The sequence below is a fragment of the Helianthus annuus genome, chromosome 4 (genome assembly GCF_002127325.2).
Source record: "Helianthus annuus cultivar XRQ/B chromosome 4, HanXRQr2.0-SUNRISE, whole genome shotgun sequence".
Taxonomy (NCBI): Eukaryota; Viridiplantae; Streptophyta; class Magnoliopsida; order Asterales; family Asteraceae; genus Helianthus; species Helianthus annuus.
The window spans coordinates 82,403,604-82,475,692 of NC_035436.2; the positions used below are offsets into that span (position 1 = coordinate 82,403,604).

At 37.6% G+C, this 72,089-nt stretch overlaps 3 protein-coding genes, 1 long non-coding RNA gene and 1 other non-coding gene across 14 annotated transcripts in view; all 5 read right to left on the bottom strand.

Moving 5' to 3' along the window:
- Nucleotides 1–11,667, bottom strand: part of LOC110936431 (glycine-rich RNA-binding protein 4, mitochondrial) — a 14,676-nt gene extending 3,009 nt beyond the window's left edge. Inside the window, exons 1-4 of one of the 10 annotated variants that reach the window (XM_022178815.2) lie at nucleotides 11,490–11,667; nucleotides 2,874–2,961; nucleotides 2,179–2,338; nucleotides 1,246–1,325 (exon numbers count right to left, since the gene is read on the bottom strand). The gene's annotated coding sequence lies outside the window, so the exon portion shown is untranslated. Of the gene's footprint in view, nucleotides 1–1,245; nucleotides 1,326–2,178; nucleotides 2,339–2,873; nucleotides 2,962–3,054; nucleotides 3,139–11,489 lie in introns of all 10 variants that reach the window. The other 9 variants (XM_035989078.1, XM_022178814.2, XM_022178816.2 and 6 more) reach the window with 9 other exon arrangements.
- A 6,301-nt stretch (nucleotides 11,668–17,968) lies between these two features.
- Nucleotides 17,969–18,042, bottom strand: TRNAV-AAC. The gene has a single exon. It is a non-coding gene; the product is annotated as a tRNA-Val (tRNA).
- Nucleotides 18,043–19,562: 1,520 nt separating this feature from the next.
- Nucleotides 19,563–24,955, bottom strand: LOC110936433. The gene is made up of 11 exons (XM_022178825.2): nucleotides 24,771–24,955; nucleotides 24,543–24,666; nucleotides 24,338–24,422; nucleotides 23,029–23,222; nucleotides 22,460–22,542; nucleotides 22,289–22,334; nucleotides 22,090–22,201; nucleotides 21,897–21,997; nucleotides 21,742–21,805; nucleotides 21,291–21,424; nucleotides 19,563–19,958 (listed from the first exon to the last, which is right to left on the bottom strand). Exons 2-11 carry the CDS (start codon nucleotides 24,621–24,623, stop codon nucleotides 19,788–19,790), a joined length of 1,071 nt encoding a protein of 356 aa, XP_022034517.1. The 5' UTR covers nucleotides 24,624–24,666; nucleotides 24,771–24,955; the 3' UTR covers nucleotides 19,563–19,787.
- A 1,343-nt stretch (nucleotides 24,956–26,298) lies between these two features.
- LOC110934657 lies at nucleotides 26,299–27,047 on the bottom strand. Its single transcript, XR_002588526.2, has 3 exons — nucleotides 26,956–27,047; nucleotides 26,715–26,875; nucleotides 26,299–26,321 (listed from the first exon to the last, which is right to left on the bottom strand). It is a non-coding gene; the product is annotated as an uncharacterized LOC110934657 (long non-coding RNA).
- A 14,279-nt stretch (nucleotides 27,048–41,326) lies between these two features.
- On the bottom strand, nucleotides 41,327–42,094 carry LOC110937752 (tRNA 2'-phosphotransferase 1). The gene is given in 3 exon segments (XM_035989079.1): nucleotides 41,327–41,470; nucleotides 41,717–41,864; nucleotides 41,962–42,094. Coding segments are annotated over 3 exon segments (366 nt in total). The 5' UTR covers nucleotides 42,051–42,094; the 3' UTR covers nucleotides 41,327–41,341.
- Nucleotides 42,095–72,089: the final 29,995 nt, after the last annotated feature.

Genomic DNA, 72,089 nt, shown 5'->3' on the forward strand with positions numbered 1-72,089 from the left:
TGGCCACAGCTCGACACTGCAGGGTGTGCATATAGGACAAAAAGGCCCTTTTTGGGCTGACTAAAATAGTCTCCCCCTTACTAAATATTTGTACTATCGGAAGAAAAGTTTACACTTTCTTGCCTGTAAATTCATAACAACATGAAATCTTCTAAGGTACAATCTCTTAAAGCACAAAAAGTACAAGTTATAGATTCTCCATACATGAATAGAGTTTCCTACATACAGATTGCATCGACCGACAGTCAATGATACAATGCATTGTTTGAGAAACATGTGAAGGAGTGATCTACCATGGTTTACATTCAATTCAATTTACAAGCCCTAATCCCCCTTTGTTAAATCCAACCCTTCGTCACGCTTCCGACACGGGCTTTGGGCCTGACCAATTTACCCATTTCTCCTTTCATAATGGTTGGCCCAGCTACAGTTCGCCTAAAAATAAGCCATTTTTTGTTTCTTAAGAGGGGCGGCACCTCCCTTCCTTTTGTAGTGGGTACTATTTATAGCATAGTTGTTGATATGTTGATAGCAAATAGCAACCAGTTACCTATAGGCTACGTAGCGAATAGCGACAAATAGCGACGGCTATTTTATAAATAGCGATTACACTAGAAAAAGAATTTTGAAAATATTTATATGTATATTACATCAAAATACCCTTGTATATATGCTATTTTACATGTATATTTAACAAAAACCTATAAATCCAGCTATTTTATAGCTATATCTAATTGATATTAACATGCAAATAAAGAAAAACCCTAACTGTCGCTAAGTTCGCTATTGATCGCTAAGACCCATATAGCGACACTTGGTCGCATGGCTACATAGCGCGCTATAGTGGTCGCTATAGCCGCTATTAACAACTATGATTTATAGAGGTGGAGAAATTAAAAAAACCGATTAGATAGTCCAAATATGACTCCGGTAACTTTCTTTCGGGTTTTCTTTTTATAACTTGCAATGAATTATGATTTTGGGTTTTCTTTTTATGCAGTATTTTTATAACTTGCAATGAATTATGAAAGGGCAGTCCAGGGTCGGCTCAACCTTTTTGGTGCCCTAAAGCAAAGTCTAAAAACTGGGCCCTTTTGTTAAAAGATTATTATTTTGCTTATGATTTAATAAATAATATTATGGTTGTTTGAAGCATTCAAGGGCTTGGATTTATGATTGATTATAAAGTGGTAAAATAGTTGACCCGAAACCTTGCAACATTATGAGAACATAAATTTGAAGTACCTGGTGGTTAATGCATTGATATCATAAGCATGTTGATACACTAGAGAACATTTGTGTTCCTGGAAATGTTAATTCACTGCCTATAACAAATAACAAATTAAAACATCTTTTTAGAAAGTAAACTTAAGCAAAGGTATAAGACCAGAAAAAAAAAAAAGACTCATGACAATAGTGCATAAAAAACTCATAATTTGGGAAAGAGCATATTAAAAAAAACCTGCATACTGGTTTGGAACGTAAAGTCCTAAAATATTTACTTTTTTCCCAGAAAACAAAACCACGATTTTGTTATTTGTCACCCAAATGCGGCTAAAAAAGAAACAAGGAAAAATTACAAGTTTTGTCCTTTATCTTTATACCACTTTTCATGCGGTGTCCTTTTAAACGAATGTTGACAGGCGGTGTCCTTTACTAGGTATTTTGTTGCAATTTAGTCCTTTACACCTAACCCAGTTAAAAAATCCTGTTAATTGTTGGGTGTAAAGGACTAAACTTGCAACAAAATACCTAGTAAAGGACACCGCCTGTCAACAATTAACAGGGTTTTTTTAACTGGGTTGGGTGTAAAGGACTAAACTTGCAACAAAATACCTAGTAAAGGACACCGCCTATCAACATTTGTTAAAAAGGACACCGCCTGAAAAGTGGTATAAAGATAAAAAACAAAACTTGTAATTTTTCCAAGAAACAAACCTTAGCCAGTTACTTAAATATCATAACTCGAGCATCAAAATAAGTTATAATATATTAGAATTTGGTTCATACGTCAAAAGAAAAAGACAATGTTACCTCCGAATAGCATATGCATTTGGGTTTCAACTAGAATCTATACAAACTCAAAATGAGCATTAAACATTTGTGGATAGTAACATATGTACAACTGCAAATTACTTTAGCTAGATTTTTGGATGAGAAAAAAACATAATAGTGTACCTTTTAAGTCTTAACTACTTCTCTACGAAATCAGCAGTCAAAACAGATTGTCAACAGGCCATAGTTATTAAAGGCGCTAGGCGCACTCAAGGCGCTTAGGCTCCGCCCAAGGCCTAGGCGAAAGGCGCAAAAAAAGCGTGGGCCCGAGATAAAAAGCGCACTAACATATAAAAATTTAAAATACATTATGTAATGGAAAATAACACCTTCTTCAAATACCAAAATATTCGAATACCATAATCTTCAACATAAAGTACCAAATCGGATGTGTGACAACAAAATTCAGATTTCAATCAATAAAAAAAACTTTATAAGTTGGTAAAACAGAGAACTAAAGGTCAACATAGTTATATCTATAAATTAATTAATTGAGAAATACTAAGTTCGATAAGAAAAACTTTATATGCAGAATTAGATAGGAAACAAAAACACTACATTGTGTATGCAAAATCAGAACTACACTGCAAAATATGAGGAGTTTACAAAGTATAAAAATAATATCCCTATTTATCAAGGAACATGTAGAATTAAATCAGAAATATACTAATGTGGATTTAAAGAATTCGAACTGAGATCTGGATTATTAGAGATACAATCGGCTGGAAATCTCCCTATAAATACTCCAGAACATCAGGAATTTACAAATTAAAAAAATGTTAATCAGGAATTTAGTATTAATTGTGCGCTAAAATTACCTAGGAATCAGGAGCGCAATGAATGCGCGTCGCTCAAAAAATTCGCCTAGGCGCCAAAAGCGTGCGCTTTTGATAACATGCAACAGGCCTAGATTATCAAACAGAAAAGTGATTATTGTCAAACAAAATAATCGGAAAACACACAGAAAAGGTTATAAAACAGAAAACCATAACAGTATACCTTCGAACAAAAAAGCTTCCGTTGATAATTATGATTGCAAAGCACAACAAAACAACTTCTATTGACGATTTTGACTGACCCAAACTGCTAATCAAAACAAAACTTCGATTTCTATTTCGATATTGAGGGCTTGTTTGGCTAAGCTTATTTAACTCAAAAAGAACTTACTGACTTATGACTTTTTGAAAAAGAGTTTTTAGAAAAGTGTTTGGATTAGCTTATGGGGTGGGAAAAGCCAATAAGTCAATAGGTTGTTTTTTAAAAAGTGTTTAGCTTAGATTATTCATGTAAAATGACTAAAAGGGACATTCTTTTATAAGTCAATAGGTTGTTTTTTAAAAAGTGTTTAGCTTAGATTATTCATGTAAAATGACTAAAAGGGACATTCTTTTATAAGTCAATAAGTTGTTTTTTAAAAAGTGTTTGGCTTAGCTTTTTTGTTTCTCTTCCCTTCCTAATAAAATGTTTAATTTAAGAAAAAAAAACCTACAAATACAAGATCAATATTCCTAAGAGAAAATCACGAAAATGGCCACTGCAACGCCGTTTTTTCAGTTTTAGCCAATGGGCACCCCTCGACGAGCCGTTTCAGCATGCTGAAACGGCACAAGATTTCTTTTAAACGGCCAGCCAACCGTTGAGTGCCACGTGTCCGACAAAGCCTGTAACGGCTTGAGCTTGCTGCAGTCCACGCCACGTGTCCGACCAAGGTTGAAAGATCTTAGCCAAGCCGTTACAATCGGCTCATGTTGAAAGATCTTAGCCAAGTTCCTTCAACGAGCCAAGCCGTGTTCTTAGGTTGTCGCCGAGCCGTTACCGTACACACATGGACCCCACTTCTGCCAGCCGAGCCGTTTCAATCCAATGTGTGTGCCGTCTCAACTGCTCCGAGCCGGTACAGCTGCCTCCGAGCCGGTACAGCTGCTCCGAGCCGTTTCAATATATGGTTCGAGCCGTTTCCACTGCTCTGAGCCGTTTCAATGCTTTACTTTATAGATTTATATTTGTCTGTTTTTTTCTGTGTGTTTGTGCAACAGATTTATCTAAAGTTATCAAAACATTTAGCTTTTGTAGAAGGTACTTACCAACTTAAAATTATGAAGATTCGTTTGGTTGTATACAGCGGCGGAAAGTGGGAAATCGTTAACGGAAAGTTGGAGTATGTTGCTGATGCTGATTCAAGTAGACGTGGTTTGGAAATTGAAGCCGACCTTTCATACACTGCTCTTCTAAGTAAAGTGTCAAACATGTGTAGTTCTACAAACATTACGAAGTTATCGTATCGGTTGTCTTCCTTTAGTGATCCAATCGATATAATAAACGATGAAGATCTTGCAATATTTTATAATTTTGCTATGGAAAATATTTTTGAAATTTATAAATTATATGTTGTTGAAGGGTTTTGTGCTGGGTCATCTAGTTTTTCACCAACCCAAAAAACCTTGACCGATTAGCATGAGGAGACATATCCTCGTGCCGTCAGCTTCGTTAATGTTCTCGAACATAGTCATTATTCTCCCAAAATTAACAGTTGATCCAGGTTCAAAATATCTGTTCCTAAATGAGTTCGGATGATCTATAGGTGACCAAGAAGTGTGCCCAAAACGTAGCCCCGTTATTAAACAAAACTGTTTAGGGGTGAATGTAAATAGCTGCCCTCGTAATCTATACGAAATAGTACCAAGACGGGGAAACGGAGTCGGTATTTGTAGTTGTGCAACGCCATATAAAAGAAGGCTATCACATATGGTGCACCTATTGTCTAAATATGGACCGAAACACGTCTGCCTAATAGCTGTTTCAATCGCCGGAGTCATCACGTCACGCAAAGATTTTAAAACCAACCACTTTTCTCGTACTTTAATGGTTATTTGCTATATAAGAAGAAAAAAATAAAAATAGAACACGAATTCAAATAAAAATCTTATCTTTTATTCAATAATCCGCAAGCATTTTACCGGGCATGAGGGGGGGTCCATGAAAGCTTCTTCCATCTCTTGGTCGTTTGGCATGTTCCCGAAATCATTTGGCATGTTCTCGTGTCGGTTGAAGTCCATAGTGGGGGGGGGGGGCACAACTAATGTCGAAGAAGTGTGATTAGTGGTCCCAGACGGGTCAACGATCTTTCGGATCTTCAAAGTTTGGGTCTTCAAGTGCTTTGCTTTGCTCCAAAGTGGAGAAAAGTTTCAAAGTGGGTTCAAAGTGTTTGTCACATGGGAGGAAACGGCTTTCTTCATTTGATTGTCATAGATGTTTTCGTGTATCAAAGGCAAGAAATATTTATGAAATCTCACGTATCTGATAGTGTAAAAGACGTGTTCCTGGGCTTTAGTTATCAAATTAGCTTTTGATATTGTTTCTCATATTGGAGTGTCTTTCTCTTCAGAAATTCCACCTCTACTTACCCAGTGAGTGTGGATGGAACTTTCGAGCAAAAGACACATCTTTATCATTGCTACAAGTGTTTTGACTCGAATTCCAGAAGAAGAGATTTGATTCACTCCAAACTTTCAATTTGCTCTCGGGGAGGTTCCGAGTCCTAAGCAGCTGTTTGGCGAAGTTATGTTGTTATCTGAAGACTGCTTGCTTGGAGACCGAGCTTTTTTCTCTACTAGCCGTTTCAGCGGTTATGAGAAATTCTGTGGATGAAATTGAATCACTTTACTAGCCGTTTCAGCGGTTTGACGAAGTTATGTTTGTATTTTTACATGTTATATCTTTTATATAACTTGTATTAAATAATAATAATAGTTACTTGTTTTTCATAGGATATATAATTGGGCTGTTTATGTGTTTGGGCTGTTCATTTTAAATAATTTTAAATTTGTTTGGGCTGTTTATGTGTTTGGGTCGTTCACTTTTAATAATTTTAATTCTGTTTTGGGCTTTTTATATGGTTGGGCAGTTCACTTAACAAGTTAACGGAAAAATAAATAAATACATAAACACCCGTTGCCGTTCCAAGTTCCCACGTAACAGCTACCTGTTGCCGTTCCAAGTTTACCCACTATATAAACACCCTCACCACTCCATTTCACCACGCCGTCCCCATTCAAAAATCTTCACCGTTTTCAACAGAATTCTTATCCGGCTCCGTCAACGACTCACATGACAACTTCTTGGACAGACGTTGAAGACATCGCTTTGTGCGAAGCATGGGAGGAGGCAATGACCAATCCTCCACCACGCGGACAGGGTGGGCTTTGGCTTCGGGTTCAACAGATTTTTGCCCAGCTTCGTGATCCGGACCATAACCGGATCGTCGACGCCTTATCGTCCAGGTTTCGGGTGGTGCGGTTGGAATGTGAGAGGTTTGACCGCTATTTCAAGAAGGTGGAGAGAGAAATGTCGGACCTTGTTGAGGACGATCAGAAGGAGGTGGCGCTGATCAACAACCGTCATGACGAGGGACATGAATTCAAGCATGTCTCGGAGTGGGAGGCAATTAGGATTTGGTTTTTAGATTTTTTTTTATTATGTTTTGTTTACTTTTTTTATGTTTATGTTTAATGTTTACGTTATTAATATAAAAAAAAAATTGTTTCGTTAAAAAATTTTGGCTCCTATAAAAAATATCTTATAAAATTTTGGCTCTTATAAAATTTTGTCTCGTTTAAAAAATTTGGGCTTAAATTTATGTTTTATAATATTCGAATTTCGTTTCCAAATTCGAAACCCACCCTTCGGTCCTGTATAAAACTCACCACTTCGTTTGTTAACGGAGTCAAATATTATAAAACATAGACTGATTGGTCGAGATATGGCAATGTCGGGTTGGCTGTCAATTAGTGAGGAAGGAAGGAAAGAACGGAGGTCAACACGGGTTCGATCCATTAAGGGGCCGGTTCTTTAAAGAAGAACCCCCCTTTTTATCCGTTTTTGAACTTCCAACGAGTGTATAAGATTAATTAAGGTAAGAATTCTATCAGCTCCTATTAGAAGGATAAACTGGTTAAGACGTTATGGTTTCATACGAAGGGCGCGGGTTCGATCCATGAAGGGGCCGGTTCTTTAAAGAAGAACCCCCCTTTTTATCCGTTTTTGAACTTCCAACGAGTGTATAAGATTAATTAAGGTAAGAATTCTATCAGCTCCTATTAGGAGGATCTATTAGGAGGATAAACTGGTTAAGACGTTACGGTTTCATACGAAGGGCGCGAGTTCGATCCATGAAGGGGCTGGTTCTTTAAAGAAGAACCCCCCTTTTTATCCGTTTTTGTAAAATTTTCAGTTTAGGCCCCTAAAGTTTCAGAAGTTTACTAACTGATCTAACTGAATTTTATTAACCTAGTTAGTCTTTATATAGGATATTTAACTAACTTAGTTAATTTGATTATTAATAACTAATTAACCAAGTTAGCTAACCTTGTTAACTTTATTAACTTAACAAAATTAATTTTATCAATTAATTCTTTTTATTATTTAACTATTATTATTTAACTTTATTAATTATTTTAATTAATTAAAATATTAATTAATAAATTTTATAATTATTTGTTTTAAACTAGCTTTGGGTAATTCACCGAATTAACGTACAAACTTGGTAAGGATTGTTTCGAGGACTGAAATTAGGATATCTTTCCACTGTTTTCAAATGTTTGAACTTGTTTAACGTGTTTTCAAACGTGATAAATTTGTGCACACATAACATACAAGTATGACAAGAATATGATCAAAACAAGTGACTAATTAGTTATTAAATCACAGTGTTGGACCAAATATTATAAAATAAAACATTCTATAAAACGTTGTGGGCTCTTTGGCCCAAACATTATAGCGTGTTTGGGTCGTTCACTTTTATAATTTTAAACTGTTTGGGCCGTCCAAACATGTTTATATATAGCGTGTGGGCTGTTTTGGCCAAAATATGTTTATAAAACTTAATGTGTAAAAAGAGTTAAAAAACTAAATTCACGGTTCATATAGACAAACGGTTAAAAGTCATACATTAAGTTGCACGATACAACCTAAATATTACAAATTCATTTCGTGAATTACAGATAAATTTTTAAAGTTTCAAACACTGAAAGGTGTTCAAAGTCCTCGTCGTGAAGTATTGCGTAGTCGAGCAGGGCCTCTTCAACGACCTCTTTTTCTTCCATGTTCGAATTAGTTTTTGCACCTTCCTAAAAAACGGTTACATTTAAAGCGTAGAAAAGAAAGACGAGTCGTCAAGGCCTCGACACTTCGGGACGTCTCTTGTAAGAAAATATTTTGCGATCTTATTTAACATGAAATTTTTTTTGAAAAAAATATTTTTTTAAGAGGTTTCATCACACACCTTTCAATAAAGCTACTGCCCGAGCCGTTACAAGAAACTGCCCGAGCCGTTTCAATGCACGTGCTCCAACATAGTAAAAAGTCAAGCCTTTACCGTTTCATGCTTGTGCCGTTTCAGCAATGCCGAGCCGTTTCCGCTGCATGGTTCCGCTGTCACGTCAGTCCTTATTCGAGCCGTTTCAGAAAACTGTCCAAGCCGTTTCAGTTGCTTTTTATGGCGTTTCCAACATATGGCCAAGCCCTTTGACTGTGCGTGTTCCAATAAAGTATTGTTCCCCGTCAGACGACATTCAAGTAGGGTCAACAAGAACGAGTAGTCGTTTCCTCCCATGTGACAAACACTTTGAACCCACTTTGAAACTTTTCTCCACTTTGGAGCAAAGCAAAGCACTTGAAGACCCAAACTTTGAAGATCCGAAAGATCGTTGACCCGTCTAGGACCACTAATCACACTTCTTCGACATTAGTTGTGGCCCCCCCACTATGGACTTCAACTGACACGAGAACATGCCAAATGATTTCGGGAACATGCCAAACGACCAAGAGATGGAAGAAGCTTTCATGGACCCCCCTTCATGCCCGGTAAAATGCTTGCGGATTATTGAATAAAAGATAAGATTTTTATTTGAATTCGTATTCTATTTTTATTCTTTTTCTTCTTATATAGCAAATAACCATTAAAGTACGAGAAAAGTGGTTGGTTTTAAAATCTTTGCGTGACGTGATGACTCCGGCGATTGAAACAGCTATTAGGTAGACGTGTTTCGGTCCATATTTAGACAATAGGTGCACCATATGTGATAGCCTTCTTTTATATGGCGTTGCACACCTACAAATACCGACTCCGTTTCCCCGTCTTGGTATTTCGTATAGATTACGAGGGCAGCTATTTACATTCACCCCTAAACAGTTTTGTTTAATAACGGGGCTACGTTTTGGGCACACTTCTTGGTCACCTATAGACCATCCGAACTCATTTAGGAACAAATATTTTGAACCTGGATCAACTGTTAATTTTGGGAGAATAATGACTATGTTCGAGAACATTAACGAAGCTGACGGCACGAGGATATGTCTCCTCATGCTAATCGGTCAAGGTTTTTTGGGTTGGTGAAAAACTAGATGACCCAGCACAAAACCCTTCAACAACATATAATTTATAAATTTCAAAAATATTTTCCATAGCAAAATTATAAAACATTGCAAGATCTTCATCGTTTATTATATCGACTGGATCACTAAAGGAAGACAACCGATACGATAACTTCGTAATGTTTGTAGAACTACACATGTTTGACACTTTACTTAGAAAAGCAGTGTATGAAAGGTTGGGTTCAATTTCTAAACCACGTCTACTTGAATCAGCATCAGCAACATACTCCAACTTTCCGTTAACGATTTCCCACTTTCCGCCGCTGTATACAACCAAACGAATCTTCATAATTTTAAGTTGGTAAGTACCTTCTACACAAGCTAAATGTTTTGATAACTTTAGATAAATCTGTTGCACAAACACCCAGAAAAAAACAGACAAATATAAATCTATAAAGTAAAGCATTGAAACGACTCGGAGCAGTGGAAACGGCTCGAACCATATATTGAAACGGCTCGGAGCAGCTGTACCGGCTTGGAGGCAGCTGTACCGGCTCGGAGCAGTTGAGACGGCACACACATTGGATTGAAACGGCTCGGCTGGCAGAAGTGGGGTCCATGTGTGTACGGTAACGGCTCGGCTACAACCTAAGAACACGTCTTGGCTCGTTGAAGGAACTCGGCGGCTAAGATCTTTCCACATGAGCCGATTGTAACGGCTTGGCTAAGATCTTTCAACCTTGGTCGGACACGTGGTGTGGACTGCAGCAAGCTCAAGCCGTTACAGGCTTTGTCGGACACGTGGCACTCAACGGTTGGCTGGCCGTTTAAAAGAAATCTTGTGTCGTTTCAGCATGCTGAAACGGGTCGTCGAGGGGTGTCCATTGGCCAAAATTGAAAATACGGTGTTGCAGTGGCCATTTTCGTGATTTTCCCCACAAAAAAAAAAACAAGTGGGTAAATATATAGTGGGAACAGACGGTCAAACGGCTCGAACATCACGTTGACCCGACTCGAAGTATAGGTTGAACCGTCATTAGACAGCTGTACCGGCTCGGAGCCAGTTGAAACGGCTCGGAGTAGTGGAAACGGCTCGAACCATATATTGAAACGGCTCGGAGCAGTTGTACCGGCTCGGAGCAGTTGAGACGGCACACACATTGGGGCGAAACGGCTCGGAGGCAGCTGTAACGGCTTGGCTGGCAGAAGTGGGGTCCATGTGTGTACGGTAACGGCTCGGCTACAATCTAAGAACACGGCTTGGCTCGTTGAAGGAACTCGGCTAAGATCTTTCAACATGAGCCGATTGTAACGGCTTGGCTAAGATCTTTCAACCTTGGTCGGACACGTGGCGTGGACTGCAGCAAGCTCAAGCCGTTACAGGCTTTGTCGGACACGTGGCACTCAACGGTTGGCTTGCCGTTTAAAGGAAATCTTGTGTTGTTTCAGCAAAACGGCTCGTCGAGGGGTGTCAATTGGCCAAAATTGAAAAAACGGCGTTGCAGTGGCCATTTTCGTGATTTTCCCTATTCCTAATCTAAAACATACAATCTGACCATACAACTTGATTAAAGTGACTACATTTACATAGAATGGCAAAGTAAAACCAAAACAAAACTATGTGTAAAACGTATAGATCAGTGCTTATTACTCCTTGGTATGTCTCCACCAACCACATAACCGCCTTGATTCACTTCTCGTGTATCTTCACCTATCAGTGCGCTACAATCACCTCAAATATCCCTTCTTACTTAAGTTATCACTTTTGTAATCATTGGACTCAAAAACCTGATACAATTTCTAATTATATTTTCTCACACAGATTTTCAACCAATCATGTAACTTCCATTTCATTTCAATTAATATAATTAGCACTTAATTCAACCAAAAAAAGTCTCTAAATCCCCAATCTTTCAAAACTGCATTGCATAAAACACACTACCAATAATTTAACTGCAAGTGTTTTCTTAACCCTATAAATTAAAATTAAAATATTAAAATAAATCAACAATGTAAAATCCCTACAGATCAAAATATCAAATCAATCAAACAAACAATCTGACCTTAGCGGATCAAGGAGCAGAGGACGTGAAAGCGATGTCTAGGAGCCGGAACTGGCGTCGCCGGAGCTGTAGCTGGAGTCGCCGGAGCTGGATACGGTTGTTGTGAAGAAGTCGCTGTGGAGAACTGGCGGCTGTGGAGAAAAGAAACAGCAGCAGGCACATGGGTAATTTTGTTTTTGAAAAGTAGCTCAAAAAGTTAGAATAGCCTTTAAAGCATTCACATCCATTCCATTAAATTATTGAAGTTTTTATAATACAAAAAGTATAAAAAATGGTTATTATTAGTGAAGGAGAGAGAAAACGCTACTGTTCATCTGTATATTTGGGGGACACCGTTCACCCCTATAATTTTTTAATATATTTTGAAAGTGGTTGTGGGTAAAGGAGAGAGAAAAAGTAATGATAAAAGTATAAAAAAATATTATGTAATTGAAAAGGAGAGAGAAAATTTAATGTTTTTTAGTGTAATTTAGGGTGAAAATATGGTGTTATGAATGTGAGTGCTCTTAGCTTGCGTGATTGCCTTTAGCTTCTATATGCTCGTTTCTACCAAAAAGGCTTTGCAAACCCTATTTGAATTAAAGCGCTACTAAGGTCAGCTCGTTGCATACGTGTGGGCTACGCGACCCAAGTAATTCCCCTTCAACTCACCATTTTTAGCCCAAATCGCAGACACCAGTAATTTTTTATAGAGGCCCAACAAAATTGAGGGCCTAAAGCCCTAGCTTGACTTCATTGGCCCATTAGCCGGCTCTTAAGGGCACCGTTTCACTTTTTTTTTTACAATACTTTAGGGTATAAGGAGTGGTTAGACACTTGAGAGTGACAAACTAAAAAATCAACCAATGAAAGTGTGTCATGTCAAAGTAATAACAAAAGACGCTAAAACGCCCGACTAAAATAACTAAAATCACCACCCTATACAAAACAATAAAGACGCTTAATAATGTCGTCGTAATTAATAACATCATTCTCCATTTTGACCCAACAGTAAACGATGCCCAAAACTGTTGGTAATGGTTAGACACTTGGTGGAGTGGTAAACTATTTTTTTTTAAAAGGAAAAAGGTGTCATTGGTTGAGATTGGAATGGACCCCACCCCACACACCCCCTCTCTCTCCCCTTCCCTCCCTTCGCCGCATCGATATGCCATCACCAAATGTCACCCCATTTCGTTAAACACTCAGGCGGCAAAATGGTTGGCATTGATTGCCGATTGATCGGTGCCGAGTGGGTTTGCCGCCCCCACCACCCTTACAATTGATTTGTGAATTCAATTGCACCACTATTTATAGAGGTGAAAAAAAAAAAAAACGTTTAGATTCTCCAAAATATGAATATGGTAACTTTCTTTTGGTTTCGTTTTTGACATTCATTGTTGATGAAATATATTTATTACTTGGAATGAATTATGAAAGGGTACCATTTCACTTTTTTTACAATAACTAGGATATTTGCAGCACGCGCTTCGCGGCGGGGTAATCAGCCTTTAATGCAAAGGCATATACCACAACGAATTTCATGGCGCCGAGTTAATCAGCCTTTAATACAAAGGCATATACCGCCACGAATTCCATCCAACAATGTCCGATATCTTGCTTTGATGCGAAGTGCTTTGATGTAAGAGTTTAAGTATTACTTAAACACATACACATGTGATATAGCGATGACAAAAAACACAAACCCAATTATCAAGGTCATCATATTACAATAGAACAATTGATATTATTTTGTCACAAATCAAATTAATAACCTTTTCCTTTTCTGAAAATAAACCAAATTAATAATTACGAAACTAAATTAATGAAAGTCTTAAATTTAACTTTAAAAGAAATAGAAATTATAGAATAGAACCCAAAAATAAAAATAACCTTTCTCTAGATTTAGAGATATTAATTTATAGGTATGCAGCTTTACTTTAAATACGGTGAATTTATTTCTTATAATTTAATAATGGTTTTGAAAAATACACCTCTTTTCAAGATGGTTTCATAAACCATGTGCAACTCTCGCAAATTTCTTTGGTGATAATCTCTTCTGCATTGAGTTTTGCATGTTTATTACACATCTGTTCATCATCTTTTCCTCATCTTTTCCTCATCAGGTTAACGATCTTTCAACACCAAATTTAAACACCTTGGACCATATATTATACAACAATTTGTCTGATCGGGTCGTTGTTTTATGTTCGGTTTTTAGAAATAAATCTCCTTTTAATTTTTTTTAAAAGCAAAACCAATTTTCAATTATTCAAAACGGATTTAAAACCCGAGGAAGAAGAGGCGCCCACAACTTCTCCGGTGATGATTAACCGCCGATGAGCAAACCTTGTTCTTTTTTGTCCCATCACGCAGGTGAAGTTAGCATACATTGGCTCAGATTTTTTCATCACAACCATATAACAAACAAAGCTGGTCCACCAAATTCAAGGAAATCCACAGTGTTAAAGTTTACAAATAGTACACAATTGTTGGGAGCATGAAACCATCTAAAAAAATAATAGCAAAATGAAGCAAAAACCCACACCGAAAAGCAGACATTTCTATGGCTCAGAGTTTACAAAAACCATGGCTGCAAGACAGGTTGTAGGTCAAAACCTACCCTCCACCATCCTTGCCACGCCATCCTCATCAATTGCCGTAAAGTGTTTTGAACTCATCACAGACCAAAAAAAACATAACTCATCACAGCCAAAAAAAGAAAAAAATCAGAACTCACCATAGGCAACCAACGTAACCCTAACGTTACACAGATCATTCACTATCGCCACAATCCACAACCTATCACCCACTGTCATCATCGCCCAAAACAGAGGCCAAGACACGAAAGATGGCATAAACCATCGCCAATGGCTGACGTACGGAACGAAAGGAGGGAGGCGGCGACATATTTGTGCTCATTGTCACGACCAGGTTCCGGCCGACCATAGGAGGGCCGATGAAGAGAGAGGTCTGCAAAGAAACCCTCAAAAAACCCCATCAAAGCAGGTATAAATTGGGGGCAAATAAAAAGGGACAATTTATACAGATGAGGGACACGTGTTCCTAGATCACAAAAGTAGAACTCCAAGATGCCACGCAAGTGATCACTGTTCATTTCACTATGTTTATTAACAGATATTAATATTAATATTAATATTAATATTAATATTAATATTAATATTAATATTAATTTACATATGATTGTGAATTCACTTATTTTTGTTATTGTCAACTAGTGAACGTCCGTTGCGGCGGGTGTCTCAATTCATATCATATTCAATTATACAGTGAAGCGCGTTAAATGCATTACATGTTCAAATCATCTAGTGTGTACTACGAGTGTTCTAGTGGGATTCCCCGCGTTTCCGCAGCGGGCTTTCATTCAGTATCGGTTTTTCGTACGACATTGATACTCGGTATAACATTTAATAAAGATATGCTATATGATATTGACACATGTTTTATACCAGTCGAAAACCATAATTACGTATATCATTCGATAGGTGACGGTTTGGTTCGTCATGGTACCTTTGCTGTATCAGCATTCGCTATAGCTTACGGAACAAAATATACCCTATTGTGAATACAACTTTTTTCCACAATGTGTATAACGCCATGCAAAAAAAAAAAAAAAAAAAAAAAAAACTGATGTTGTTCAGATGGTATCGGTTCGATTCCTCACTGTAAAATACAATAATCTGTAATTCTCAATGTTTCACTGAATAATTTTATTATAGAGTATATTACAAAACTCATCCTTTATGTTGACACTAGATTGCAAAGTGTGTCCTTTGTCTTTAAAAAGGACAAAAAAAAAAAAAAAAACTGCTCGATGTTTGCAAACCCTTAAATGTTATGTGCTTTAGTCCTAACTAAGTTAGTTTTCACGATTAAATCTGACCAATAGGACCCAACATGAGGGTATTTTGGTTATTTTACCCCAGTGTCAACATAAAATGACGATTTTTGTAAATTACTCAATATAAACCCTATCTCTCTCTATCTCAACACTTTCTCTCTACATACTGTTCTACTACCCCGCCACCACCACCCACATGCCACCATCGCTACCAAACAAACCCTAAACTAGATTCAGACTAAGGCACCATTTTCAAACCCAGATTAACCCCCCCCCCCCCCAATCTATATTCAAGCTACCAAGCCCCCAAAATTCAAACGCAACAAAAACCCCCATCACCACCCAACTTCCACCACCCCCACACCATTGGTCATCGCCACCACCACCCACTTCCAAATGTTGTTTCAGTTTATAACATTGCAAACCCCTTTCGGCAACTCTCTAGCTCCACCACCAACAACTAATCCACCTCCAACAACCAATCCACAGCTAACAACCATCATCACCACCACCAACAACCCACCACCGTCGACACCAATCTCGGGAAAGGTTAACCATCGAGGGAGAAACGAAACCTAAGGGTGGAAACATCCCTACTCGTCGGATTCCTTCTAGAACCGCCGCCACCATTGCTAGGTTTTAAACCCTTCTACATTTACACATAATCTCTGCGATGAAGATGGTGGTTAATGGGGGTCGTTTGAATCGGTAGAATATTTATTATTTAATTACGTACTAGCTCGTGCAACATGGTGGAATATTATGGTATGGTTAAAACTAATGGATCAGCAAGAGATAGACAACTGTGAAGACATTCCTCGGTGAGTGGAAGCATTCAAAGGATCGACGGTGTGGAAGAAATTGATTATGGCTACGGTGGAAGAAATAAAGGAGATTCGTTTATGTGGATTAAGGAAAGATCAAAGATAGCAGATCTTGTTTGGGAGAGATGGAATGATTTTAATGTTAGAGATGTCATAATTTAATTGTTTGTCCCGTTTTCTTTTTTCTTTTTTTGTATTTGTTCCTTGGGTTTTTTCAGCTACGCTGGCCCTTTTTCTATAATCATATAATATTTGCCGTTAAAAAAAACGTGATACAAAAACGAATCAATGTAGCGTGTTTTATACCACTATCAATGCATTTTTACCTTAATTAATATTCAATAGCTTATACCTAAAATACACCGATCAGGTGTAGAGTTGCTCCATTTGCGGTTTATACTTTCAGAGAGAGATGTTGGAGCTCCACGATCATGTCGGCCTGAAAGGATTGGCTAAAGAAGTTTTTTATGGGATTATTATAATCGGGTGCTGGAGTATACATCGTGCTAGGAATGGTGCCAAATTCTCTAACAAACAAGTTCGGGTGGAAGATATTATCAGTGATATTAAGTCGGTAGGGTTTCTTTGGGATAGTAGTAGAACAAAAGCGAGGTCTGTGTCTTGGACCGAGTGGTGTAATTTTGTAATTAAGTAGTGTTTTTTGTGTAGCCGCTCCGGTTCGTGGGTTAGTGGTGTCTATGAATTTTCCTTTAAAAAAAACTAAAGAAAGTCATACCTCTCCATGATTCACCATAATTAGTTCCTAAATAGCGAACACACAAACGTAATGAATAGAGACTATTTCCCACCCAAATCAAACAACGTGCTGAAATATTTCCAACTTATATGGGGGGCGTCTTCAACAGCAGGCATTCGTTGTTCCTTAGCATCAATTTCTCATATGCTTCCACCGGTTAGGGAAGGAGGATCCATGATTTATGCAATCAATATTGGTTTAATTGGCTTCATAAATGGTTTACCTGACAATGAAGAGGCTGGATTGACATTGATCGATGTGGGTGGAGGGGTATGAATGGAAGAAAAATGTTAAAACATACGGATTTGTTCTAGGACTTTTGATATGTCATCATGGAAATTACCTTCAACCCAGTTTTTCCTATATAAACTAGTATAGATAAACTATAATAGTTTTTTAAGAATTAGTGAACTGTTGCCTTGTTTTAAATTTTGATCAATCACAATGATTAAGTTGCAAACATTGTTGAGACCATCCGTAATGGGCGTGGTTTTTTCAAAAAAAGCCACAAAAAACGCCCAATATCGCCCCACCACCGCCCTCCTGGGCGTGATTGGTCAGTTTTTTTGTTTTCGCGTGATTTAAAATTTAAATCACGCCTTGCCCCCCATTTGTTTGTCCAATCTCCATCTTCCAATTCTTTATCCAATAAGATTTTTTTTGATGGTTTTTGTTTTATTTAATTATATTACATTTCATTTAACATAATACTCCACATCCCCACTACACCCCTTTTGTAAAAACGCCCAATAATGCCCCATTGCTGACTGGGCTGCCACATGGCGTAAAACGCCCTAGGGTAGGGCATCATTCACCCCAACAACTACGTATGGTCTGAGATTGAATATTTTATTGGTCTTGTTTGTGTTACAGTAGGACACATATATAAAAAGGTAAGTTGATTTTTGGAGTTAAAAAGCTCAGTGTTCTAGCAGTCAAGTTTGAAAGATGACAAAGAACAAAGTTGAAGTACCTCGCTGGCCGCTGCCGAACCCAACTCAAAGCGGATTTAGAATCAAGCAAAATTAGTAGTTTAAACAAAAAAAATAGAAAAATATGGCTTCGCCCGGGTTCGAACCGGAGACCTTCAGTGTGTTAGACTGACGTGATAACCAACTACACCACGAAACCATTTGGTTAAAGTAAACAGAATAAGTATATATAAATCACAAGGGGATTAGTTTGGTTGATTATGGAAGGTCGTGCATTGATTTGAAACCTCTCATATTTAAAAAATGAGAAGAAAAAACTCAGAATAATACCATCCTTCCGTAAATACAAGAATGGAGAACTCAACGATGTATAATCAAAATCAAAATTCAAGTATTTAAATCCAATGTTGTCCAACAATCACAAAGAGATCAAACATAATTCCTTTTGTGATCATTATCTATACAAGTTGATCTTGAAGGAGGCAACAATTATGGATCGATCAATTTGTTATTTGTCTCAACTCCACACATGCGTGTTACAAACGCAAAAGTAACAGAAGCTTTGTCATTCTAAGTATAGTAAATGTGTTAACTGTTAAGTAAACTATATATGCATATAATATGTTGAAGTAGATTCGTGTCACGAGGAGATGATTCACAATATGGGGTTGAGAGCACCTTGGACAAGCTATATCATACAAAGTAGAACATCGTCACAGTATGAGTCACCAATGATAGACAAAATCGAGAAGGAAATACCACAAAACAGATTTGAACATCAAGAAGTACGACACAAACATTCTTACATTGGTTGTTTCATAAAAAAAACAGTGGTTCAAATCGAACCACATCAACCGTAGAGTTTGATTTGGCTTTAATCCTCTTGGTTGTTTCATAAAAAAAAAACAGTGGTTCAAATCAAACCACATCAACCGTAGAGTTTGATTTGGCTTCAATCCTCTTTTTGTCATGTCATCACGGAAGCCAATTACTTTGGTCAACGGTCTGGTCTAGTTTTCACGATCAAAATTGTATGTTGGATTATTTTGGTTTTCGTCAGTGTTCTTTTATGTAAAACATATGTTACAACTTACAAGTCTTACACTTTTGTTTCGTCAGCAACTGTTGTGTGATAGATCATTAAACAAAGTCTACAAGGATTTGATTTTAAGGTGTCGAAGTTGACAATGTTACGAAATTTATGCTTATGGTCATTTAGTCGGTTAGTCCATTTCACCTCTAAGACTACACGGAGTGGTGGGCAAGCACCACATCACAAAAGGGAAGGGGTGGTGAAAGGCAAGGGGGGCAAGGGCAAAGAGGCTAAAAAGTCAAGTGGATGAAGCGCCCCACGTCCGTGGAGATTCCCACTTTTGGGAGGGGCGTTGCCCAAGACAAGACAAGATTGGAAGGGTAGTGTAGGTGGCGTGGAGGGGCTTGCCCTCCCCTCTCCACGACCCCACTCCTGGAATCTAAGTGAAGACAAGGAAGATTCGATCATATCAAGATCTTATGATGCTGTCGTCGCAAACTCAAGAATGCGATATTATACAAGATTACGCGCATGAATGGATCCTACACGTGATCTACACCTATTCGCTAAACAATATATCGACATCAGTATAAGTTTGAACCTCATATCCTATAAAAAAAGATAAGTAAATAAATCAACAATGTCCAATAAACATTTAAATATTGTCATGATTCTAGCTTAAACAATAATTTAACACTTACAAATATGAGATTATAACAAACAAACGAACAGATAATGTATATACTTTGTTAACCATGGAAACTTCTAAAAGTATACTGAACAAAAATACAGGATAATATTCAAATTAAAGCATGTACATAAACCCTTCTCATTTTTGGAAAAAGAATTACCACAAAATACGAGCTAGCCCGGCTACATGGAGCCACGAAGAGTAATTCGGTTAGCCATGGCTAAGACTGTTTCGGGTTCCTTGACTTAAAGCTAGGAAATATGCGACTCAAGATTGAGTATAGTATAGCTTGTATACATGACAAGACAAAGTTCCAGCATGAAGATGGCCAGTACCATGGATACATTAGCCGGAAAAATAGACTAATGATATGTCGAGGATATCGCCCCACCTGACCAAAAAGCAAAATAATTATGTCGTTACAACCCGTCTACAATCATTTAAATATAAACATATAACTAGAGATATATGGCAAAACGGGCAGGTTCGGTCATAGGTAAGCCAAACATTCATGAAATGTTCGTGAACTTGTTCGGTTCGTTTATTTAAATAAATGAACGAACATGAACACACGTTTTGTTTGTTCATTAATGTCCGTGAACGTCCGTTTGTGTTTGTTGACTTGTTCATTTATGTTCGTTTATTTACATTATGTTTGTTCGTTTATGTTACATTTTAATAAATACATAAGTAGTTATATTTATATAATTATGAGCATAAAAGGCGTTTTCTAACCACATATAAACTAACTAATTAGTAATTGGGCGTTTTAATAGTAAAAATTAGCTTTCTAATGGAACACGCCATAATTAATCACTAACTTATATAAAAAAGCTATTTTATGTTCATTTGTGTTCGCTTATGTTTGTTGAGTTATGTTAATTTGTGTTGTTTTATGTTTGTTAAATTATGTTCATTTAAGTTTGTTTGTTTGTTTGTTTATGTTCGTTTACGTTCGTAAACTGTTCATTTAGGGTTTAAAAGTACGAACATAAACAAACACGAACATGACCATTTTCTTAATGAATGAACATGAACAAAAAAACTGTTCGATTATATGTCCGTGTTCGTTCGGTTCTTTTACAAGCCTAGTCACACGTTAGAATATTGTCACCTGCAGACTACTTATTTATTTAATAATCTATTTCAACTTTTATATACAATATATTTGTTTAATAATTAATATGATTACATAAACTATATTATTACAAGGTATATTTACATGAGGTAAATGGCGGAGGTCCGGTGGCAATGCAGAGAAGAAGAAAGGATTGGGGACAATGATCAAGGGGTATTTGTTTTATATTTATATATATATTTTTAAAAGTTCGAATGATAAGAGTGAAAATGTATTTTTACATGATCCTAACATAAAAATTTAACCCACATCCATTGTAGGGACCAAAAGGTATGGGTGAGTAACAGTTGGGACCAAACAGATAATTTCTCAAAAGATGAGGACCAAATGTGTTATTTGGACTCAGCACACAGACTGTCCATGTAATTTACTCGTTAAAATAATAATCTAAAATTTGTAAACACACATGGCACAAGTTGGTGCATTTCCTTTCTAACTGAACCTTTTTATGGCCCGTTGATTAGCAAATGAATTGAAATTGGCACCTCTAGTCACAACAATATAGTAATCTTTGTAAAAAGAAAATAACTTGATCCTAACAAGATTAATGATTCAGATACAGTAAACTTTAGATAAATTACTCACAGGGAAAAGAAAATCCAGCGCATCCCAGGCCGCATGACGAACAGCTCTTGTTGGATACATTGGACCACCGGGAGAAGTGAAGCTGTACAAGCATGTTTTAAGTCTAGTGCTTGTAGTCATTCTCAGTTCCAGACCTAAAAGTCAACCATGTTGCATTCGTTATCTTTGTATATATGATAACGGGTCAAAACGAGCTGGGCTGGATTGACCCAACACTTTTTGCCATTTTTCAACTTATATATAAAGTTAATACATCGATTATGATCACAGAAATAGTATTCCTACAATACTAATTAATTGTTAGTGTCCATTAAAAATGCACTTTTGCTATTTTTGTTTGACCCGTTTGAAACAAAACACGGCCCAAATCGACCCACTTCTAAGTGAGGGGGTTGAAGTTGCTACCTATATATACAAAGTCATTAAACACCAGAAAACAACGATTACTTACCTTGGAGAACTTTAATGTGGGAGAGATAATGTAACAGCACTGGTTCCACTTTCAGTTTTTGAAGCTGGCCAAAGAGCAGTATTTGACACGTGTTAAACATTTCACTTCATTAAGCAGAATAAATTCACGAACAAAGGCAATTTCTTGGATTCTACCTGATCAGTTAGTTCAATAACAAACATGTCTGCGGGACCACCAATTAAGAAAGCATTCGGGAATTCCGGAAAGTTCTTTAAAAAGCTTTCGATCTTGTCAACTGTAAAACAGACAAACCATACATTTTGACGCATGCTTTTATTGCACTATGCAGTGAAATAAACTTAAACTATTCGCCTCGTTATTCAGTACCTTGATTATAAAGGAATATGAATCTTGAAAGAAGAAGAAATAGATCTCGTTGTGTCTGCAAAGGGATTTTCTTCAACCTCATAGGCATCAATGCCACATCATCGAAAAGGTACTACAAACAATTAAGAGAGAGCGTCACTCAATAGATCTTGTAAAGCCATAATAAAATATTAATGGTACAAACTAGAAGTCCTCGCACCAAGAAAAGACTCTGGAAGTGTGTCGTGTTTGTCTGAATATCAATCCTATAAACGACATTTGGAATGTATCAGAGTTAAACATGCATTATCCGATCCATATGTTTCTGGATTAATGTAATTAACAAGATGCAATAGGTAAACTGAACAGGATTTGATGAAAAAGCCCATACCAGAAGACGTTTGTGGCACCTTGCACAAGAGCTGATGAGTAACGAAGGAGGACATCTGAATTATCAAGTTCAACTTCAAATAGCTGCAAGATAGATGTATCCAAGATCAAAACTTTTTTCTTCTAATTCTTAATATCTATAAATTGTTGAAATAAGCTTTAAACGATCAGGTACAGAGGTCAGATGAAGGATGATCATAACTCAAGGAAACCTATAGCCATGGTTGTAAAAATTGGTAGACGCTAATCGGCCGTTGGGATACGCGATTAATCGGATTGGGATTTTATATGTAATTTTCAGTTTATACACACACACAAACATTTCTATATGTAATCTTTCTATGTATACAGGTTTTAACCCCTTCTCAACCCATTTTTTAAGTACACAGGATTAGTCGCCAGAATTTACAGGTTTTGGCCGGAATCTGGCCGGAATCGTCTATTTCCGGCTGACCAGCAATTAATTGACTGATTACATAAAAATTAATTAGTGGCCGACCAATTAGCGGCTAGTAGCTGATTAGTCCTGATTTTTCCGATGCTGACTGTAGCTTAACAAAAGTTACATACCCATTTGTGAAAAAGAAGGGCAAAAATATGAGAAGCGAACGGCTGGCTCCAGAGTTGAACAATCAAAACAAGAATCGGTTTCCCATGTTCAGGTTCCAAGGAAAAATGATCAGCAAGAACATCGTAAAAGCATATGGGAATCTTTACTTCTATTAATGAATCAGAAGCTGCATCTTCTCTGCCAAGAATTATGTCTGTTCCAAGTCCAAAAAACCTTGGTGAAAAATAAAATAAGATAATATAATTGTTGGCGTTTTGCACCCTCAATAATGACTGGCACTAATTTACCTCTTATGGCTGATTGAAAACATTTTGTTAACATAGTAAATATAGAATTTATAGGTAACTGATAAATAAAGCTGTTAGAAGGCGTCACGTATATAGTCGTCAATAGCGAATAGTTGACAATAGCGACAAGCTATTATATTTTATTAATATATGCTATTTTTACATGTATATTTCATCTCAATACGCTTCTTTTTTCAATCATAAAAAAAACTAATGGCTATTTATAATTATAAAACAATTAAAAAATAACAGAAAAGGTCGCTATTTGTTGCTATAAAGCCTATAGCGCCATATGGGCTCCACGCTACGTAGTGCGCTATAGCTGCTATTGACAACTATGGTCACATAAAAGAAGTTTGGCAAGGAAACAGTTATTATAAAGCCACATTCAGATGAGCTTATGTTTGGAATCTATCCGATACACATACACTACAAATTCTAACCTTGCATTCAATGTAAGGCCACTGTTCTATACAGCAGGATAACCACCATGCCATTTCTAAATTCTAACTCAGTAATAAAACAGTTATATACTTCCCGAGTCCCTAGACAACGTAGTTCCAAAAACAAAATCATATGACCACGTGCCATTTAAAGCGTCTTCTTATGTCCTTTTCTTTCCCCTACATATCTAACAACATAGCAGTAACACATGTGAAGTTCAGTATCTAACAGGATCCACACGTTTAAAAGCATAACTATTTATAAATTTATAAATTCATTCGATCACCAATCCCTAACAGCATCATAAGAAAACGACTCAGATTTTTACCATTCTAGTCCATTTTCAACACCATAGATCATCGCCTACAAAAAGGTAAATTTCAAACCGAACTTCCAACTTCCATATACGCATCCATATATTCCAATACTCGGTTTCCTGACAAATTTGCATTCAGTGTTCTATAACTTGTTCATGTTCTAAACATCATTTCCCCAAATTTTAAGATCCTATACCAATTCTAGGGTTTTAAATCCGTGGCAAATTCGTAATAAATCATCATCAAAACATCTTAATTACCTCTAGCTCGATCATCAACTTCCAAAGCTATATCAGCAAACAACGCTTGTAACAAATCGCGTCTCTGATTCGGTGAAGCAATCGCCTAAACAAAATTCACAAATTCAAATTCAAATTCAAATTCAAATAAACCGATCAAAACCTAAGGCCTATTTATTCAAACAAATCATCACTAACAATTCAAATTGAAACAATATACACAAACCTTTTGAAGCTTTTTATCGATCTCTTGTGTGAGAGCAGAGAAATAAGCAGAGCTTCTCGGAGTTACGGCAAATGACGGCATTCTTCCGATCGTTTCTCCGATAACAGATCATTTGATTCGAAACCTGAAAATCAAATTCAAATCAATTAACGATGATTCATCGATTATTGTTATCATTATTGATTGATTGATGTATTAAGTTCTTGTTCGATAAATCCGGCGATATACCTAGATAGGAAATGAGGGAAAATTGTACGGTTTTAACACCGACATCCACGGTCACAACGGTTTACGACGGTGGTGGTGGTGGTGGTTGTGGCGTCGTGGGGATGTGGTGTGGCGGAAAGGTGACACCGTTGACGGAACGTATTTATAGGGTTTGGTGGAATTGCTAAAATATTAAGAAGGGGTCATTATTCTATTGTAGATTTTAAACGGTCTAAATCGATTCATAAATTAAATTGTTACAAACAAATTGGTAATTGTATGAGGTTTAACTTGTTTTCTAGTTTATAAATAGAAACTCACTTGAGAATTGAGATATATTCATATAATTTTTGTTTGATAGGTATTTTGTGGATGAAATTTTCTTATTCTATGTAAAGTGAGATGTATAGTTTGATTAGTTTTTCTTTGTTTTTTTTTCTTTAACAATGAAGGTTCTATAAAAAAAAATTAATAATGAAGCTTCCATAAAAATATAGAATATCGGGTCAGCAAAATATCAGAATCCCGAAAGTAACAAAATATATAGTTACATTAGATGAAGAGATGATAAGCCAGTTATATGATAAAAGCTATATTATAAGTAGAAGTTTTTCTATGAAAATGAAGTTGTTAATTGTATTATTAGTGGGGAGCCCGCACGTTGCAGCGAAGTCGACAATACAGACGAGAATATAAAGCAAACCTTAAAACGATAAATAAGTCATATATAAGTTGTGTGTATGTGTATAAGCACCGCATTTCATGACGGGGTTAGTTTTTAACTGCTACAACGTTCATTATACATTATGGTGGGGTTAGTTTTTAACTACTACAACGTTCATTATACATTAGTGTATTTTTTGAACAAAGTCCCAAAAAATAACCTAAAAACTGATAAAAAACAAGCAAGGGTGTTGTTCGGGTTAACTAAGAGTTTTGGGTAGTCCAGATTAGGTGAACCTATTTTTTCAATAGAACTTATCGCATAACCGAACTGAATAAATAACAAATCACAAATTCTATTCTAACTGATTGTAAATTTTCAAAAGATGTAACTTACAGAAGCTACACCAAATTATTAACATGATTAACTTTTGAGACTTTTTTGTTTAAACGACAAATGTTACTCTACTCTACATTACCTAGCAAATTCTTGTTAATGGGAACCCTGGCATGGAACCAGGCCTAGAGTTCGTCATAGCATACAAGAACTGGAACGCCACCTCGCTTTCTTAGCACCTCAAGCCTGAAGCACGGCTTCATAGTGCTTCTTGTAGAATAGTGCCTCAGTCCAAAAAAGTGTTATTAAAACCAGTGGCGGATCCAGCAATTTTTTTCACCGGGTTCCTTTTGATAGATTCTCACCAATTTTTTTCAAATCATAGAGGGTTTTCACTAACTTTTTCCATTATTTTCCAAACCGAGGGGGTTCCTGGGAACCCCCAAAACACCCCTAGATCCGCCCCTGATTAAAACACCTCTAGCGCCTCACGCCTCATGCCTCAGGCATGCTTTTTTAAACCATGACTGGTTGAAATACCACCACTATGAATATGATTTTTCATGATACGCCTGCATGAAAATATATTCTACGTTCAAATTCAAATCTATTAACAAAAAAAAAATTATTAATAAATATGAGTTACTAAGGTTGCATGATGGCAGACTGAATGAGCTGGGTAATGATGGCTCAACACGTATTCGGGTTAAAAATGGCCATTCTGAACTGGCCATTATAGTTGGATTATTGGATTAGATTGACCTACAAACCAATTGTCAATCTCTTAAAGACTTTTAATAAATAATTAATGTGATCGACAATTTTGCGTCTTTTTTCTAGTTTGTAATCTCTTTGGTGCTTATTAAATGGCTGTTTTTGTTAGAAATTTTTTGACTGCGAATATATCTTATGTTAAAACAAAAGGCCATGTATTTTAGAAAGAAGGCCAAGAAATTATATCTTACTTCTTATGATGATTGTTCTTGTGCTTGATTCTTTGACATTTGGATTCTACGTGACTGAATTTGTGTTTGGACTCTAACCAACAGCTGCATCTGCTTCATGGCAGTCACCATTAGTCGCTTCACATTTTTACTTGTTAATACTCTTTGAAGCCTCACAAAGCCTCTACAACCATCATTTTAATGCTACAACTATATATTAAACCAGTAAGTATCTTCAAAATTTCAGAATCTTTGCACAAACCGTATCGTCTTATTGTAAACGCCTCCTAGTTCATACGAACCGTATCATCTTATTGTAAGAGGTGTGAAATTCGTATACATTTGGTTCTTTCAAGAAAGGACCAGGGAGCTTGACATGGGCACCTATTCAGTAAATTCGGTAAATGGCCCGCTTACGTATGAATGAATGATTAAAGTGTGAACTTTTACGACTTGATGAAAAGGTCTTTTCTATAAAATTTATAGAAGTTACGAAATCAGGGAACTTTAAGTTATAAAAGTTAAAGGGATTTACCCGTACGGCCATACCTATAAGTTGTCACAACTCATTTGAGACGCCTAACTTTCAATTCAACCAGCCCTATTTTGATTCATTACCCAACTCATTTGAGTCGCCCATGTGACAACTGGCACTTTTTCAAGTAATTTCCGTACAATGTGAACAGTAATTTGTAATATATGGTTGTGCATGATTGAACTTATGATATGAATGATTTTCTATTTACTTTCAAAGGGCTCACAAATACATTACATGATGCATGCTACTTACCATTGTTAAATGTAACTCGAAACAGTTCAATTAGTGCACAGACGAAACTAGCACACTTATCAGACAAACTAGTTGTACTAACGGGAGTTCAGTACTCAGACGGACGTCATGTTAGGACACAGATTGAGGCTCAGAACCAAAGTTTACACTAGAATTCTATGTAGGAAAGTAAGGGTTATGAAACTGCCTTCCGAGTGACGATTAAACATTAAAAAGTGCCCGAAACACACTCTAAATGCAGAATTCTGCAAACTTCAGCAAAAATCAGCATTTGAACATCAAAATACAATGCAGAAATAAGGTTTAATTTCCCAGAATAACTTGTAAAGTGTCGGGAATGAAAACTATCATAAAAGGTATCTCATAACACACTAAACTGCGCAATTTAGCACCTTAACGAACCGGTAACCGAACGAATAACCGGACATTACCCGAAACACCAAAATTGGACTAGAAGCATAGTTTCAACATCATAAGACTAGTTGTTAACACTAAACACCATAATATACATCAAAATCCCTAAACACACTTAACCCCTAACATAACACTTGAAATTGAACTAGATTATGTAACTAACCATTAAAACTCAACTAGTTAACCCCCCCCCCCCCCCCCCCATAGGCCGCTTACAAGGGCCCCACCATTCCACCCATTCTTGAATATTAAATTAAGTTTGTTGTGAAGATATCAAGCATATTGACCAATATATAAACTTATGTTGGAAAGAACATAATAAAATCCAAAACTCTCCTCCATAGCTACGGCCAACATACCACCACCATCACCTCCATTTTCTAGTTCATTTCCAAGCAATCCAGGCATTCTCTAAGGTGTATCAAGGCTACATAAGAAGGTTGTAAGCAAGGAGACTTGAAGGACCATCTTGAGGAGCTATTAACCACCTATTTTCTTCTTCATCTTGCATCTTGTTCATCCATAGCCTTTATACTAGTAGTAAGCCCTCTTGATCTTGTTTTTACGCTTTATTTTAGTGGTTAAAGTATGTAAGAAACTAAGAATCTAAATATCACACCAAAACAAGAACATGATCATAAGAATAAAGCTCAAAATCATGAAGATCTAAGTTGTTTAGTGTATGTAATGAACTTGTTTGTTGATTTCTTGAATGTATGGTGTAGATCACCACATAAAGGCTTGCTAGATGATGATTTAAAACATGATCTAGCAAGTATGAAGATGAATCTTGAAAGATCTATGTTGATCATCCTTTATGTTAAGTATGAACTTGAATATAAACTTGATTTTGTGAAGAATGATGATTCTTACAAGATGTAGGTTGTAAAAGTGAAAGATTTTAAACATAAAAGTTACAAGAAAAACAAAGTTTACCTCATGATTTACATGACTTGGTTTTTTTGAAAGAAAGTAAACATGTTTTAAGTGTAAAATGGAACACTTGATGTATGGAGAACATGAAAAATTCAAGAAGATGAATTTTTGTAAAAATGTGTTACAAGTTGTAAAGATTGAAATCTTGTAAATATGAGTTTTATGAATGAAGAATCATGTTTTTAGTGTTAGTATACCAAGTTAAACATCATGTTAAAGTACTACAAGATTTCACAAAACTTCAAGTTCATACCATCTTGTAGAAAAGTAGGTTATGGCATATGGTAAGTTGTAGAATAATTGTTGATGATTGTTTGTGAATTTTGGAAAAGAAAATGATATGCTAATAAGCATGGAAACCTCCATTTTCAAGGGAAACTATGGCAAAATTTTTCTAAACATTCAACACTTTGAACAATATTTTTAAACAAGTGTTTACAAGTGATTTTGATCATGGTTTTAAATATAAAAGTTGCCATAATTTTTGTTATAAAAATTACAAGTATTGGAGGTTGATTTTCAATAACAAAAATGTCTCAGTATATATTTAGGAAAATATATATTTAGAAGTCACAAAAATTATGTGCTACATGTATATTGCTTGTATTAGTTATACTAAAAATTAGGAACTTGAAAAATAATACATCACACCAAAATACAAAAATTATAATTTGAAGTATTACAAAAATCACAAGAAAATAAATATATAACTTATACACAAATATTGGACGATTCGGACGATGGACACTTTGGACTATATATATATTCGGGAAACTTAGTTTGTATCTTGACAAGTTTGGTAAACAGTATTTTTGAAACCGAAGAAACGGCAAAGTATGATTTTTTACAACCATTATAAAATATATCATATTTTGTTAAATATAAAATATATTATTTTTGAAGTGGGAGAAAATATATATTTTCATAAACAACTCAAAAATATATTATTTTGGTGAAAACTAAAAATATATACTTTTCTAACTTTAATCTTAAAAATATATTATTTTTAAGATATATGTGGATGTATACATATTTTTACCAAATAAAATTTATAGACATTTTTCTATAAAATTCTCTTAAAATACATATATTTTAAGAATATAAAGTTGGTAATTTTAAATTATGTTACAACAGTATTCCGGAAAATTATACATAAATTTAAGTATGGAATACTTAATAAGTACGAGAAAATACGTATTCCTATACGTATAAATACATACCGACATACACTACCAACACTTGGTAAAATACGCATATACAAGTATTATACACAAATATGAGAATAAAAAATAATATACAAGTATACCTATACTTGAAAAACATATATGTGAGAACCATATGACAAAACAAGTTAAAAATATATCATTTTTAACAATATTCCGAGTAATTATATGGAAATAATTTAAGTTAAAATATTCTTATTTTAACTAATATATATATATATATATATATATATATATATATATATATATATATATATACTAGTCGTTTACCCGCGCGATGCGGCGGAAAACATATCACTTATGTTGATGAGTTTAGGGCGATTCGGTTTTGAGCCACAATCAAAACGAAATTCGCGATGCAACGGAAAACGCAACACTTGTTAGTAATTCTAAGGGTGTGCGTGAGAAGGTTCAGTTCTGTTGGGTCATAACTAAAATCCAAATTTTCGGTTAAGGTACTTCAAAATCGGTCATGGGGATTTAAAGAGTTTTAAAAGGATGTAAACAAACCGAAATGCACCAAGCCAACAAAAGCACAACCATAAAGCCTTCTTTCTCTTTGCTTTGATGATGTAGTGAATAGCCTGGGCATAAAAGTTCTACTCCCTCTCTTTGGCGTCATTGTTAACACTTTCTTGTCGTGCGCTATATAATGTGGTACTCGTTTTATGCTAGTTTATCAATCCTCTAGTGGGTTCACTCGCAACTTACGACGGGCAAACCGGTTTTTAACAATATATAAATAGAAAAGTAAACGCAACAGTAACTACAACTAATACTTAGAGCTCAAATATTATACATGACTCACGATGACCAAGTAATAATATAAGAATTCATAAGACGGATTTTTTTTATTTTTTGAACAGGACTCAACAAACACCACATCTAAATCTACTAAAATATTATCAGAGTCAAAAAGTTCTTTAATTAGATTATATATTAAATCAATAGATATCTTATTCTTTGTTCTCATATATACACCATAAAATGAGTCAAACAACAAGAGGATTGCTAAAATTACCACTACATAAATACTTTCACTTTTACCATTTTCACTTTTATTTTCCACTTGCTCACAAATACGTTTCCTTTTGACATAGAAAAAAATAAGCCCTTCACATTTACATTTCTTAAGCTTTACAAGGAACTATATAACTTTGATTAAAAATTATTTTATCAACAATTGCTTCCATTAAAGTAAAAATCATAATTTATTAATCTCGAATATGGAAACTATTTTATTTTTTAAAAACTGACGTTTTGTAATTTCATGTTTTCTCAATCTTTAAGACCATTTAATCGATTAAAAATTATTTATTACCCATTCAATTAAATTTATAGTCTCTATTTAAGCTTAAATAAATATTGATCATGCGTGAAGAAGTCATTGGACTTCCTTGAGTCCATGCTCCAGCCAAATGACTTAAAATGAAAAACAAAATACAATATTTGTTGGTGCAGTCATCTGTCGACCACGTCTAATGTCGAATTCGGGTTGCGATGCGGATCTGGTCAAGCATGATGTCATCATGCTTAATGATGACATCATGTGACATCATCAAAAATCCTATGATCAACATCAACAGCAAAAGACAAAACATAACTAAAGTTGCAAAAGCTTAAATGCCATGTTTGTGTTGATTGGACCAACATGAGGTCCAATGGGGAGATGCCAATTTAAGGGCCAATGAAAGGAGTTTCATGTGTTGTCAAAAGTCAACATGGTGCATCACTTTTAGAGTAGATCATTCGAACCGCTTTTATGAACATGGGAACCGCCTTTAAGGCATGATGATCTGAACCGCTTTAACGTCACATGGGAACCGCTTTTATGAACGTTGCTGAACCGCTTTTACGTACATGTCCTTTGAGCGGTTCACATCTATTATATATAGGTTTGTTTGTCATGTCATTTGTAACGGTTGTTCAGAATTAATACCGAGGTGCTGCCGGTATTTCCTCTTAATGTAATCGTTGTAATATCAATATAAGAGAGGATTAAAGTGTGAAACAAGCTGTGTATATGTTCGTTTCTTTGTTTCCGCCGCTGAAACGGATTTGAGCTCTTCCGAACGACTCATTTAGGTCGAAGTCCGATCCTACAATTGGTATCAGAGCCAAGGAGGAGGAGATCTCGCATATACAGCTCGTTTCTCATCAATTTTCTGCTTCTACACCTTTCTTTTTCGAAAAACGCAACTTTTTACGGTCAAAATTGCTTCAAATTTACATATTGTGTGCGGAATGATGATTTAACAAAGCCTGGAAAGTTTCAGACCTTAATTCGGCTTAATTTTGGTTAAAATTGAATTTTCGCTCTAAAAGCGGTTCGTGTTTGCTGACGTCATATCTGAACCGCTCGAAACACAGTTCTGAACCGCTCAAAGTTACATCTTTGAACCGCTCAAAAGTGTAAAGTGTGGACCGCTCATTATACCTTACCTGGATCGCTCATAGGAATTCTTCACGTGGTTCGCTTGTCTGACAAAGTTAACATGACTCGCTTTTATGACATCGCTTTTATGACCACCGCCCAAACGGCCCAATCCTAAGTATTTGTTCAACCGCCCCATTATATTGATAAAAGCCCATCATTGATTGTTGTCGGCCACTAAGTGTCAGGTTTTAAAAAATATATTATGTGTTGATTGCTGTTAGGTCACCGCCCCACTATGATAATTGGCTCAATTAATGTTCACTTGATCACTATGTGAGGTGTCGCCCATAATTGTAAAGTAATCGGCTATGATGTTAACTGATTGGTTGGATTAAGCGGCCCATATGATTGGTTGGATTAAGCGGCCCATGTGATTGGTTGGGTTAATTGTTCCAATCAGCAAGTTATATAAAAGGTGATAGTTTTTGTCCGCTAGTTTTTTTTAAAAAGGGGGAATTGACTGTCCACATAATAATCTCGGCCCAAGTTCAAAGCTATCAGATCAGAAGAGTCCGTACGATTTGGAGTTCAAAAATTGTTCACGTTCATACCGAGTTTGTTTATTGAAAATTGATCCGAGTCAAAGCAGTCCGTTCAGTGTGTCATTCAGTCCGCACAGTTGGTCAACTTTTAGTTCACTCAGTTTGTCAAACCTTCAAATTCGCACAGAATTGATCATCAGTTCGAGTACCAGTTCGCTTCTATTAATTGATAATACCGTAAACTGATTGTGTTGTTTGTTTGTCTTTCAGGTATTTTCCCGAAGCATTACTGTATTGCTCGAAGTATTATCTGATTCTTGAAGAATGGATTCTGATTTTTATAATGCTTTTGCTACTCCAACCTCGATTACCCAAAGTGCTTTGATTGAAAATGAAACCGGAACGTCTCAAAAACCACCGAAACTCATGGATATTGACGATTATAACGTGTGGTCGGAACGATTCGGAAATTGGGTTGAAGCTTATCATCTTGATGCATGGGAACACACCGAGGAACCATATGTTAAACCAGTTAAAAATGGTGTGCAACTAACACTTCGAGAGATGAGTACAGATGAGAAAAAGAAGTATCGAGATGAGAAATTAATGGTCAGTCTACTTCAGCAAGCGATAAAAGAGGATATCTTGATTCTACTTCAACATGACGGAACTGCATATTCGATATGGACAGAATTGGAGGCTAAGTTTACAGGAAGTGACGATATGTTAAAGAACAAAATGTCTCTCATGAAGAAAGAATTTGACTTGTTTCGGGGATTGAAAAATGAAACAACCAAACAAATTATTGATCGATACTGTAATTTGGTGAGAAATATGACAAAGTTAGGTGTTAAGAAAGATACTGATGAATTAATTGAAAAACTTGCAGATGCACTTCCATATGAAATCTGGGGAACATTCTTAATGATGCTGAAGTCTAACAAAGTGGAATACAAAAAGATGAAACTCGGAGACTTCATAAAGCATTTGGAAGCTCAAGAGATGGAGCAGAGAAAGATCGCTAGGATGAAGAACTACGATGGAGAGCAGGATATCAGTCTGTACTACAAGCATGGTGCTACTGATTCAACAAAGTTCTCTCCTAAGATCGAAACTGCTTACAGCGTTAAAGATTCTGCTGAGAAGACGACATCTCAGGGATCAAGCAGCAGCACAAGATTTTCATCTTTTGATCCTAACATCTCTGTAACAAAGAGTGGTAGAAAACTTCAGTGTAACATTGTGTTGAGTCTTGAAAATGATCAAGATTACTCTGAAGATATTGCTAAAAACCAAATGTCTTTGTTAGGGATGATTCTGGAATCTTATAGTTGTTTTGTTGCAGGAAAGATCGGTAATCCAATGCTCACGAAAGAGGATTACGATCAAATTGATGCTGAAGAAATGGAGTTGATGGATATAAAATGGTGTATGGCGAGTGTGATGAGACGTGCCGAAAAGTTCAAACAAATTACTGGCCGTGATGATTTTCGTGATGCGAATGTTTCAGCTTTAGGTTTTGACAAATCTAAAGTTACATGTTTTCGTTGCAGGGAGAAGGGGCATTTCAAGAGGGAATGCAAAAACCGTGAAGCTACCGGTGCCCAGAATCCTTTCGGAAACAATGATTATCACAAGAAGGCCATTTATCATCAAATCACACAACCAGCACAGCAGCATCAGGCACAAACAGCTCATGGAAGAGACGTGGTTGATAAAAGGGCATGTGTTGTTAGTCAGGGAAAATATGATAATTTTACCTGGGAAAAATATCTTCCGAAAGAAAGCAAAGTGTATGTAGCTGAACAAAATGATGAGAAGTTGGCTGAAGGATTTACTTGGAATGATTTCTGTACAGATCAAGACTTTATGGCCAAAAATACTTCTCATGCTTTCTTTGCTAATGCTTATGATTTAAAATGTGCAGAAAGATGCAGAAAAGTCATGGAAGCTGCTGAAGAGAGACGAAGAAAGATTCAAGAGGAGGCTGAAGAGGAAGAGAGATTGAAGGAAGAAGCAAAAGCTGAAAAATTGAGAAGAGCTCATTTTTTAAATTCAGGCAGGACAGTGAAAGAAGTTCCTGAATTTGAAATTAAAGTGGATGCTGAACCGGTCATGGTCCAAGAAAAGTGCATGAACTGTGATTCACTGATCAAGCAGAACAATGAGCTGTTGCACAACATTCACAAGTTAAAAGAATCGTATGACACAATGAACAGAGAAATCAACAAATACACAGATTCTGGTGGTGAACAAGCTGAAGCTATGAATACTTTGAAGATAGCATATCTGAGACAGCTTGATACAGCGAACTATAACATAAAGAAATGTGCAGATCTCGAGCTTGAGTTGGCAACACAAAAGATAGAAACTGAAAAAGTTAAGAAATTACTAGACAGTTATTCATGTTCTACTTTTGTTGTTGACAGGATTTATCCAGTGGTGAAAGATTTGAAGACCTTTAAAGAAGTGAAGATTGGTGAAGAAGAACAATCCGTGACAAAAGATGAAGAAAAAGTGAAAGCTTCTGGTAAGAAACCGAGTGTATCTTACAACAGATGTCCGCCCCCAGTCGAAAATGGATATTCACCCCGAAATCCTAATTCAGAAAGAGTCAATAAAGCGATCAATCTGAAATGGGAGTCTGGGCTGTCGGATAACTTGCCAGAAAGTATCGATGTCACGTACACGTCATCAGACACTGATCATGAGTCAAAGTTGATAAAAAGTGTGGTCGATCAGGTGTTAGACAAAGATGACAATGAGGAGTCAAAATCCGAGTCAAAGTCTGGGTCCAGTGCGTCAAAGCAAACAGTCAAAAAGGACAAACGGGTTTATGACAAAGAGTTTTTACTTTCAAAATCTAATTTGAATGATGAATCAGTCAAAGTAGCATATACTTTGAAGGGTTCTGACAAATTATATTCAGATGAAAGTTTTCCAATAAGAAGTGTCAGAATTGAAATGATTCAAAAGGTTTTCAAAATCACAGAAATTAATATTTCTGAAATAAAAGATTTTAATCTTAACGGAAAACCTAAACAGTACACTTCAAGAGATCAACAAAGAATTAACAAGAAAATGGGTTACAATTGTGGTTATAGTTTTCAACAGAAATCAAACCATAATCGTAATTTCAAAAAGAAAGGTCTCGGTTTTATTCCACCGAAAAACTATAAAAATGAAAAATTTTATAAACAAAAAAATGTGTTTGTTTCAGGGAAAACTTCGGAAGCTGAAAAAGAAAAATTATTCAGAAATCAGACAAATCAGGAATTCCTTGCCAAGAAGCAAGAAGAACCAAAGAAGACCGAAGTTCTAAAGAAGGTTGAAAAGAGATCCTGTTTTCAGTGTAAAGCTGTTGGTCATCTTGCGAAAGATTGTCCGATGACATTCAGACCAAAACAGGAAATCTCAAGAAAAATGAAAGACAAAGTTGTTGAAACGACTGAACTATCAACCCGGAAGTTTACAGGATTTGAAAATTCAACTTATGAAAAAGGAGAATCTTCAAAGAGTGCTTCCAAACGCATAGCCAAAGAATCAAATCAGAAATGGGTTGTGAAAGGTTCAGGTAACAGTTCTGGTGATGAATCTGATTCCATAAAATCAGAGGAGCCATGTGTTGAAGGAAAGGTTGTAAAGAAAACTCCGAAAGTGGACGATGTGAATTTTCCGCCACTACATGCTAAAAATTACAAATCTAAAATCGGAAAAGTTGATGTTCCAAATCAATTTTATTCAGACAGAAAGAAAATTGATGTTGGAAAAACTTTCAACGGCAATGTGAAACGCATCTTTGGAAGAATGGCCAGTGGTAAGGCGCAAAGCATTCAGGAGTTTTATGCTTCCAAAGGATGGGTTTACAAGTCGGTTGAAAAGAGGGATGAAAATGATGAGGTTACACCCAAGGATGGTCAGGCTTGGGTGGATATATTTTTCCAAGAATAAAATCCTGACTTGCCGGAGATCCCAAGATGGTATTGCGGATCATGAATCGGCATCTTTCTAAATCTGTTTGTGTAGTTGCAGGACTTGCCGGAACTCCCAGGTTTGTAAGCGAGGAGTAGGAATCGGCATCTTGAGAATTCAACCTAAAGATGGTAATGGGTTGAAAAACAGGTTTGAAGAGCTTGAATTGCTAAATTTTCAAGTGGTTGTATGGTAGTGATTGGTCTAGATCTTACAAGTGGTTAAATCAAGGTCATTGAATTGGACTTGATTTAATTATCATTCAAGAATTTGATAAACAAAGTGATGATTTGAATCCCATTTTACAAAAGATAAAAACAACTAAACTTATTTTCCGGAAAAACCATTCTGATTAAAACAAACTTAAGTGTTTTGAAATCATTATGGGAAAATAGTTTGTTGTGAGGGGGAGTTCTGATTGTTTAAGCCAAACGGATGGAGAATTGAAGTGTTTTGATATCAGTTGTCATGTTCTGTACTGTTTGTTTTCAATTTTCTTTAGATGTATTTGAATTTTAGGGGGAGTAAGAGTTTTTAGAAAATCCAAAAACATCAGAAAATTTGAAAAAGCCAAAAACATGATAAAATCAAAAATGAGTTTTGTTGCATAAAAGAGGAAATGATAGTACATCAGTGAACTATCACAGCACGCTAAAGAAATGTAAAGTCAAAATGTGATAAACGATCTTACTGCGGATGTGTCAGTAGATTTTCGCACATTTAATAAATTGAAACGAGATATAAACCTAAATCAAACTTGCTTAATTCGTGGGTAACTATTCTTGGATATATGGGTAACCCCCGAAATCTTGTTTGAAAGGTCCCGTATTCTGAGATACTAGGTCTTTATACTCAGTGATATCTGGGGTATTATCCCGGGACTTCTGCTGTATGGAAGTACTGACCTAGTCCCCGGATAATACTTTCTGCAAATGCTTGAAAAAGCGCCGCCCTCAGCATGCTGATGAAACAATAAAATTGATAGTCGCTGCTGTTGAAATGCAAAAAGATCCTCTAAAGGGGACCCACCAAAAGTCGAGCCGTCATCTCTCTGCTGAACGGAAGTTCTGACCTGAGCTCTCACGGTTTCGCATTTAACCCCTTTACAGATATCATCTGTGGTATACTCACCTGTAAGACTGAATATTTGGGATCTGGATACGAGAATATATTCAAGTGGAGTGATACACAATTAAGTTTAAGTCTCTAAAACATTAATATCGTATCTCGAATCGATTGAAATTTGTGTTGAAAATTTAAGTGGACAAATATACTGACAATCTAGGTAAATTGTTTAGAACTTAGTATGTTTAAAGCTTAATGGTGTTGGTGATTTGTCTCAAAACTGATATGATCCTCTTGCACGAGCTCACAAAAATATTGTCTGTAAATATTTCATTTTCTGCATTTACTTTCATTCCGAAAAAAACCAAAAAGATTTTAAGTGTGTTTTAGCATAAATTTTGAAAAATTCAAAAAGATTTTCGACAACTGATGTTGAATAGCTGATTTTCAAAATTCCGAGTGCTAAACATGATGATCAATGCTTGAGAGGGAGTGTTTGTATGAAATTAATTGTTTTCATAATCTAACCTTTTCAAGTGGTTCATCACAATCTGAGTTTTGTTTTGTATGAGAATCTGGATTGGTTCAAGTTCATATGTTTGAAATATATGTGAAAGAAATTTACTCTGAGGTAGAGTTTTTGCAGAAAAGCCAGACGTCGATCCTGAAGATGTTGCTGAAGATCAAAGGAATGCCAGCAAATCGAGAGGGGGAGTCTGAAGATAGAGAGAGAGAAGTCCAAAGACTGATAAAGACTGAAGTCGTTGAGGACTCGACACTTTAGACTCGTCAACATCTGAGGGGGAGTCTGTTGGTGCAGTCATCTGTCGACCACGTCTAATGTCGAGTTCGGGTTGCGATGCGGATCTGGTCAAGCATGATGTCATCATGCTTAATGATGACATCATGTGACATCATCAAAAATCCTATGATCAACATCAACAGCAAAAGACAAAACATAACTAAAGTTGCAAAAGCTTAAATGCCATGTTTGTGTTGATTGGAGCAACATGAGGTCCAATGGGGAGATGCCAATTTAAGGGCCAATGAAAGGAGTTTCATGTGTTGTCAAAAGTCAACATGGTGCATCACTTTTAGAGTAGATCATTCGGACCGCTTTTATGAACATGGGAACCGCCTTTAAGGCATGATGATCTGAACCGCTTTAACGTCACATGGGAACCGCTTTTATGAACGTTGCTGAACCGCTTTTACGTACATGTCCTTTGAGCGGTTCACATCTATTATATATAGGTTTGTTTGTCATGTCATTTGTAACGGTTGTTCAGAATTAATACCGAGGTGCTGCCGGTATTTCCTCTTAATGTAATCGTTGTAATATCAATATAAGAGAGGATTAAAGTGTGAAACAAGCTGTGTATATGTTCGTTTCTTTGTTTCCGCCGCTGAAACGGATTTGAGCTCTTCCGAACGACTCATTTAGGTCGAAGTCCGATCCTACAATATTAAGCTTGTGGCTTATGAGCTCCCAGGTAAAAACACAACCCGGAATTTGATGACTTTCATCATGCACAAATCAATCTCTCCAACATCATCATCTACATGTAAACAATCATAATAATAAAAAAATAATAAGATGTGTGTTTGGTATTAGCTTCCCATCATCTTGGTTGTTTCACTAAATTCAACAACAATATTCTGCATTTCATTTCTGTACTATGTGGAAGTTGGTCATAATAGACTTCAAATTTTACTTGGTCACCTTTTCTGCATCCGAGTTTTCGGTCTGTGACTCGGGTTCCATTGCATTAGCTTGACTCCTATATAGTGAACTTTAGGCACTCTGTGAATCAACTTGTTTGTTTTCATCTTTCTCTGGAGAGTGTCACCAGAACCATCATTTCGTTGTTTTCTTTCACCATTCTACAATTCAAGAAACATAAATTTGTCAGACTCACATTCATTAACAGGATAAAGACTCAATTCTTTTTTTAAATGCAGTTTAAGAAACACACATTAAAAAAGATCAAGATTTTATCTTTCAAAAGCACCCTTAGTAGTCACCATCAAGACCAGCAAGTCTGCATCTGCATTGGCAGGTCTGGCTCTCTTTCTCTCTCTATCTCGTTTTCTCCCCCTCCTAAAACTATTTAAATTTTGAATCATGGCGCTCAAATATCATCCCGCTCACCTGTTATTCAAAAGCTTTTATCTGCATTGGCAGGTCTGGCTCTCTTTCTCTTTCTATCTCGTTTTCTCCCCCTCCTAAAACTATTTAAATTTTGAATCATGGCGCTCAAATATCATCCCGCTCACCTGTTATTCAAAAGCTGCAAGTCTGCATCTGCATTGGCAGGTCTGGCTCTCTTTCTCTCTCTATCTCGTTTTCTCCCCCCTCCTAAAACTATTTAAATTTTGAATCATGGCGCTCAAATATCCTCCCGCTCACCTGTTATTAGCTTCTACCATTGTCCAAACCTACAAGATGCTTTCAAGACTTGTACATGATGCATCACAACTTGTACTTTATATATATATATATATATAGTGTGTGTGTGTGTATATATATATATATATATATAATAGCTTAATAGAAAAAGTATCGGGCTGGTTGCAAATAGTCATAAGAGTACTTTCATGCAAAAACCTACTAAATCATATTATAAAACACCGTAAAGACATGACATAATTTATGTAATAGTATTTGGCACATTAGTAGTTATTAAAAAACTTTGAATTTTTTTTTTAAAAAAAAGAAGGCCACCAAACATCACCCAGCCCATATACCAAAGGCCTGTGATATCACTAATTAACTCAAATCATTATTGATCCATTGACAAACCCATCTATTTGGCTAATTCTATTGTGTTGTATTACAAATGAAGCATGCACAACATAAATAGACGACCACCGATTTATTTTATAAAATAATTTTGTTATTTAAAACAATAGACTGGCCCAATACAATCCTGTGAACGTGGAGCATCAGAAAAGCTTTGTGAAAGAATTACTTCTCAAATAAATTGCAACAGAAAAGCTTTGTGTAAGAATTACTTCTGACTTTGACTATAAAATGGTCAAAATAATTATGTTTTGGATAGATACTTAACTTAAATGGTGAACTAAACAAGCCACCCTCACCACAAATGTAAACACCTCTACCAAAATAGTAAATTTGTCATTTTGAGAAAATTAAAACGGACATTCATTTTAAGAATAATATGAGTGACAAATTTCAAAGATAGGTATGATCTTAGTAATTTTGGATACATAAGTACCAAATCCGTAACTTTATACAAAAATATTAAAAATTAAAATTACTTGCAACAATGTAACAGCCTAACCTCAACCATTTATTATGAAGCCAGTCATAAAGCATGTAGTCGTAACATTATAAGAATGATTACCGTTATTATATGACCTTGGTTTGCACGAATCAAAAGCTCGCCATTCTCTTCAAGCAAGCTGAACCGTTGCTTACTATCCCTTCTGACAGCCTAAAATATATTATACCAAAAAAGGCAAAACAACTTTTAGAATAACTTATAAGAACCCATCAATTACTAAAAACAAATAAATGACGAATTGAAGACCAACAATGTACTGTGAGTCACAAACGACATCTAACACCTTGATAATGTTTCCTACCGAGTTACTTTCTTATCTTTATCACAACATATAGATGAAATGATGTTGGAACCACAACACTTGTACCGCATAAAAATAGCTAATAACTAACGAACCTCCTAAATATCATCAACCGTATGGGAGCTTATTGAAACATTGGCAAATGTTTTCAGGTTTAGCCTCAATAGATCTTGAACCTTGACATACCCATCACTCCTCATATTTAAGTTCAGTTGAGAAGCCATATGTCTCAAAATACGGGTCCTGAAAAAGTAACCAAAATGAGCTTCTTAAATCATTTGCAATATTTGTATCCTCTCAAGTGCAAAAATGAAGCTGAAACAAAATGCATCATACTTACAAGAGTCGTCCAAGGGCATCAATTCTATCTTGTCCACTACCACTACAGCCTCCACCTCGCCCTCTTGACCTGCCACGGCTTTCTTTCATTATTGAGTCTCTTCCTCCACCACTGCCACCATAAAATCAACTTGTTACTTGTAACAATTATGAATTAAGGTACCCAAAAGTTTCAAACTTTATGGTATTTTTTTTCGTTTCGGCACATCCAACAATATGCCTCTTGTTCAATATTTTTTATGTCAAACTGTGCCACATACACAATTTACAAAACTTATACCAACTTATACAATCTAGGAACTTCCAACTTAAATGGTCAAAATAATTAGTTCTATGCTTGTTTACCTGTCTAATCATGTCTCCTTGTTTGAGTGGGAGGTTCATCAGAACCCATCTCGCCAGATCTGCACATTAACCTGATGATACTATCACCACCCTTTCCAATCTTTCTCTTTGGAAAATGTTTTAAATCTGATTTTGGATCAGTAAGCCCGCAATGTGGTGTGCTACCTACTTTTAGCATCTGTTCCCACGCACAATGTTAATTGTATAATCTGTTCGCAGCCACTTTAACTCTACGCTGACCGGAATAACCTGCATCCATGAAAAAATAGCTTCAAATTTAAGATATTCTTCTTAAATTAACTTTTTATGTCACACCAATATTTAGAGATAGCAATTTCAGCCCATTAATCTGATGAAAATGATACCTATAAATTCTACGAATCTAAAACATAAATAAAAATTTACATCTGGTGGGGTTTTCTGGTTCCTTTAAAGTATTTCACCTGAAATCATCAACAACAATAGTATTTTATTAGCACATTAATCCAGAAAACTCGATCAATCTATGTATTTACATGCACACTGGTGGTGTGTTGGTATGTTTTTGGTGTACACACACATCACATAAAACAACAAATCGTAAAAAAAAGTGATCTCAAAACAAAAATGGTGTCATTATCACAAATAGAAACCAGAAACCATCAGCACAAATTAATACCCTTTTTTTGTAATCTAATAAATTGACAATCTCGTTGCTAATAATACTACCTTGATCGAAACAATCAGCACAAACTAATACCCTTTTTTTTTGGATTTATAACTTTCAGGGGTGAAATACATGTCAACTTGGGTATGATTTAGCTAAGGAATGAACTATTAGATCATGTGAGCATAGGCTGAAACTGAAGTGCCATTAATCCTCTTAAGGACCACGGAACAAAGGTTAGATCTAATGGGTACGGGCGAGCCCCACTCACGGTCCACGGGTGACCACTTAGAGTGTTTTTGTGTCCCAGTCGAGGTGATTCGACACAGTCAAGGTGATTCAACACTAAAAATCGTCTACTCGGGTTGAGTACTTCCTATGTCGTCATATATATTAATGCCCTTGCAAAACATTAATTAATTTGTTCATAGACGCTTTACATACCTGTTATCAAAAAAATCTCTCAAATGTTTTCAAGTTTATTTGGAACTCATACAAAACGCATGAACTCGCTCAACTTTTGTTGATGTTTTCAAACGTACATGTATTTTAGGAAACTAGATGGATCTTTGGCGCTGGTGTTGTTTTCAAGCTGTAAATTTCAAATTTAGATGTCATCCACTTTTGGAGGGTTTGATTCGTATGTCCCATCCTTGATGAGATGTAGAATGCAAAGCCTCGTGAAATTAGTCTTTTGTTAAACAAGTCCTATTTGTGGAACTTGAATCTGATGATGGTTTGTAACTTTAACAACTTGTGTTTGTAATATTTTTTTTTAAAAACTTATGAATGGATGAACATCATTTTAGTCATATAGTTGTTTATTATAATTGAATGCAATGAAACTGACCAATTCACACGCACACGCTTCCACAAAAGTCAGGGTGTGACAGGTTGGTATCAGAGCTCCAATTGTAGTGAACTAGGATTCCTTCTCGAGTCTAGACTACAATCACTAGGATTCTCTCACGAAAACATTTTTACAACAAACAAAATGGTTTTTCATTGCATTTCCGAAAGCGCCAAGATCCATGAATCAAACATTTTTCAAAGGAAGGACAAAGCAAGGACATTAGTAGGGAGGGAGAATATCCCGACTAATGTGCCAATTGAGGTATAGTCTATGTGAGATAGACTTGCCGAAGATGAAATGACCCACGAATGAACAAACGAGAGTTATATGTAACATGTTGCATTTATTTGCCTGTATATATACTAAGTAACATTATTATTCATTAATATATATGCATATATGTGTATGGAATAATTATTGACAGGAACGAGATACCTTCGACTTCGAATCCTATTATTATTCTTGACTCACACAATGAAACTATCGACCTCGCGTTTATTGCGGAGCTTATGGCTGACGTAGTTACCAAACGAGACCCTGAGCTTGATCCCGTAGAAGATGGCTGTTCTTCCCTCTCGAATGTGAAGGTGCCTGACTACGGCAGTGATGGCGAGGCGGAGGAGGTAACCTTGGACAATAACCTTATCAGTGAGACGAGGTCCCTGTGGCTTTTACGAAACATGATTGACGACACTCTTGTCTAGACAAAGAAGATGAGGTACTCATCTTGAAGGTGCCCCTCCAACTACTATTACTAGGAACTCTATTCCTATTCTGTCTAAGCATTTTGCTATTTCGCGTGTAACGACAACGGATGTTGGCGCGTGGACCATCATAAATGGTCCCATCTATGTTGAAGGTATGAAGGCAGTAGTATCCCTTCTCTGTCTGGTCGTCTGCTTTGAACGAGAGAAAATTAGGGTGACCATGCAAGGCAATTTATTATTACGGGGGCCTATGTAATAACAACTTGTAGTGCATGGAAATCCTGGTGGGCTCTACGGGTCAAGCAAATGATCACTATCTATTTGAAATTCCCAAGTTGTTCAAATCTCTATCCAATAGAACACTAAATGAGATAGTTACTATAACACTCTACAAAGTAGGAAGTACTTCTCAGTTAACACTTCTACCCGTAGTACGAGTCGTTTGGGACCCGGTATCTAAGCCAGTGAAGATGGCTAATACTCAGGAAAGATTTTCCTCAACACTTTAGGATTCTTGTGTTTGAATTGTACAGAGCCTACAACACCCCAAACTTATCCATTGTAGTTGCTACGATAGACCCCAACATTTGACATCCGTTTTACCCCAAGGAGGTAGCATGGCGCGAGCTATAGTGTAACCCATTTACCCATTCTATTCGGCATTCATGAAGACCATACCAACCATATTGGGACTCATGGAGCCCAAGCAAAATCATGTATGCGACGCACAGTCCAGTGTGGTAAAGGGGTCCTCCCTACATCGGACAATCGAGGTGCATGAAGTATGGAATACGTATTATATGGATGGAAACAACCCCTCGATTCTCCCCTTCTCAACAGATTCCCATTCCATTTAGGCACATGGATAACACATGCAAGAAGATTCTTCTCGTCTTTCACCCCACATGCACTCTATCATCCACTAACTATATCACCACCACCAACACCCCTATTAGTACCTCCACCCACTCTACCTCGTAGTGCACCCCATTGTTTGAGTAGTGCATTCGCACCCTGGAAACCGCTCTATGGTTGCTACAAGGCACAATTCGGTCCCGAGGAAGAAGTCACGTACCCTCACGACCTTATTTCTGCGTTTTCACTATCACCCCTACATGTGGTAGTAATGCACAATCCCCCCATCTTTTTGGAAGTATACCCGTTTTTGTAAAACTAGAGACTATGGAAGAGTCGGAGACTTGAGGAATAAACAAGGAACAAGGTGAAGGGAAGACCTCACGGTATTTTGTATAGCCCTGGATAACTTGCATGAACCGGAGTGAGATGACTCCGAGGAGGTTTTCTTCACAAAACAAATTGTAACAAGTTGACATGGTATATATGGAAGTCGATATATCCTTAGCAAGATTTTGTTATAACTCGTTTTACCTTGCTACAATGATGAGTTGATTAGGGTGGGAGGATTTTCATAAGCATCATTATGAATTACCTTACCCTTACCCTTATACTTACAGTGCATAACGAATAAGCTTTGCTTTCACTCATAGACGACAATATTTATTCTAAAATAAATGTCTAATTTCGTCGATAAGTTTTATACCTGTGAAGCTCATGGAACCACAGCGAAGGAAACGCTGGTCAAGCCCATCAGAACCTTTACCTGCAACAAGAGCTGAGCTCGAAGCTCTAGTAAACCAGTAAGTTGCTAAAGCAATCGTTTAATACGAAGCAAGAAACACTGCAAACAACGGCGGAATAAGAGGAACAATATTGGGAATCGCTCAAGCAAAAACTCTTGGCATAGGTTCTACCGAGGGTGGATTGATGATGGAGAAATCAAATAAACGTCCAGTGAAAGAGAAGACGCCTGTGGAGTCTTTTTCAGATGAGAAATAAGAGAAAGTATACGCATTTCAAGCAAAGCTCTAAATTAAGCAGCAAACATAAGGAAACCGTTGCGACTAAGAAAGTCAAGGCATTCGTTGCCATGAGTAAAACAAGTGATAAAAACTACCAAGGAGAACTACCAACGTGTGATAGGTGTGGTTGTCATTACACGGGTCCATGCAGGACTCATAGTTGGGTAATTGTGGCAAGACCGGGCATAGCAAGGAGGCATATTAGTCTGGTATGGGGCATGGGAATGGAATTCAGGACAGTAATAGAAACGGAAAGGGCAAAGGTTGCTACGGATATGGCGACAAAGGACATTATCGGGAGGACTACCCGAAGAAAAATCTAGCTCGTGGGAGTATTTTCACGATAGGAGCATGCGAGGCACGCCAGGACCCGAACGTAGCTAAGGGTACGTTCTCTATAAACCAACACCTTGCATCTATTTGATACTGACGCCGACTTTAGTGGTTACATCTATAGAATTTAAGAATATACTTAACCTAGATTCGAGTAAACTAGACGTCCCATATTCTGGAGAATCGGCAAATGGGAAATTAGTCGAAGTGGATGAAGTTATTAAGGGTTGTACACTTGAACTTGGAGAATGAAAATTTTCTATCGATCTCCTACCAGTTGGTTTAGGTAGTTTTGATGTGGTTGTCGAAATGGATTGGTTGTCCGACAACCGAGCGGAAGTGAATTGTCATGAGAAGACCATTCGCATCCCGTTGCCGAATGGAGAAAACACTCGTAGTCCATGGGGAGAAACGTGAGATGCCCGTACGAGTCATTAGTTGTATGAAGCGTAAAAGTGCCTCCGAAAAGGCTATATAGCTTTCCTCGCTCATGTTGTCGACAAGGAGACTAAGGAGCCAAAGTTAGAAGACATCCCCGTTGTGAAGGAGTTTCCAGAAGTCTTTCCCGAAGACTTGCCTGGGTTACCTCCATAGCGACAAGTGGAGTTTCGGATAGATCTGGTGCCAAGAGCGGCACCGGTGGCTAAGGCACCATACCGGTTAGCTCTGTCCGAAATATAGGAGTTTTCGACGCAACTACAAGAGCTGCTAGACAAGGGAACTTATCAAGCAGAACTTCTCACCCTGGGGAGATCTAGTGTTATTTTTTAGGAAGAAGGACGACAGTTTTTGTATGTGCATACAGCCTGACCTGAGAGGAGCTCAAAAGAACTGATGAGGAAAAAGTATTGTGCATAGGCTACCGAGAGTTAAACAAACTAACCATCAAGAATCGGTACCCCTTACCGAGGATTGATGACTTGTTCGACCAATTGCAAGGCTCTAGCTACTACTACAAGATCGACTTGAGTTCGGGATATCATCAACTGCGAATACAAGAAGAAAGTATCCCTAAAACGGCCTTTAGAACTCGCTATGGACATTACGAGTTCCTTGTCATGCAGTTTGGCTTAACAAACGCACCAGCAGTATTCATGGACCTCATGAATCGGGTATGCAAGCGGTATCTGGATAAGTTTGTGATTGTATTCATTGATGACATCCTTATATATTCGCGAACCAAGGAAGAACATGAGCAACATCTACGAGCTATCTTGGAACTCTTGAAGAAGGAACAATAATGTGCACAGAATGCAACATATAAATTACATCAATTGTGGCATAAAACTAACCCTTTTTTAGTACTAATGTTGGAAAAAGTGTGTTTTTGTCTTCCTTTTGTATTTTCAGGATTAAATGAGCTCAAATGAACAAAAGAAGCAAAAAGGCAGCTAAATCTAACATAAATGCAAGAAAAGGAACAAACGTGGCATGCCCGACCTCCCGACAGCATCTTCCCAAGCAAAACAAGAGAACAGAAGGCTGAACACGCCCCATGCTCAGTGAGCACGGGGGCGTGCCCAAGTGTCAGCAGAAAAGACAAAGCTGTAGAAGCTTCTATCACCCACCACGTGGTTGTGCCCAGCGGACACGGGGCCGTGGTCAACTCTAAGATTTGCAGAATCTGAGGAAATCTTGACAGTACAGATACGCTTCTGCACACGGGGTGGTGCCCAGCGGACACGGGGCCGTGGTCAACTCTAAGATTCGCAGAATCTGAGGAAATCTTGATAGTACAGATACGCTTCTGCACACGGGGTCGTGCCCAGCGGACACGGGGGCGTGGTCAACTAATGCAGACAAACTGCAATTAATGAAGAAAGAGAAGGAGGATGGACACGGGGCCGTGCCCGAGCTGCTGTTATGGCTATAAATAGGGGTGCTTGGCTCATTTGCAAACCATCCCTTGGTACACCACCTCTCTCACACTTCACCCACCCACCACCAATATCACAACACCATCATCCACCACCATCATCCATCATCCATCGTAGAGTGTGTGAGTCGTCTCGGGATCCAAGATTGATCGTAAGAGTTCTTTACAATCAAAGGCCACGTTTGCTTAAGTCTCTTACATCACTTGGGGAAGACAAGTGCCTAGTGTTATACTTTTTATTTTTAATCTTTTCGCACTTTTTATTTGGTTATGTATTAATGACTTTAATAACTAGTTTCTTATGTTGAAGGTGATTCTTCCTTATCGTTTGTCCGTGGTGTATTGGCATTATTTTACTGTCTATATAAAATAAAAGGTTTTCACCATTCATATCTCCACGGTCTATATGGAGATATGTTGGCTACCTGGTCGGGGGTTAAGGGAACGATTTGGTAAGAGTCTCGCCTTATTCAGTGTATAGATCCTGCAAGGACCTGGGTCAAATTTAGTAGGACCTCCTTCAATACCCACCGGTATTGGATGGCGGGGGGTCCAAACTCTTTGATCCCCTCATATGTAAGCTACTATTAAAACTTTAACCCGGCTACTTAGGACTGTATCCCTGCTGACTCAGACTACTTAGCCGAGGGTAACGTCACCTTCAAAAGAGGGGCCTACCACATTACGCATTAATAACTTAATTAATTATCTTTCAATAATCCGACCCTTTAGGATTGTATCCTTGCTGACTCAAACTACTGGGTTGAGGGTAACGTCACCTTCAAAAGAGGGGCCTACTACAATAACTAAGATAATCTCTTAAAAAGTGCAAAAGTGTGGAAATAATCAAAGGTTACACTACACACGAGTCGGATCCAAGTGATTCATCTTGTCTATTTGTTTTTACTTTTATTTTTAATTTTCAGCATTTTATTTACTTTTATTTTTCTAGTTTAAAAACATTTTTTCTAACTTTTGATTTGATTAGACGTTGAGGATAAACCGGTACTAAAAGCTCTTGTGTCCTTGGACGACCTCGGTATCTTGCCAACACTATACTACGCTCACGATGGGTGCACTTGCCCATATGTGTGTTTAGTGTTAGTAAATATCGTGTTTTATAAATTTAAAACTTGGCTAAAAAAGTGTAAAAGGGCTTAAAATATACATTAAAAATATAGCACACTACACACGCATCAAGTTTTTGGTGCCGTTGTCGGGGACACAAGGATTTTAAGAAAGTTAGGAATCAACGGCCTAATCGTTTTTTTCTATTTTTTTTTGTTTTTTTAGGATTTTCTTATATTTCAGCTTACAGAACTCAGCACGGGCCGTGCCCGCTGAACATGCCCCATGCCCAATCTTTGGAACTGGCAATCCTATTTTAAGTCAGACAGTAAGCTGAAAACGGGGCCGTGCCCACTCAACACGCCCCGTGCCCAAGTTTCAGTTACTGAAAACAGAACCGTAAGATCCCGACAGTTGGTAATTTCTGATACAAACATGAGTGATACTGATACTTTTTACTTTCGGCACTCTTATGGTACGTGGTGTCAAATATGTGGAGGCCGTCATAAAGAATTAGAATGTTATTTTCTAAATTATAAGCCCCACTATATAGACCCATTGTTTTCCTGTAGCCTTAAGAGGGGCGAAAGTAAAAATAATCCCTATCTCTCCCTCGAATGCTCTCAACCGGACCTTCTAGGAGAAATGCTTCTTGATGAATTCTTTCAATTAGAAGATCTAATTCTTAATTGGTTAAAAGAACTTAAGATGGATTTCATTAATTCATCTGAAGACGATACCCAAGAAGAATTGTTGGGATCGCATTCGAATAAAAACAACTTCGTTGTTCCCGATATTTCCTATAACTCTAGCGAAGACTTGGGCGATAGTCGTCCCTGTGCCGATTGTGCCATGAAGGACTCTCCATCGACTTCGTTCGGTGCATACATAGACCTGAGTGATTCAGCATACACCTTCTTTAACGAGAGCCCGGGAAAGGGTTGGACATGTCCACCTACATTTAGCATAGGAATCACCCTCACCGACAACCTCTTACGTTCTCGTCTTAATCTAGAACAATTAAGGTATCTCAGGCACTTTGGGGTTGTTCCATCCAGTAAGGAACCGCCCGATCTGGATAAATTCCTTAAAAATAGGAAAACTCCGTAAGGCAGCTTCTAGACACAGGGCCATGTCCAGGTCAACACGCCCCCATGTCCACCAAAAGATTCCTTTCTGTTTTTTATCAGAATACGGACAAAATGTGTCAGGATTCTGTCTGCACATGGGGCCGTGTCCAGCCGACACGGGGCCGTGTGCAACGTGCTGCCGTTTTCTATAAATGCAGCAAGATTCCTGCTCATTTGGACCACTCCAAAGACAAAGATTTGCTGGGATCTTCACTCATACCATCCTAGGTATATTCTAAAGAAGGTTCTCAACAACCATCTTGTCTTTTCCACTTTTGTTCATTGTCTTCTTCTTCAATTTTCACTCAATACCTCCGTTAAAGCTTGAAATCTCCATGATCCCAAGCTTTATTGTAATGTTTGTAAGGTTATTATTCAAGGAATCTTGTTTAGAATGAGTTATACAACTTTGTTTAAAATTAATTATGCTTAAAAGTACCTTATAGATTGGAAAAATAATTTAAAACTCCAAGATTCCTTGCTCTAAAAACCTGCAGACAGCTGAACACGGGGCCGTGTTCATTGAACACGGGGCCTTGTCCTAAGGTACTGTCCCATAAAAATTGAACTCTTTTCGGTCTGTTTTCTCAGAATGACGAGCAGAACAAGCGGAACGTCTTCATCGCACACAAGGAACAACCGACAGGGAAGGAGGTTATCAACGGCGGAGGACTCTCTTGTAAACTATGTTTACGCTTTAAGAGAGGCTATTGATGAAATGATGGGGGTGGAAGAAGCATTGGTCGACCGTATCAATCGCTTAACGGTGGGACTGGAAGGATGTCTTCGAGAGGTCAACCTTTTGCACCAAAGGTTGAACATTCTCGCATCTCCTCCTTTGGTACCGATCATTACCCAAAGGGCATGGAACATGGTGCCTGAAGTCATCATACCAGCCGAGTGGTACACCATACACCAAGGACCTCCTCACGATATACTACAAGGGGTTCCGGTTGGTGTTACTCCCCCTCCACAAGATGTTGAGGAAAATGAAGCAGCCTTCTTCCTCTAGAGAGAGATAGAAGAATGGCTTTAACACCATCCAGGGAATACCCCTCGGCCCGGAGTTCTACCAAGCTTCTAGATACCGGAAAATTATTTCCGAGATTTTGGGTCTTAATGTAAAGTAGGGCTCCTTATGATGATTCTATGTATCACTTGACCTATCTAGTTTAGGACTTTTAACTTTTATTTTTCCACTTTGTCGTTAATCTTCTAGGAATATTATGTAATTCTCTCTATGACTTAATGGAATGACGGTTTTAGTTAATTTGGTGTTTGGATGATGTTGTAATGGATAAAACACACTCGGGATGGTGAAGGATACTAAGGGAAACTTGAACCAACACCCAATGCACGAAACAGGGCCATCCGACAAAATTTTCTTCATTACAACAAGTTCAGCATGGGCCGTGCCCGCCCAACTTGGCCCCGTGCTGCACAATCTGCAGAAAATGCCCTGTTCAGGTAACTGGACACGGGGCGTGCTCACTGAACACGCCCCCGTGCCCAGGCTTCTATTTCTTTTTACAAACTTTTGTTACTGGCGATCTGAACATGGGGCCGTGCCCGGACACCACGGGGCCGTGTCCAGACGCCCAGTAACATAATTTTTTTGCTTTTCACACCTTTTTACACATTCAATCAACCTAAAAACTTATTTTTGGGACACATTGAGGACAATGTGTAATTTAAGTGTGTGGGGGGGGGGGGTGCTAAAACTTTGAATCTTGCAAGTCCTAAATACAAGCCTTACACAAAACTCTATTGGAACCGCTAATCACCTCAAATTTTTTTTTTTCAAAATTTTCAATTTTTTTACTTGTCTAGGTTTAATTTGGGAATTTCAAAGTTCTAAAAAGTTATATTTTTACAAATTTACAACCGATAGCGTCGTGATAAAAAGAACCAAGATAAGAAAATTATGAAACAGGCATGACAAGTTTAGTTAAAATTTGATTATATATACTTGATCACATAAAAACCCATTCCCACAAAAAGTGAGTTTTGAGCCTTTATTGAGCATACAAATACATATCTTTAAACTAAATGCTCATTTTTCGTTTCTTGTGTGAATAGCCGCTTGGTTCTTACGACTCTAGAACTTGCCACGACGATACATTCCCGGTCCTTACCAACTTAAACCCGAGTAAGTAAATGATGGAGGCATTAGGACTAACCCTTTTAATTTCTACACCATTATTTTTCTTTTTTGTCTACCACCTACCCAAAACCCCCCTAGTTAACCCCTTTGAGCCTAAACCTTTTCATTTCTTAACCCAAAACAAAAACCCTTTTACCCACCGAAACCTTTTTATTTTAAACCCTTTATTTTAGTAACAAGCTCGGTTTTTCTTTTGACTCTGAAAAAAAATTGATGATGAAGCCAAAAGAAATAAACAAACAAGTTTATCAAAAACAACTTTGTTTGAAAGAAATGCTTCATCAAAATAAAAAGTTTTGAAAAAAATAAGGAGTCTTATGAAAACCGACGTTTTTTACGCCTTTCGCCCTTTTACTAACCACTAACCCAACCACCCACCTTTAGCCCAAGCCTAACCCTTCACCCCAAAAAGTCCTCTTGATATTTACAAAGGTGTATAGTTAAAAAGGAGGAGGATTGATTGCTTGGCAAGCTTATGATAGGAGTAAGTTCCATGCCGCTCTCGAGTGATTCACTAAAATACATCTTCGGCCGAGTGTTGAGTGATCCCCCGTGAGGTATGTGAACTTGTATATAAATGGAATTTTAAAAAGGCATGTTATGCCCTAATAAGTAATTTATCTTATGTAATGTTTTTAATAAATCATGACGAATAGGATTGTAAATAAATAAAAATAAAACTTAACAAAGAATCTTGGAAATCCCGACACTCTATGACAAGCCCAAAAACCTTCTCTTTTACCTATTCCATTTGGGAGTGTAAAGCCACATTATAAAGAGTTTTGCTTGAGGACAAGCAAAGATTCAAGTGTGGGGGTATTTGATGTGCACAAAATGCGACATATAAATTACATCAGTTGTGGCATACAACTAACCCTTTTTTAGTACTAATGTTGGAAAAAGTGTGTTTTTGTCTTCCTTTTGTATTTTCAGGATTAAATGAGTTCAAATGAACAAAAGAAGCAAAAATGCAGCTAAATCTAACATAAATACAAGAAAAGGAACAAACGCGGCATGCCCGACCTCCCCACAGCATCTTCCCAAGCAAAACAAGAGAACAGAAGGCTGAACACGCCCTGTGCTCAGTGAGCACGGGGGCGTGCCCAAGTGTCAGCAGAAAAGACAAAGGTGTAGAAGCTTCTATCACCCACCACGGGGTCGTGCCCAGCGGACAAAGGGCCATGGTCAACTCTAAGATTCACAGAATCTGAGGAAATCTTGATAGTACAGATACGCTTCTGCACACGGGGTCGTGCCCAGCGGACACGGGGCCATGGTCAACTCTAAGATTCGCAGAATCTGAGGAAATCTTGATAGTACAGATACGCTTCTACACACGGGGTCGTGCCCAGCGGACACGAGGGCGTGGTCAACTAATGCAGACAAACTGCAATTAATGAAGAAAGAGAAGGAGGATGGACACGGGGCCGTGCCCAATGGACACGGGGTCGTGCCCGAGCTGCTGTTCAGGCTATAAATAGGGGTTCTTGGCTCATTTGCAAACCATCCCTTGACACACCACCTCTCTCACACTTCACCCACCCACCACCACCATCACAACACCATTATCCACCACCATCATCCATCATCCATCATAGAGTGTGTGAGTCGTCTCGGGATCCAAGATTGACCATAAGAGTTCTTGACAATCAAAGGCCATGTTTGCCTAAGTCTCTTACATCACTTGGTGAAGCCAAGTGTCTAGTGTAATACTTTTTATTTTTAATCTTTTCGCACTTTTTATTTGGTTATGTATTAATGACTTTAATAACTAGTTTCTTATGTTGAAGGTGATTCTTCCTTATCGTTTGTCCGTGGTGTCTTGGCATTATTTTACTGTCTATATAAAATAAAATAATTTCACCATTCATATCTCCACGGTCTATATGGAGATATGTTGGCTACCTGGTCGGGGGTTAAGGAAACGATTTGGTAAGAGTCTTGCCTTATTCAGTGTATAGATCCTGCAAGGTCCAGGGTCAAATTTAGTAGAACCTCCTTCAATACCCACTGGTATTAGATGGCGGGGGTCCAAACTCTTTGATCCCCTCATATGTAAGCTACTATTAAAACTTTAACCCGGCTATTTAGGACTGTATCCCTGCTGACTCAGACTACTTAGCTGAGGGTAACGTCACCTTCAAAAGAGGGGCCTACCACATTACGCATTAATAACTTAATTAATTATCTTTCAATAATCCGACCCTTTAGGATTGTATCCTTGCTGACTCAAACTACTGGGTTGAGGGTAACGTCACCTTCAAGTGCACCCATGGGCAAGTGCACACAAGTTTTAAATTTATAAAACACGATATTCTACTAACACTAAACACACACATGGGCAAGTGCACCCATCGTGAGCGTAGTATAACGTTGGTAAGATACCGAGGTCGTCCAAGGACACAAGAGCTTTTAGTACCGGTTTATCCTCAACATCTAATCAAATCGAAATTTTTAGAAAAGGTTTTAATCATGAAAAATAAAAACTAAAATGCTGAAAATAAAAATAAAATAAAAACAGATAGACAAGATGAATCACTTAGATCCGACTCGCTTTTAATGTAACCTTTGATGATTTACGCACTTTTGCACCTTTTAAGAGATTATCTTAGTTATAGTAGTAGGCCCCTCTTTTGAAGACGACGTTACCCTCAACCCAGTGGGTTGAGTCAGCAAGGATACAATCCTAAAGGGTCGGAATATTGAAAAATAATTAATTAAGTTATTAATGCGTAAAGTGGTAGGCCCCTCTTTTGAAGGTGACGTTACCCTCGGCTAAGTGGTTTGAGTCTGCAGGGATACAATCCTAAGTAGCCGGTTTAAGTATTAATAGTAGTTTACATATGAGGGGATCAAGCCATTCGCACCCCCACCATCCAATACCAGTGGGTATTGATCGAGCCCACCGGCCGACCGAACAGGCTGTCCGAACGGACTGTCAAACCGAATGAACAACCCGTCCGATCGAACCTACCGTTCGATCGACCAGGCTGTTAGACCCATCAACACTAGTATTCGTTTTACGCGTTGCTTATCGTCTTGCTATCGAACTGTTCAGGCTAACCCTACTCTCAAGTGCTCCCTTCAATCCATCAATCACTGTGAGTATACTCGATCCCTTTTTGCTTTTAGCACTTTTGGGTGTTACATACGTTACTTATACAAAATCACATCAAACACACTACCTAATCATTTCAAACGCTAACCGTTACCGCATGTATTGCATGACTAAATGAATGCTTGTTGTTATGTTTACACGTGGAATGCTGTCTACCTGCCTTAACGACGATAGTACTATAGTTTGGACTCAGCACCCGTTCACACGGGGGTTGTTAAGGACAATTACTTGCATGGATTACGGTGGTAATCATGTATTGCGAACTGCCTCGGGCAGTCAACCCGCAGTCATTGGTATCGATAGATCCATGTCGATAATTAACATGCTTCGTTTTCCTTTGTGTACGTGTTGGTTATGCGTAAACTATTTCGAACTCTAATATGCTATTATCAAACTTGTATGCTAACCTTTACATTTTATGTATTGACTTTATTTTAACATATGTGACAGGCAATTAGGATGCTTATCTGCTAGGAAGGCGAGCTTAGAATAAGCGTCTCGAGCATAGTTGTCTGTAGATCTTGCAGATCGATTCTCTAGAGGTATTTGAACAATTTTATATTTAAAATCTGAGTTGTCGGAACAGAATATTTGACTTGATGTTATCTGTAATAATTTGTTTACTATTTAAGGTACGGTATGGGGCGTATTACATAAATTGAATAGTGATAATAATTGTTATGGAAACTTCTGGACAATCTGTTTCGCTCAGTGCCATGCCCCGATGAGTCCGCCATCGGTTGGGGTGTGACAGATTGGTATCAGAGCCATAACTATAGGGAGTTACGCTAGACACGACCTACTCCAAGTCGCTGTCTTAGAGACCTAGACTATAGTTAGGAACCAACAGACCAAACTTATGTGCTATACCCAGCTATTTCTCGCTATCACTGCACTCGAATTTTCAAATAGAGTCAAGCAATTTAGTCGGGATTAGGTGTGAAAACCGCAAACTCTTGACTAAATTGCTTGGTCAATGCCGATTTTATCAATTTATCAATGATTTCCTCATTATTTTCAATAACGAACGAGGAGAATTATACCAAATCAGGAGTGAAATCCATATTTTGATGAATAATCTCCTCAATTTTGCTAAAACAAGGAAGAAATTGCTAAGCTAGGGGTGAAACCCAAACCTTGGCAACTTATTCCAACTTTTACTCATCTCACCAAAGCCTCGACGGACTCCAACGACCTGAACTCACGAGTATGACCTAGGGAATACGTGCTGCATGCCCAAGAATCGAGGCGAAAGCACGATCCCGAATCGCTTTGGGTAGTCAACGTCTAATAGCCGCTGACAATCTATTTCTCGATTTTATGTGTTTCGATTCTGAGCCCGCAATTGCTTACTCTGATCATTCGTCAATTTTATACGTTTTATGTGTATATATCTGTTTATGTGTTTAAATTTTTGGAGAATTATTCGATTTTTGCTATCACTTCGATCGACACGCACGACCCGCATTGCTCTTCTATCTCAATACGCTAACAAGTCGCTACAAAACTAAACGACATTATGCTACGATATACGCTTATATTATACTCGACTTGCTATACGATTATACTATACCACTCGATATGCTATACGCGATCACTATACACGAACGACACGCGAACTTGAATGATAGGTTTCTGTATTCTGACTACCTCTATGATCAAATAGGAATGTGCTTCTATGATTATGTGTCTCCGTGCTCTACGTGCTTATGTGCTTCTGTGACTACGTGAATCTGTGACTATGTGCTTATGTGTTTATGTGATACGTGTTTCGACGTGTTCCTGAGCTTTATTAAGTAGTAGACATGTGAGGTGAGATTCGATTTTGATGTGTCTGAGACCTACGACGATGTCTGTTGCAGACCATGTCGTCATCCGGACACCGAACCCCACTTACCCGCCAAGAGAAGAGAGACAGGCGTCTTGCTGCTATCATCGCCAAGCAAGTGGCAAAAGCTGTCAGCGATGTCTATGAAAACGTCAGCAAATCTTCTGAGGAGTCGAGAACCGAAGCTCCTAAAGATGCTAACAAGACTGTTTTCAGCTTCAAACAGTTCAAGGCATGCGGACCAAAAGAATTCACCGGAGAAGATGGCCCAATGGCTATGTTTCAATGGTTCGATTCTATCGAAGTCACTCTGCGTTAAAGCGGCTGTCCTGCAAATCTCCGTACCCTAAATGCGACCGGCGTTTTCCAGTCCCGAGCTCTAGACTGGTGGACGGCCGAACGAAACAAACGCGGGAATGATGCAGCTTATGAGCTGACTTGGGAAGAGCTGAAAGCCATCATGATGGACGAATTCTGCCCTCCCCATGAACGCCAAAAGCTGGAGGACGAGTTTTGGAACATTAAGCAGAAGGATGGAGATAACGCTGCCCTGACTGCTCGCTTTAAACATGTCACACCCCAATTTTCCACGTGTCACCGGTGGGCCCGGTGGGGAGTATAGTGACGTAGTTGGCATCGTCATAGACAAACAACACAATATATAAATGCACAGCGGAAGCAAAAGATAAATATATTACATTCCGAATATAAGTAATGTCAAAGTATTACAACGGAAGGTAAAGGATCCACAGGCGGATCAATAAAAGAAAACTGTTCAATAGACTTTAGGCATCTAGGACTTGCAAGATTCCCTAGTGACGCCCTGAGCTCCCAGCCAATTACGCATAGTACCTGTCACTTAACCTTTTGGAAAATACGTCAGTTTACACTGGTAAATACAATTAACTGACTCATTTTGGAAAAAGAGTTTGAAAAGTGATTTGAGTGCAAACGGCACAAAATATCTTGACACATTGATTAAAATGCACAGAGGCAAAATTAATCTTTATACTTGGGACAATTTTATTAGTAAAAATCTTGTATCCGATTTACATGGTTGTCCAACATTTAGGGCCGGTGATTATACAATACAAGCCGGACAAGGTTAATCGACACACCACAAATATAATCTCACAAGAAGATAATCTCACGAGTGAGTATACGTTATACATATGCAACAGGAGGTGTTCTGCCTACACCTTGTGCTTACGTCGTGGCCATTCACTTTTTAAAATGAGCCAAGGATATCCAGGACACGGTCATTAACCCCCAATGTTATTTGTTATCAATCAACACAGATTAAAACGGGATTATGCAATATAATCATCTCCGATTAAACAGTTTCTACACCCGACCAAGCGGTATTTTTATAATACCGTATCCCAAGCCCGTATAAGGGAAAATAAGTTAAAAGTATTTACCTGAGCTAGCTCCTGTCTTAAATAGCAAGAATAATAACTCAGCCGTATTCCTAAGTAAGCGTAGGTACAATTTACCGGAAAGCTCTAGTCTGGAACGATGGTATAAATAACCAATTAGGATACTAACGGGTCTTTAATTAAGCCTAAGCTTAGACCGGTTAGTTTTAAGGAAATATATGGTTCAAGCGCACGATTAAGCGAAAGACCGGATAGAACGTGATCTAGTCCCGACAAGTTTGAATACTTGTATAATATGGGTATACTAAATACATTCTGGATTTTTGAGACAAAAATGATAACGTTTGACCCGTTTCGGTCAATTTACGCAAACTAGTTACGTAAACCGAACCGAACGCAAAAAGGGCGTTACGGGTTGCCAAAAGAGTCAAATGCAAGTTCCCTGAGATAATATGCCTTAAATATGACATAATATCAGTAAGTTATGTTCTATTATGCCCCGAATAGTTTTAAACTCAATTTATGCCTTAGAAGGGCATTTTGGTTATTTAAAAGATTATAAAAGAGTAAAATTGTAAATCTGAGTTACGGGTCTGGTTTATACAGTAAATATACTTCATTTAGCATGTTATAACAGTAGGGTATGACCCATATACCAAACTTAACATTTAAAATCAAACTATGCACCGTAGGGGTATTTTAGTAAATTTACAAGGGCTAAAAATGCCAAAACTGGAAATCTGAGTTCATATAATTATACTTACTGTTATTATATGAAAATATACTAATTACATCAGTAGGTATAAGTCTTATATGTTTAAAACGAGTATAACGCTTACTATGCGCTTAAAACGCTAAAAATGCGATTTAAGGGCGTTTTCGGGTTTTCAAAGAAAAGCTGAGATTTTTTTATATTTCCAGAATACTTGATATACTTTATTCAACAAATAAAAACAGTAGGAAAAGGTTTCGGGTCAAAAGAATGTATAAAACTCATTTTATGGCTTAAACGGTCAAAACCGACATAACCCGAAATAACTAGGCGATCTAAGATCCGTTCAGCCAAAAATTAATTAAAAATCACCAAAAATCCCAAAATATTATAATATATCAGTGGGTAAAAAGTTTTATATCAAAACGTGGCCAGAAATGGGTTATACGCGAAAAGGGCCGTCTATGTAACTTTAAGATATAGTTTTACGCTAATGGCCATAACTCAAAATCTGGACCACCAACTGATCCGAAATTTTTGGTGCAAGTTTATATATTAGAAATAAAGATTTCTACTCTTTCACTTTTCCAAAAATCACGTTTTATCTCAAAAAGGGCAAAATAGTCAACTTTATGTATAAATCGGAAACATGCATTTGAATCGGCTAAGTATAGACTCAATCAACAAAATTTAAGAAAGTTTTACCAAAATAAAAATGGTCAAAAATACTTTCCAATACAGATCTCGAACATGCATGTGCGAATCCGAATCGATAGTCTACGAAATAATCGTTTTACAAGACTTTCGGTTCCGATTCGTGTCTATACTATATATTGTCGAGTTGATGATGGTAAAACACATTCTTATATGTATTACAAGTTATTTATGATGATCAATCAGATTGCATGTCTAATATATTAACATTTAAGCTTATTTTTGCAAAAATCACTTCTGTTGACTTTTTGGAAACATATTTGACTCGGCAATTAGCATGCATATAGTGGGATTCAGATAGTACCCTTTAGAGGGTTTGTTTCCCACATAAATACCAACCTATATCAGGTTTCAATTCGAGAAATGACTGAAAGAAATCCGTTTAATCAGAAAGTCAAAGCTTATGAACAAATAGTTTGACTTTTAGCAACAATCAAAGCAAGAACGGATTAGAGAACGAATTGGAAGCTTACAAAGGTCCTATAGGTGCTTAGATAACACTAGGATGTTGCCTTGATGATCAGAAATGCTCCAGAAATGCTTGAGAGAGTTTTGCAAGTTGAGAGTGTTCTTGATCACAAAAGGAAATGCCAAGAAATGGAGCTTTGATCTAATTTAAAGATGGATTCAGAGGTTTGAGGATAGGTTACTATTGCACTAGGCATGCATGGGGTTTTATTGGAGCTTGTGGAGGGGGAATGAGCTGTTAAACACTTCCAATTCGGACCAGAATTGCAATTTTCGCGAATTTTTGTTACTGGGGGTCTCACGCGGCCCGCTTGGGGGTGCCAGGCGGGCCGCCTGGCTTTGTCTGATCTCCAAAACTTTGTTAAATGTTGCAGTTTGGTCCCTGCACTTTGGTTACGAGGTTTTGGCAACTTTTCTTGACTCGTAAACCCCCAAACTTGGTTTCTAGGAACCTTGGGACATTTACCAACATGGAAATGTCCTCGGATAACTTTGCGCTCAACCGAAAAGCCATGAAATTCGACGTTGACGCTTTTAGTCCCTCAAGTACGGTTTTGGCCATAACTTTCTCATATGTTGACGAAACTTCATGAAATTTTTACCACATATTCTAGTGAGTATATTTTAGCATTATAAAGCTTCGGGTCTGCCAAAAGTTCACTCAGAGGTATAAATTCAACATGTTGACACTTTTGGCCCCTATAGTTTGTAATCCCTCACTTTTGTGCATTTCTCGCTTCGTATGATCCATGAACCATCCGTTTAAGGTTATGAACATTATGTAGGGTTATCATAGAGTCTATTTATCCATTGTTGACACTTTGGACCCTTACGTTCCATAGTTTTCACTGTTTGTCACTTTTAGTCCCTCTAAAGTATGTTTTCACATACCGGACCCTTATGACACGTGTCAAGACATTATTGGACGAAATTTTTCGAGGTGTTACATCCTCACCCCCTTAAAAGAAATCTCGTCCCCGAGATTTACTGAAACAAATGGGGATATTTTTCTTTCATCGTGGATTCCACTTCCCCCGCATATTCGGGACCTCTACGGGCATCCAATTTGACCTTAACAATAGGCACATGCTCCCTTCGAAGCTTCTTCACCTGTCGGTCCTCAATCGACAAAGGTTTTTCCACGAACTTCAAACTCTCGTCTATGTGTATATCTGTATGCGGTATAACCAGTGATTCGTCAGCGAAACACTTCTTCAAACTACAGATGTGGAACACACTATGAATAGCGCTAAGCTCTTCAGGCAAGTTTAACTTGTGAGCGACTGACCCGACACGTTCGACAATCTCGAAAGGTCCTTCGTATCTCGGGCTTAGCTTGCCTTTCTTACCAAATCGCATCACCCCCTTCCGGGGCGATACCTTAAGTAACACTTTTCCACCTACTTTGACGTGAAAATCTTTGCGCCTTGGATCCGCATTCGATACGGGTTTATCATTATATCACAAGTCTTCCATCCGTTATGTGATAGTGCTTCTTGGCTTATTGGCGAAACATATCCTTTAATCCTTAGGGTGTAATACATTGCGAGTTCCACCAAGCTCCTTAAAATAGGCTTTTAGCTCATAAGTTATATGATCTTTATATATTCGATTACTTCGAATGGTTTTATATATTCAGAGCTTACTAGCCTGACAATTAACAGATTGGCACACCTTTCCAGGGTGATATCTATTGTTGAACCTTATTTCTTAACAAGAACTTAGGAGGTTTGCTATTTCCATGAATCCTTGATTCTCTGCCGAATACTGGCAACTTATAGATGGCTATGGATTTGCTCGATCTTATTCGTTGTTTCCAAGGCAACTTTTAGATCCTGATAATTGGACTTACCAATTTTTTGTCTGGCAATAGATGTTTAATATCTTATCTATACAAGGTCTCCCAAGGAGCAGCCTTGATACTTATACATCAACTATTATAGAAAAGCTTATCTTAAATGTAAAATGGTTATTCCAACCATTACTTAAAATAATCTTAAGGGATAGTTAATTCTCACAGTTAGTCGAACAATCGACGATCCTGGGCAGCTGATGGAAATTCTTAATTGTTGCCTAATTTGGGTTGCGGTATTCAATGCATAAGCAGAATGAACCGTCTTTCTTAATTAACAATACCGATTTCTTCAGGATATCGAGTTAGGCTATATGAATCCTTTATTTTAAAACTTACTTATTCGGGGTTTCGATTTCTTCCAATGATGGTACTAGCTACCTTGAAGGTTTCATAACAGACTAACCCGAAATGGGATATAGATCTTAACTCTACTTGCCTCTCAAGAGGTGAACATGGTAATTCTTATAAGGAAGCTAATTATGACACATAAAGATGTCAGAGATTTCCGTACTCTCAGGCTTTGGCTAATCTATCGCTGTCGGTGTCAGATAAATGACACATTCCCTTTGCCTTTGCAAAGATGCCCTAAGTAGAGATACTTATAAGGACATTTTTATTTAGGATATCTTCTTTGAATACTACTAGTCGACTTTAGTACAATATGACTATTGGGATATCTTCGGGGATCCCATGCATTAAACCTCCATACTGATCAGGCATGGAAGCAATCTATGGGACACACTAGGATACGCAAATCCTCATATGGCACTTTTATCAAACATAGTTTGGCATTCGCAGACGATAGAAAACAATGAGAAAAAAAATAATAAAATAAAATAAATAATATATATTGTCGTACTCTTTCTGGGGAAAAGTACTCCAGATTCTTATGAAAGGGTTTTCTCCGAGGGTGCGAGAGAGGTCATTAAAGATTCCATTGGTAATTTATACCTCATATTTAATATATGGAGTCCTTATGAAGAGTTTTTTTTTTAAAAATCTGATATACTTATAGTTTACGAAGGATTTACTGGTATCCGAACCAAAATAAAACTCTTAGCATTTAAATTACTGATAAAACGATAAGGAATTGTACCTGATGTCATTATTTATGGGCCAACTTAGGCACTTTAGGCGTTTTCAATTTTTGGCTTTACTTCCTCCGCCGCAATTCCTTTGACATATTTAGGGCACGTAGTCTTGATGTGGCCTTTCTCATTACAGCCAAAACAAACTGCATTCTTCATGTCCTTACAGTCCAATGCTTTATGTCCCTTAGACTTGCAGATCCCACAAGCCCTGGGCTGTGATTTGGATCTTAGTTCGAACCTGCATTTCCCATGATGGCGCTTCTTGCAGGTCTCACATACTGGTTTCTTGTCAGACTTTTGTTTGTTCTTTTTCTTAGAACTCTGGGAGTTATCTACCTCCCTTTTCCTTTTTAGTTCATCCTTCGCATCCGAGGCATGAACGAGATCCTCCTTAAGAGCAAGGAAATGTGGTCCTAGATAAAACTTGGACCGAGCAGCATGGGGCTCCTTTAACTTTTTCACAGCCTTCTTCACAGCTTTTCCAACGGCTGCGTCTATCATAGTCTGAAGAACATCTTTGGAAATTCTAAGGTTTACAATTTCAGCATCATTAGCATGCGTCGCGTCATCAATGGCGCGATTGACTGTTATCTTACCCGAGTTTGCCATACTCGATATTGGTTCCTAATACCAATAAAACAATTTCTTAGTTGAAATCCAACAACTGCTATTTTTCACTCTGATGGCCTTAATATATACTAACCATGGTGTCAATCGCCTATACAGGCTACTATAGCACTAACATTCTTAATGAACGTTATTTAAAATATAATAATATTACTTAGCCTAGGTCGCAAAAGACCATCAATGGCATTAAAGGTTTGGACCTAGTCCATTACCTTTCTGACAGAGGATCAAAACGTCACATCTGACTTTATTATATTAAAGAATTTAGGTAGCTTGAAAGCTTGCCATAGGAATATCAGAAAAGAGTGATTCCTATTTAGATATAAAATATCCATCTAAGGTTTGTTGAAGCATTTTCTAAAGTATCATCGGCCAGTTCCTTCTTCGTATAAAATGACCGAAGTCCTACTAAGACGGAGACAACAGTTCTCAACAGTGATCGTTCATTATTGAATCACATGTGTCAGTATCAATTTAATTTCTGCATAAACTGCTTGATAAGGAAAAGTACCTGCTATACAGTTATCCTTCCTAGCATTCATCCGGAAGACTCATGCATTTGTTTTTTCCTGGCCTCTCAGGCTTCTTTATAAGCTTTGGGCAGTTGGTTTTGATGTGTCCTTCCTCGTTACAGTTGTAGCATGTGGCGTTCTTTAACCCCTTGCATTCTAAGGTTTTGTGGCCCTTGGTCTTGCAAATTCCACACAATTTAGCGCGTGGGTCTATTGTACATTTTCCAAAATGCTGCTTTTTGCAGTTATTGCATTTGGGTCTGTTATCAGACTGACTCGAGTTCTTCCTCAACTCGGAATCTTTCCCATGCTCCGAGCTTCCCTTCCTCTTCTTGTTCGTTTGTTGAGAGTTTTCCTCCTCTCTTTCTCTTCTTCTCTCGCCAGAAGCCTTAACAGACTTAATTCTGATTGCATCTAAGGTGAGAGATAAGGATAAGTCCACCGCGGACCTATATGTGGTTGGCCTAGATGCTTTAACATTTCCTTTTATCTCTGGTGCTAGGCCTCCAATGAAACGCGCTATGCGTTTAGGTTCAGGGGTGACTAAATAAGGAACTAGGCGGGACATAGTGTTGAAACTTGTCACATATGCCTGACAATTCAAATTTTCCATAACCAAGGTCAAGAAGTCTGATTCTATCTTTTCTACTTCATGCTGAGGGCAATAGTTTTCCTTGACTAAAGCAACAAATTGACCCCAAGATAAGTTGTAGAGTAGAACTTTCCCCGTGGCTTGGAGCAATGATCTCCACCATGCCAACGCTTCTCCTTTAAATGATTGTGAAACAAACTTCACAACATCTTGCTCCGCACAACCGCTGATGTCAACAACAGCGTCCATCTCATCGAGCCATGTCATGCAATCGATGGCCCCATTTTCTCCTGTAAAGTCTCTGGGCTTGCAAGAGACAAAATATTTATATGAACAGGTCTTAACTGGTGCCTCTTGATGAAACACAACTTGTCTAGACGGAATACTCCTTTGATTTGACAAGTCATGATCATCGTCCTCCCTTGACTCATGCGTTTCAGAAGGGGGCTCACTACGAGCCATAGATAGAGTCTTGGAGTGGGTATCATTTGATTCATCATTCTGTCGATCAAGAGCTCGAGTAACAACATAATCTATTATTGCCTGCAGTTCTGCTCCAGTTACATTAATCCCGGTAGTATCATTGCTCTCCTTCAAACGACTGTTAACTTCATCTAATCCAGCCATGTAGCTTGATTGCTACATAATTATTAACAATGATTTATTCAGAGATTGTTATGGAATCATCATCTTTGACGATTTATCAACCATGGTAATATAAACCATATTGGTTAACTTGTTAGTTATATTTAATTAGTATTTTCCATTATAATTTATCCTAGTTATAAAACATTAAGGATATTAAAGTGGCGCATAAGGCCTAGTCACAAGGACAGTTCTAAATTTTTTTTTTTTTGCAAGCCATGATTTCAGAGAATCGAGGCATTTAAGGTTCGAATCACATTCATTACCTTCTATTGACAGGGAGTTGTAGACTTCAACTGTCTTTTGTCCTTTAGGACAATAGGCATAGCCCGTGGGCGTTCCCCTTTTGAGGGATGGTTATAATATGATCATCTTCTCAGATGCTATTAGTCGAGATCGTATGGATCCTACCGACTATTATGCTTGGACCTGGTCCAACACTTTTAGACAGGAGGTCAAAGACCACCACTGTCGTTGTCTTATCGGACAACAAGTTTAGCCCGGAGGCACTTCATCACTATCGGATGTTTATAATGTGATCATCTTATTGGATGACACAAGCCATGATTTCTAGATCACTAGGCTAGATGAGAAAATTGGAAGAATCCAATATAAGGATGACTGTTGTGATTTTATCGAATCACATTTGTCAGGAGTGCTAACACGTTCTTAGGTGTTAACAAGGATCTGAATCCCTTGGGTAGGTTTCACCATCTTGGCCGCGTAGGCTAGATTTCACCCTTAAGATTCTTTTTAAAAATGCCTACTGGCAGGGAAGGAAAGATATTTATTTTATTCAGGATTTTATCATAAATCCTAATTTATAAGTTAATAATAGCACAAATGGCCTAGTCGCGTAGACAAGTTAATTTATAAGCCATGATCGTCTGGGATCGAGGCATTTAGTAATAGCACAAAAGGCTTAGTCACGTGGACAAGTTTAATTTATAAGCCATGATCGTCTAGGATCGAGGCATTTAGTAATAGCACAAAAGGCTTAGTCACGAGGACAAGTTTAATTTATAAGCCATGATCGTCTGGGATCGAGGCATTTAGTAATAGCACAAAAGGCTTAGTCACGAGGACAAGTTTAATTTATAAGCCATGATCGTCTGGGATCAAGGCATTTAGGTGTGAATCAAAGTTCATTACCTTTTCTTGACAGGGAGTCGTAGACCACCACTGCCTTTTGTCTTATATGACAATTAGTATGGCCCGTAGGCGCTACATCACTATTGGATGTTTAATAAGTTTGGCCCGCAGGCACTACATCACTAATGGATGTTTAATAAGTTTGGCCCGTAGGCATTAAAAGATAATTATATCCTTATAAGGACTAATAAGGAAAACGATTTTCAGTAAAAGGAGTTTCTTCTTCATCTTATTTCTGAATGCTTTCTCCTTGGATGTTCGTTCCATTTTAGCCGCGGTACGAGACTCAGCATCTCGGGCTCCGGTGTGGAGAACTCCTATTACGGCTTCTTCGCTTGGCGACGTATCCAATATAAGAATAATCGGAAGCAGTAAATTCCAGATTAGAATCGGGAGTATTCCTATGTTAAGTCTAGACTCAAGTATGTGCAATTGTGTCACTGAGATTAAACACATTAGGATAGTGTTTAATTCACTCAATGTTGGCTCTGATACCAACCTGTCACACCCCAATTTTCCACGTGTCACCGGTGGGCCCGGTGGGGAGTATAGTGACGTAGTTGGCATCGTCATAGACAAACAACACAATATATAAATGCACAGCGGAAGCAAAAGATAAATATATTACATTCCGAATATAAGTAATGTCAAAGTATTACAACGGAAGGTAAAGGATCCACAGGCGGATCAATAAAAGAAAACTGTTCAATAGACTTTAGGCATCTAGGACTTGCAAGATTCCCTAGTGACGCCCTGAGCTCCCAGCCAATTACGCATAGTACCTGTCACTTAACCTTTTGGAAAATACGTCAGTTTACACTGGTAAATACAATTAACTGACTCATTTTGGAAAAAGAGTTTGAAAAGTGATTTGAGTGCAAACGGCACAAAATATCTTGACACATTGATTAAAATGCACAGAGGCAAAATTAATCTTTATACTTGGGACAATTTTATTAGTAAAAATCTTGTATCCGATTTACATGGTTGTCCAACATTTAGGGCCGGTGATTATACAATACAAGCCGGACAAGGTTAATCGACACACCACAAATATAATCTCACAAGAAGATAATCTCACGAGTGAGTATACGTTATACATATGCAACAGGAGGTGTTCTGCATACACCTTGTGCTTACGTCGTGGCCATTCACTTTTTAAAATGAGCCAAGGATATCCAGGACACGGTCATTAACCCCCAATGTTATTTGTTATCAATCAACATATATTAAAACGGGATTATGCAATTTAATCATCTCCGATTAAACAGTTTCTACACCCGACCAAGCGGTATTTTTATAATACCGTATCCCAAGCCCGTATAAGGGAAAATAAGTTAAAAGTATTTACCTGAGCTAGCTCCTGTCTTAAATAGCGAGAATAATAACTCAGCCGTATTCCTAAGTAAGCGTAGGTACAATTTACCGGAAAGCTCTAGTCTGGAACGATGGTATAAATAACCAATTAGGATACTAACGGGTCTTTAATTAAGCCTAAGCTTAGACCGGTTAGTTTTAAGGAAATATATGGTTCAAGCGCACGATTAAGCGAAAGACCGGATAGAACGTGATCTAGTCCCGACAAGTTTGAATACTTGTATAATATGGGTATACTAAATACATTCTGGATTTTTGAGACAAAAATGATAACGTTTGACCCGTTTCGGTCAATTTACGCAAACTAGTTACGTAAACCGAACCGAACGCAAAAAGGGCGTTACGGGTTGCCAAAAGAGTCAAATGCAAGTTCCCTGAGATAATATGCCTTAAATATGACATAATATCAGTAAGTTATGTTCTATTATGCCCCGAATAGTTTTAAACTCAATTTATGCCTTAGAAGGGCATTTTGGTTATTTAAAAGATTATAAAAGAGTAAAATTGTAAATCTGAGTTACGGGTCTGGTTTATACTGTCACACCCCAACCACGTTAAAACAACAAACCGTGGCGGAAACGTCGGGGAGTGTTGCAACAGAATTATTGTTTCACAACCATGGTAACCAAATGTTTTGTTTTATTGAATTATTATGTAATGTACATTGTCTTTAAATCAAAACAAACAGACTACATATTGTTATGACTGTTTTTAAGTCACTAAGGCCTCGTCCAGGTCCTATGTGACACAAACTTCCTAGCAAGCATCATCAAGCAATATCACCTGAAACATATGTAAAAAGTAAAGTCAGCAAAGAAATTGCTGAGCGAGTACATAGGTTTTGTGGGAGTATCGGGTTCATGGCTTGTTTATTTGTTGCAATACCTCGTTAGACTACAAGAGTCAAAATACAAACCTCGTTTTGAAAAGTGTATTGCAACATAGTTTAACCAACTCAAATCAAGATGGTTATAATTTATAAAATCTCGTAGCCATGACTCCTAACCCAAAAACATTTGTTTTAGTAAAATAATTTGGAAACATCTCGTAAAAGCTCGTTTAATAAAACTCGTATGGTTTATATCGTTTTGAAAACCTCGTTGTGTGATACCGTTTCAAATCATTTTCCCAAGTGAACTAAATAATGACACGCAATGTAATATGATAGAATCACTTATATATAAGAAGTACCAGCGGCGTATCTACCATGATTCTATCATACTACACCCGTCCCATTATTTAATCACTACCCAAAACAAATTCGTTTATCTCGTTTCAAATCGTGTATCTCGTTTCAAATCGTGTATCTCGTCCCAAAATCGTATTCGTTTTAATAGTGAAAAAGATACTTTTGGTCGTCTCGTTAACAACATTCAAACCTTCGTGACTCGTTTAACTCGTTTCTCGTTTCGTATTAACAAACCACCAAAGGGTAAGTTAACAATCATCAGGTTCGGTCGTTACCTACATAACCCCCACACATAACCATGGGTGTCGTCTGATAACGGGATTTGTCAGATCCTATGGTACCATAACCTAATACTGGTCGGCTTGATCAGAGCTAATGAATGTCATTTGTTATGTAATAACAACCAACAAGTCTTGTTCACCTTATTGAAATCGTTATTAGTTTTGTATAAACCATCTTAATCGTTTTTGAAATCATCGTTTAAACCTTGAAAATCGTTTTGCACATATGTTTCACCCCAAAACAATTGAAAACAATAAAATAGGGGAACTATGTACTCACTTGAGATTGTAGGGTATCCTTGATTTTGTGAACTATCGATGCACGGGCAATCAAGGAATCAAGTGGTACCTAGTATCGGATTGCTAGATAAATAAATCGACACCTAAATCGGGAGATAGGATAGAATGAGGTTCTATAAATCAAATGAGTAATTAAACTCATATGGTATGATTTAATAGTCCCAACATTCTGATTGAAAGGCCAACCTAAGTGCTTTTGACCCGTTTCGACACATTATGGTAACATAAGCTACTATAAGGCGTCGTTAGCGTAAAACTATGTTCGGACGGTAATCTATGTGCTATGCCAAGTCTTACATGCCCAATTATCCCTAAACATGTTACTAAATCAGATTACAAGTCAAAAATATGTTCACATAGTCAAATTACGGATTTTAGCTTCAAAAGGGCATTTTGGTCATTTCCTATGGGCATACAAGCTAACTAGCAAATGACTAACCGATCCTACGTGATCATAAGGTATAACCTCAGTGGTTATTCCCTATGCAATTATGATCACTAACTAAGCTTGGTCGGATCCAAAGATCGACCAAACGGGTCGGGTTCGGAAGTATAAGCGGTTGTTTAGACCGCTTATCTTACGACCCTAAACAAGCACAAACTAATAGTGTCGAGTTAGACATGTCAAAACATGTCTAACCTACTGATTTGGTATCAAAACAAAGTGTTTTGATACCCTAAAGTAGTTCCGTTGCAAAATGCGTGCTAAAACGCATTTTGACCGAAACTTTGACTCGACACTACAACTAGATAACGTGGTAATCAGCGGTTATAATCGCGAAGGATTATAACTATCGTGATTACAATCACGTGTCAAAGTTCAATTGAACTTTGACTTGACCAATTGATGGTCAAAACCGAAAGTCAAACTGTTGGCCAAACTGTTTGACTTTCTGCACTACATAAGGAAAAAGCAAGAAAAAGAATAAAAGAAGACTCACAATAGTCCTTGCTATCTTTTCTACAAAGAAGACAAGTCCCAAATCAGTTGAGAGAGCTTCCAAAGCAGATTGAAGAGAAGAGAAATGAGAATGAGCAATGAAATGAGAAGTTTGGATGGCTATTTATACTTGTGGTGAGTTAATAGGATCATCACAAGTGTTTTGCTTGGTCATTAAGCATTAATCCTAGCCATACATGTGTTACAAGCTGATTAGAAGCCTTGGTGAACACACAAACTTGCCCACCACACAAAGAAATTGCACAAACAGCCCCTGAATTTACAAACAGATGCTGAAAATGAACTTTCTGCCCAGATGAGGCACTCGCGTAGCGCGACGGCATAGG

Coding starts and splice junctions, on each gene's coding strand:
- LOC110936433 (XM_022178825.2), bottom strand. CDS start 24,623: ATGCCGTCATTTGCCGTAACTCCGAGAAGCTCTGCTTATTTCTCTGCT. Junction 24,423..24,542: donor TCGATAAAAAGCTTCAAAAG/GTTTGTGTATAT, acceptor AATTTTGTTTAG/GCGATTGCTTCACCGAATCA. Junction 21,806..21,896: donor TTATTGAACTAACTGATCAG/GTAGAATCCAAG, acceptor CTCTTTGGCCAG/CTTCAAAAACTGAAAGTGGA.